Source organism: Schistocerca serialis, chromosome 8 (genome assembly GCF_023864345.2).
Source record: "Schistocerca serialis cubense isolate TAMUIC-IGC-003099 chromosome 8, iqSchSeri2.2, whole genome shotgun sequence".
Lineage (NCBI taxonomy): Eukaryota > Metazoa > Arthropoda > Insecta > Orthoptera > Acrididae > Schistocerca > Schistocerca serialis.
In genome coordinates, this window is record NC_064645.1 from 287,366,409 (window position 1) to 287,438,497 (window position 72,089).

Here is a 72,089-nt window from a genome sequence, read left to right on the forward strand (position 1 = left end):
CACTGTGTTCATTTTTCAGCCTGCCTGTGCACCTACAGTATTTAGACATTATTGCAACATCAATAACCTTGCCAGTATCAACACTAGTTGCTGTTACAACACCATTGTTGGAGGTGTGGCCCCTTTTCTGCCACGTGCCATCAAACGCCACTGTGAGGTCACGACTGCCGTCATTTTCTTCCACTGCTTCTTCCACAGCAACCTGCATTGACTTCTGTGCTACATCTTCAACTGCAGATCCTAGTACATAATTGTAAGCTTCAAACTTTGAAGGTGCACTTGGAAGATTTAGAACACCACATAGCATATCACCAGCTGCTTTGCCCTTACCAATTGCTCGCAATCCATAAACTAACCTAATATTTACACTATAAAGTTCAGTTTTCTTGTATCCATTATTTACAGTTACTGAAACCGAACTTGGAAACTTACAGCTGTATTTACAAGCACTGCATATTAAATTAAACTGGGCAGCCAGGCCAACATGGGATTCTACTTTCAGAGAAACGTTTCCATGACATTTTTTGCAGCACAAACTGTTTTCAAGAGCTTCACACAATATATTCGTATCAATGAGTTCAAAAACTTCATTCCCTCTATCAAGTAAATTATATTTCTCTTCCAAATCTCTTAGTTTTTTATGAGAAGCACTGTTTTCATTTGGTGTAAGTTCGTTCGGCAAATCAGTAATAAGTGGATTCACATTTTCCAACAGTGATGATGATGAACTGCTTTGCTTTGCTAATGAATCATTATTTCTTTTCTTTTGCCAGTTCACACGCTTTTTAAATACTTTTGCTTTAGCTCTAGGCATTTTCACTGCGAAAAATGAAGCACTAAATACGAAATAACTCAACAACAACTACTTTCTTATATCACACTGTTTACAAAACAGTCCCGCCACAAAGTCAAAGAGTAACTTGAGGAAACCAGAGAGAAACATTTTCGGGCAACTAGTGTATAAATAGTCGCTGGATACCGGGATATTTGAATTCATGTCACTTTAAAGGTACTACCAAAAAGTTCATGGTCAGCCACGAGAGACGTGTATAACTAAAGCGCAATACCCGATCTCACAAATATATAAAAATAAAATAGTTATAATTGTAGTAGAGCTATGTATGATACGTCATTTTAAAGAGGAAACATGGCAGAATATAATACGCCAATAAAAAAAAATTCGATTTTTTAACCCAAAATCCGATTCCGTATCCCCTTAAGGGAACGACCGTACTTGTTAATGCCTGTACTGCAGCTCCTATCAGCCACGGCTCGGACATTAACTTTATTTAATTGTTTATGCTAAAAATAACGAAGGCCCACGAAATAGTACACAGTTCTTATCAACAGATGGCGCGCAGTCTCACAGTTATTCCCATGGTCTATAGAACGCCTCCAAATGCGCAGTACGATCTTCGGTCAACAGATGGCGCGAGGCACTGTTGACACTAAACAGTTATTGAAATAACTGCCAGAATCAGAGGAACGGTTATCGCAGTAACCGTTACTTCTCAATAACCGGTTATTTCTATCAGTTACGTTATTTTTTGCCACCTCTAGACCCATCACTCTCAGCTCACAACCAGACCAAATTCAAGACAATTTTGCGGAAGAAGGGACTCGACTTACCAATCCAAAGTACCGAATTCACGAAAATTTTTCGGAATTAAAAAGACAGTGTCCGTCGCTTTCGTCAAATGTATCCATTGTGACTTTTATCCGTAGGTCTGAATGGATGATGCAGCCAATACAAATAAATCAAGAACACTGCACGCAATATTTGTCATTGCTATTTGAAAACTAGCGCCAGATCTTCATTTGTGCGAAATGTTACTGCAACACATGGTCACTTTTGAAGCATGATAAGAACAGTTTATTTACTTTAACATTAAATATATATGTCAGGAAAAAGAGTTTATTTAGTTGTATATGCATTAGAAATTTCTACAACGGCCATCCACCGTACATGACAGTAATTGCACGGGTTTCTCATGCGCTACCCTTAAATGCGTGCAACCGTGGAAACGAACTGAGTAAACAACTACCTCATGCAGCTTGCGTTCACCAGATAATTATATACTAGTTTTGTGTTTAATGGCCGACATATGCAAGAAGGAAATTAATGTCAAAGAACTAGAAGCTGAATTACAGAAAAAAATCGAAGACGATGCCCGATACTGGATACGGGTTTCTCATGCGCTACCCTTAAATGCGTGTAACCGTGGAAACGAACTGAGTAAACAACTACCTCATGCAGCTTGCGTTCACCAGATAATTATATACTAGTTTTGTGTTTAATGGCCGACATATGCAAGAAGGAAATTAATGTCAAAGAACTAGAAGCTGAATTACAGAAAAAAATCGAAGACGATGCCCGATACTGGAGGGAAAATGATGCGAAGTTCCGAGCTATTGATCAGAAAGTGGCTACATACGATGAATTTAGGTTGGTGTTGACCAGAGTAATAGCTTTATTATGTAATTTTCCAGCGGTTTTTATAATGACCGTTGTTCATGGTATTACAATGTCGTGGGAAATGACACTTCACTGTCGTAACTTGCTAGTGGTATTTATTTCTCTTTCTCTTTTACTGCTTCGCACACAGGTGTCACGGTTTACTCGGAAAAACCTTTCAAATGAAATTCCAGTTGTGAAGCGCATTGTATTGGTTTTAGTCGTTCAACATCGTGACGCTTAGATATTTTGTCACAAAATAATCAGGCAAATGCTTCGACGCTAAGAACTGAACGAAGAGCTTAATTAGCCAAAAGAATCATACAGGTATTAAAAAAGATCAAATTAAGTTCTGCCACTGTTACCTTGTGATTCTGCGACAGTAATACACTCCATTCCATTCACTTTATAATCATTTCCGCTAATGAATCACTAAAGGCTGTCAATGTTCTTAAAAAATGTGATAGCTTAAGTATATTGCACTGCAGTTCAAATATATGAAAGCACAAAAAACTATTGCTGTGTGAGAGAGAGGTTGAATTAGGCATGCTGCTGCAACAAGTGCAAACACAGCACAGTCCAAACAGAAAACAAAAGTCAAAACTCATCATATACAGAGAAAATAAAACATCGCCGAGAATGCCAAAGATAGTGTTTCTTACTGTAAGCAGCATAATTAATATAGTTAAATAGTTGGCCTATATGATAATGACATTCTGTCAAACATTATTACTGAAATATGTAGCCAATAGTTCAAGAATTTCTCTACATTTCAGCCAGTCACTGTCCTAAATGTGGGAGAGGAGAGAAATAAGGCCGGTGCTCCCATGATCATTAGACAGCTTTTCCTGTTACTAGCCAACATTTTAAGAGCTCTAGTAGGTGTTATTTTGTATTAGTTCCAGTATGTTCAATTCGTTCTATTAGGATATTGACAAAGCATGTGGCCTTCCTTAATTTGCTCCTTGTCATTGCTCTGTTTAGATCTGTGGTAAAGGGATAAGAGGTATTAATAATTTCTTCTTCTTATCCTGAGTTAATTTATAATTTAGTTTGAAGGTTTTCTTACTGGTAACAGGCTGTGATCTCTCAGGGGACTAATTAATGTATTTCTAGATCCACCATGGCAGCACACCATTCAGCGAGTTGTTCAACACAGTATTCAGTTAACTTTTAGGGCCTGGAACTTAATACCAGTTTTTGTATCTGATCACTCCCCCTTTAGTTTACAGTAGCATGTATTATCCATTTACATCCTATCTGTTCAAATTAAGAGATCTCCAAGTGATGTTACAAGTGTAATATTTCTGAAAATGGCCCCCATTGGACAGTGGCTGGAACAGTAAATGATGAAACTATTCAGACTTTTAAATCATGTCTCCGACACACAAACTGCAGGTTTGTGTGTAATGTAGACACTTCCAGTTCCAAGTACAGTTTGTTCAGAAACAAAGTGGCAACAGCATTTCCAAGTATCTTCTCAAAGTAGATATATAAGGCCCACAGTAAAGGATCCACCAGCAATCCATAGAGCACCAGTGGTATAAATTTTTTATGCAAAAGAAAGTGAGAGCTGTGTACTGCATCAAAAAATTCAGACAACTCTGACTACAGACTAATTTCCTAATGTAACTGAAAACTAGAGAAAACATATTGTAATCATTGCTGGAGACTTTAACCATTTAACAATCAATTGGAAAAATTTGTTTGGTTTTTGGTGAGCATGTAAGGGCATCTTGTGAAACATTACTGAATGCCTTCTCTGAATACTACCTAGAACAGATTGTATGGAAACCCACTCATGGTGGAAATATATGGGATCTAATGGCAACAGATAGATCTGACCTCTTTAAGGATGTCCACATCAAAACTGGTATCAGTGACCATGACACAAATGTGGAACAACGATTACCAAAGTACAAAGGACAGGTATAACAAGCAGGAAGATATATTTGTACAGCAAACTAGATAAAAAGACAGTAGTGTCATATTTCAAAGAGGAACATGAAACTTTCAGCACAGGGCAGGCACCTGTGGAGGACCTATGGCCCCTGTGTGAAGGGTCATGCACTAATTAGGTATGTACCCAGTAGAACAGTTCATAATAGGAGGGATCCTCCATCGTATACAGTCACTGTAAAGAAACTTTTAAAAAAAAGAAAGAAAAAGACTACTGCATGGTAGGTATAAAACAAAACATAGAGCTGCAGATAGTGACACTGAATGAAACGTGTTTGGCTACCAAGAAAGCAATGCATGAAGCATTCAATGACTACTGTAGCAGAATGTTATCAAATGATCTTTCACAAAACCGAAAAAAATTCTGGTCATATGTAGAGCTATTAACAGCACCAAAGTTAGTGTCCAGGCTCTTATGAACGATAGAGGAATTGATATGAGTTAAATAAATGTTAGTGTCAATGATACTTCCTGGCAGATTAAAACTGTGTGCCGCACCAAGACTCAAACTCAGGACCTTTGCCTTCCGCGGGCAAGTGCTCTGCCATCTGAGCTACCCAAGCATGACTCACGACCCATCCTCACAGCTTCAATTCTACCAGTACCTCGTCTCCTACCTTCCAAACTTCACAGAAGTTTGGCAGGAGAGCTTCTATGAAGTTTGGAAGGTAGGAGACGAGGTACTGATAGAATTGAAGCTTTCAGGACGGATCTTGAGTCGTGCTTGGGTAGCTCAGATGGCAGAGCACTTGCCCGCAAAAGGCCAAGGTCCCGAGTTGGAGTCTCAGTCCGGCACACAGTTTTAATCTGCCAGGAAGTTTCATATCAGAGCACATTCCGCTGCAGAGTGAAAATTTCATTTAGCGTCAATGGTGTTGAGAAACAGCTGAAATCATTAAAATTGAACAAAGCTCCAGGGCCTGATGGAATCCCTATCAGATTCTATGTTGAATTTGTGGCAGAGTTGACCTTTCTTCTAAATATAATCTATCACAGATCCCGTAACAAAAAACTGTACCAGTAGTTGAAATAAAGAAAACATCACAGCTGTCTTCAAGAAAGGTAATAGAAGTGATACACAAAATTATCATCCAATATCCTTGACATTGATTTGTTGCAGAATCCTAGAACATATTCTGAGCTCAAACATAGAGGTATCTCAAACGGAATGACCTAGTCCATGACAGCCAGCATGGATTCTGAAAATGTTGATAATGTGGAATCCGATTTACACTTTTCTCAAGTGACATACTGAAGGCTTTGGATCAAGGCACTCAGATGATGCAGTATTCCTTGATTTCTGAAAAGCATTTTAATCAGTACCACATCTACTCTTATTGTCAAAAGTACGATCATCTGGGGTATCAAGTGAAATTTGTGACTGGTCTGAGGATTTTTTGGTTGGGAGGTCGCAGCATGCTGCCTTGGATGGAAAGTCATTATCAGTGGTAGAAGTAACTTTGGGTGTGCCCCAGGAAAGTGTGTTGTGACACTTGCTGTTCATGTTGTATGTTAAGACTTTGTGGTCAATGTTAATAGTAAACCCACACTCTTTGCAGGTGACTCAGTTACAAGTAATGAAATACTATCTGAAAGAAACTCTATAAATATTGTAAGATCTTGATAAGATTTCAAAGTGGTGCAAAGAATAACAACTTGATTTAAATGTTCCGAAATGTAAAATTATGCACTTTTTAAAAAAAAAAAAAAAAAAAAAAAAAAAAAAAAGCATCCTATGACTACAATATCAGGGAGTCACAGTGGCAATTGTCCATCTCATACAAACACATGGGTATAGCTGTTGTAATATGAACAAATGCTCAGTCATGGGTAAAGCAAGGGGTAGACTTCGATTTATTGGTGGGATAGTGGAGAAAGGCAATCAGTCTACAAAGGAGATTACTTTCAAACGACTCATGTTACCCATTCAAGAATATTGCTCAAATGTGTGGGTCTAGTTCCAAATAGGACAAACATGGAATATTTAACATATACAGAGAAGGGCAGTACAGTTTTTCCCCTTCTTTCTTTTCCCCAAGGGAGAGTCTCACAGAGACACTGAAGAAACCAAACTGGCAGACAGACTCTTGAAGACAGACAAAAACTATCCCGAGAAAGACTACTCACAAAGACCTGGCTTTAAATGATGACTCTACGAATATTAATGTCACAAAGGGAACATGAAGAAAAGATTAGATTAATTACAGCATTTAAACAATCATTCTTCCTGTGCTCCAAATGTGAATGGAATCGGAAGATACAGTGGGACATACCCTCTGCCATGTACTTCACAGTGGTTTGCAGAGTATAGATGTAGATGTAAAATCACTATAAAATGTACTTTAAAATGCTAAGAACTTACTCGAAAGTCTAAAAGCTTGTATTTAACCTTTAAAATTAATGAATAAAATAATAAAATCAAAACAATATGCAAGGTAATAAAGAGTGAGATTGGTGCAGACTGTTCCAGTAGGACCCAAGACATTTTTCTGAACATTGAAGGTTAAGCCAAGAGATTGTGGCAAAAAAATTTTATAAGCACTTTCTAAATGTTGCTGAGAAAACAGAAAATGATGGCTCTTTTGAAAAGATCATTCAAATATTGAAACAACAACTCTCTAGTTCTATAAGGTAAAAAAGAATTTGACTTGGTACCAAACTTATGCTTATTATCAAAAGTACGATCATGTAGGGTATCAAGCAAAATATATGGCTGGATTGAGAATTTCATGGTAAAGAGGACACAGTGTGTTATCTTGGATGGAGGGTCATTGACGAAGGCCACACAATATTAATAGCAACCTCACCCATTTTACAGATGATGCACCTGCTAATAATGAGTTATTGTCTTAAAAAAGCTCAGGTATTCAGTTGGGTCTTGATAAGATTTCAAAGCAGTGCAAAGACTGGTGACTTGCTTTAGATGTTCATAAATGTAAAATTGTGCACTTCACAAACCAAAAATACATAGTATCAATGATATACCTGGGTGTAATAGTTTGTAGGGATATGAAATGGAATGATCAGATAGGCTCAGGTAGAGGGAGTGGCAGACTTTGGTTCATTGGTAGAATACAAGAGAAATGCAATCTGACTGCAAAGGTGAGAGCTCACTCGTTCGACCCACCATAAGATTTGCTGAAGTGTGTGGGACACGTACCAAATAGAACTAAGAGGGGATACTGAATGTATACAGAGAAGAGTGGCACAAGTGGTCACAAGTTTGTTTGGGCCATGGGAGAGTGTCACAGAGATGCAGAAACACTGAAGTGGCAGACACTTGAAGATAGATGTACCCTTATGGCTACTTACAAAGTTCAACAGCCAACTTTAAATGAGGAATATATTACAACCACCTTTGTATCACTCCCACCAAGGATCACAAGGACAAGTCAGGACAAGACCTGATTAATTGTAATTGGGCAACTTATATACATTCAAATTGAGTTTTTTTCTAAAGTTTTTAGTTACACTTAGGGGGTGAATCTTGTGGTCGATAGAAGGATCCAATGAAACTGAGTCTTGCCCAAAAGATTTCACATGCAGCCTCAATTTCTGTCTCATTAGATTTGAGTTTCTGGTCTTACATGACAAATATATCACATCTGTTTCTCAGTAGTCTATCCTTTCAATATATACTTAACTTTTCCCCAAAAATAACTGCTGACAATTTTGGGTCTTAACCAGCTTCTTGAAGCTAGTATTATGTAAGCTTCACTGCATTTTAGGAGTAACTCAAACTCTGTGACTTTGTTGCAAATGCTTTGGCAGTTGACCACAAGGATTTTAAGACACGCTCCTGTGTGGGATATTTGTTTGGATCTTACATCTAGAGCTCTTACAGCTATCACTATCAGTATACAGTGAACACACAGTCAGCTATTTCAGCAGCAGTCTCCAATGTGTAGTGCACACCTGACCCATTTAACAGGACCCTACAGTTCTCAACCCTGTGGCACACGTCTGGGAAGTTGCAGCCAGCTTGTCACAGAACCTTCACTGTCTCTGGTTCAAGGCTTCACTCAACTCAGAACTAGCTTGAGTGCCCATAACACCATATCCATCCATCCATCAGAACTAGGGGATGATTAACAGTTCTGGGGACGTATTTGCACCTTTGAAACTATGTGAGCAAGACTGGTATTCTTAACCTTTTCTGCCAGTCATTAGAATGATCCAAGTATATCCTCAGAGCCCAGATGACAGGCATTGTCCATTCCAACCTGTGCCACAATCTGCAATTGGTTACACCCTGCTCTATCAGTGGATGCCAGAATAGGTTGTTCAAGATGCTGAATGAGTTTCCAGGTATTTTCCTTTCCCCTAAGGGGTACCATTATTTGCCACATTGCAGAACTGCTGATGATTCATAGAATGTAGATGTATAAGTCCATGACTTTTTAAATAAGATTTCATGTGTTTTGATCAGGGATACTAACAAGAGTTCTGTTAATCCATGGAATTGTTCAGTTTGCTGTGTGTTGCTTTGTTAGTATACTGCTGGCCATCAAATCTGCAACACCATTAAAGTGCCATGCAAAAAATGCATTCTGACATGAAGTGCAGTAGATGCGTGGATATGCAAATGATCAACAGAATAGGTATGAATAATGCTGTCTACATTCTGTATAACAGGAAGTATTACACAGTGGGTTTCTCATTCAGAAGTTACATTTAAATATTGTTCAGTTATCTGAAATATGTGTTATTCCATGTGTAAGAACGAGCAACAGCTACTAACACGTTTTGGAATTCAATAGCAGCAGGATCACGGCCTATTGACACTGCAAATTATTTTTTCCACAATATTGTTGCTTGCATTGGTCAAGATCCCAAGATTGTCATGCAAATGTGGGATCAATGGCTTCAGAAAGGCCATACTCAACACCATGCATGATCTCAACGAGTCCACACAACTAGTGATGGAGAGGGCAGACATATTGTTGGCACAGCCACTCAGGCTCTTACAGTCACATTGCTTACCTTGAAGCTGGTAATGGGCTTGTCCACAGTAATACAAGTATCCACACAGACTGTGCAACAATGTCTGGAGCACTACAAACTGTCAGCATGGTGACCATTGTTCTGGCTTCCCTTGATGAAGCAGCACAGAGAGGCATGTCGACAGTGGCGCCTACAATGACAACAATGAGCATGGGAGTAGCACCCTGTCATCTTTTTCGATGAATCATGATTCTGCATTCAGTAGACAATGGATGTAGTGATTTGTGGATGCTCTGAGGGAACCAGATATGCTTCCAAGCCCAGCACGTGATTCGATGCAATGGGGTGCCATTGTGTACCTAACACGATCACCTCTGTTTCTCATAGCCAGTAATTTGGACATCAACCATTACATTGCTGACATGTTATGTCTGGTGGCTCTACCCATCATTAATGTCTCTGTGACATTGTCCTTCAACAAGATAACACAGGATCATATGTTGGCCGCACTGTCCTGATCTACCTTTATACAAAGATGTCTGATTGTTGTCCCAGCCAGCACTTTCTCCAGATTTCTCACTTACTGAAGAAAAATCTGGTAATGGGTTGCTGGGAGACTGATATCCACTACAATTGAGGTACTCTGCGACAGAGTTGAAGCAGCATGGAATGATAGACCTGTATCTATTTGTTAGTTAAACTCAGTAGCTGATTTTCTTAAGAGTCATGTTGCTGCCAGAGGGGCCCATTTTATGCGCTAAATTTTGCATTGAGTATACCCACAATAAGTAAAATTTCAATATGTGCTATCCTTCCAGATGTTGCAATTCTAATGGCCAACAGCATAGTTGTTTCAGATTTAACTATATTAACTCTGTGGCTCTCTCGTTTGGAAGTAATTATCCTTAAAATGACTTAATGAAAGCAATGGAGATCCTTGGGATAAGATGGATATTGGTTTGATCATACTCGACACTGCTGATTATTAACAATACAAGTAGCCTCTTATAGGAGGCATTCAGATGCAGACTATGCTGATTGTCATGCCCTCAAGTGAGGGATGATGCATCAGTCACACCCATGTGTGCGTGCTCCTGCCTCGTGAGCAGTCAGACTGAAACCATGTGATTTGCATCATACCTGATATTTCTTCATTGATTTGACAGGACTGTCACAACTAGTCCTTTGCTCTAGCTCTATTATAACTGCAACTTACAACTGTCTTAATTCTTCTCGTACAACTTTCAACTATGTCTTCGATGTTTAATGTCTTCTCTACTGTCATGTGGTCACTGTTGTCTTGGACTTCTCTTTGACTTTTTCTCTGGCTCTGTTATAACTCTTTTAAAATCCAGAACTGCTACACCATATTCCTATGAATGACTTGTGAAACTGCTGTTTAGTTAACAAATTGTGTGCTCTCTTCATGAATAGGCAAATTAACCACATTACATGAGCCTTTTTTTTGGTTCAGTACATAAAAAACAAAGTAGGTTCCTATAGCATGAATGTCTACAAGACCCCGAAGGCCAGGTTCAGCTGCCTAAGTAGATAGGCTTTTCCCCCATCCTCCACACCCACAGGCACCTTTGTGTCACAAAGGATGAGAGTTGCATGTGTTAACTGTAGATGGCTGTAATGGCATGTGTGTAGTGTTGTGTTGTGTCCATGTTCGAATTATGAGAGAAGGGAGAAGGTAGAATCTGGTGTGGACACACAGCTTACTTCTTTTGAAGTGCACCAAGGAGGCCACAGAGCTTAACATTCCCATCCGACAAATGGATCACCATCATCAGTTGCGCATGCTCTCACTTCATGAGACACTGCGGAGAGAACCTGAACTGAATCCAGGACATTGGTGCAAAGACTGGTAATCAGGGACTTTACTCCACAACCTCTCCTGTCCCCTCTGCCATAAGGGCAAAGGGAAAATTGTCAACAGCAAGCAGTTTACAATCACCCATCCAAGTACTGGGTCGTCCCCAACAGTGCTTAATTTCGGTGATCTGATTAAACTAGTGTATCTAGTCACAGTGATAATCACTGACCAGCATCATTTTCATGTAGCTTTAACACATCATTCATTGCACTGTACCTGTGTGACAGGCATTTATGATATTGTTACTGTAATATGAGGGAACTGCATTTAGTGTTGTGTGTTGATATCCAGATGAGATCTACTTTCCAAAAACAAGGATTTTCTTTGTTTAGGAAATGTGAGGATCAATGTTGCAATGTTATACATAAACAGAAACAATCAGACCTGAGAAAAGGAAAGAGGTATATATTACATAAATACTTCATTTGGCAAATTTGTAAATGCCATAAAGACTTGTCTGGTGAAATGAATTAAAATTTATTTTTATAGTGAAATGTAGAGGATGTAGTGGAAATGAATAAAACTTATATCGTTATCATCATTTTTGCTGTTTTAAAATGGAGAGCTTTGTCAAAATAACTACAAATCATATCTTAGACCAAAATCTTGTCTACGACAAGGATAATGTATATATTGGTTTGGTGCATAAGTTTGTAGCGTATTTGTAGCTCAGTAAACACAAAAGATACTCACATCACATAACAAAAGTCATCAGTAACATATTCTCCTTCACCATTTAAAACAGTCTGCCGACACTGGAGTACCTTCTTAACTCTGTGCCTGTAGAAATCACATAGCTGTGAGGCGAAGAACTCATCGAGCCATGTTCAGAACACATTTTCATCAAGAAAGGAAGTTCCTCAAATGTTGTTTGACAGAGAGCAGAAAATGTGAAAATCTGAGGGCACAAAATTTGTTGCATAAAGTGGATGCAGAATGACTTCCCAGCTCAACTTCTTATAGTGTTTCTTGTCAGTCTAGCAGAAAGTGGGTGGGTGTCATCATGGAGCAGCATCACTTCACGCAGTCATCCTGGATATTGTTCTTGGATTGCATCCACAATACATCTTAGTTGTTGACAATAAATGTCAGCACTGATGGTTACATCTCTGGGAAGCAGTTCATAGTACACCCATTATCACTGTTTCACCGGATGCATAACAAACATTATCTTCATGGATGTGCACAGGGCTTTGTATGGGGAGTTGCTGCTTTGTTTGGGCTCAACCATCCCTTTCTTTTTCTTATCTTAGCATCAAGACACCACTTCTTTTCACCAGTAATGATGCAGGGTAAGAATGGTCAGTGTTGTTTGTGTGCCAATTGATAAGTAAGTGGAGATGCACACATGGCCACCTGCTGATTATTGTGATTTTGGCGTAGCATATACGGTACCCCATACACCCGATTTTTGAACCATCCTCATGGCATGCAGTTCATTACGTTTGCCACTTAACGAGTACAATGATGTGGATTAATGCATTTAAATGATCTTCATCAAAGCCCAAAGGTCTTCCTGAATGTGAGAGTCATTAATGTCAAAATAATTCTCCTTAAAACATGCCTGTCCAGTGGCATTATCCCAATACACGGCGCAAATGTTTCTGGCTGCCTTTACTGCTGTCCCTACTCTGTTGAAGTTGAACAGAAGAATATGTCAGAAATGTTCCAATTTCCCCCCTTGGCACTCCATTTTCTAGTGTCCACACCTCTACTCACTATCTCCAAATGACAAAATGTGAACTCAAATAGCAGCGGTGAACTAAAAATAAAAAATGACAATCAGTAAATAAACCCATAGCAACCGGAATACCAGTGAAAATGCTACAAACTTATGCAACAATCTAATATGAAGGTAATAAGAGTGAATAGAATTATTTTACATCCACCTATTAGGCTAGTTTATTTGTTTAAATTTATGTTTCCATGTGCATTGGAATAGTGTATCTCACTCTTGTGCTGTTACAAAATCTTTCTTTTTGAGCTAAATTTCTATGTGTTCCTAGGTGTTGGTTATTTCCATATTATATCTCTGTACAATAATTTCATTCCCTCTGAACATCTTTCTTTGCTTCAGAAAATGATGAGCTTTTCTCGCTTCAGTATTTTATTTACTTGTGAATACAGGGACATGGTAAAAGCAGCTCATCTGCAGCCTGTGAAGAAGAGTGAGGTCCAACACAATCCTGACAAAGCTAGGAAAAGAGTCTGGAATACTGTTGCTCCAAAACAAAAGGAAATTTCCCAGGAAAATTACTGTCAGCATGAACTGTATAGATTGGGCAAAGTACGTATTGTACTACATTCACTACATTTATTCATGCTAGTGTGTGAGGCAGATAAAAATTAAACAATTGCTTGGGTACCATTTGAATACCTTGACTCATAAATAAGAACAAATATTTATCTACTTCTACTTTTCTTCTCACAGTCATCTGGCACAATCGTTCCCACAACACTTCCACAGTTTTGCCAGGAATGGAGAAGACTTCCCAAGATAGAACACCTCAGCTTTCTTAAAACAGTAGGATCATTATCATTGGCCAAGGTGTTACAGTCAGAGCTGCCAGCTGTTGAATTTGGAGAAATTATTATGGCCCTTTCAGAGTACAGTACTGAAGATGCCCCATTTGTTGTCAGTCTGCTGAAAGTATTTGCATCTGCTAAACGGTATGGTGTCATGTTCTGCATTTTCTGTTACGTACCTTATGATCATTGATCAACATATTTAGTCTGTATTGAAGATGCCCAATTTGTTATTAGTCTGCTTGAAATATTTGCATCAGCTAAACAGTATGGTATCATGTTCTTGTTACATAAATTGTAATTATCCATCCATATATTTGGTCAGTGGTGACAGCTTGGTAATGTCTCTTGCACCAAAGATTACACCAAGAGAAATATGCAAGGCACTTAAATGTATTCATCCATCAAGTAAAAAACTTGATCTCTCTAGTCTATAGTTTCATTCTGTTGTATTACCATTTACATTCAAATATAATAATTTAACTTACTTACCAGAATGCTGATTGGCAAAGTGCTATTGAACAGAAAGCATGTCTGTTCAAAGAATTTATAAATTAGTGAACCTGATGGTAAGCCACTGCTGTTGATAAGAGCTTCAAAACACTGCTTTAGTATACAAAAATTTCCCATTAATTTCCATTATCTTTTCAGTTAGTCAACAATAGGTAGAATCACAGCCATGGAAGATGTTTGCATTCAGTAATGTGCATGGTCCTGCAATTTCAGTGTAAAGATATATAGCAATTGTTTAGCTATTGACTCAAAGTGTCCCATTGAGTAAAAGCTAATTAAATGTTGTTTCAAGTTTCTGATCTCATAGACTGAGGGACACTAACTTGGCTTAACTGACTTGATAAAAACAACTTGAGGCTTGATAAAAGAATCTTCATGGATTTTAGCTGCATTTGTGAATAGAGCACACAAAAACCTAAATTAGACTGGCCACACAAGATTTTTCTCCTTGTTGGTCCAATACGAGGCCTGATTTCAACCAACAGCTGCACTTCATTTGATCTCTCTAGTCTACAGTTTCATTCTTTTGTGTTACCATTTACATTCAAATATAAGAATTTAACTTACTTACCAGAACGCTGATTTTCAAAATTTTACTGAACAGAAAGCATGTCTGCTCAAAGAATTTATAAATTAGCGAACAATACCTGACTTCTTTACTTAAACATCATCTAAACACGTTTTTCGAAGAGCATTGCAAAAATAGGTAACTATCATTATTCCACAACTTCTTTATAAACAATTTTGGTTGGAGTGTTATATGGTACATAGACGAATAAAATTTGAGATAAAGAATCTTACACAGGAGAGACTAGCATGAGAGCTACATCAAACCAGTTTTTGGACTGAAAAATCACAACAACAAAAACACAATTGAAAAAATAAGTTCCAAGTAGCTTCAGTGAATTACATACCACCATTTTTTTAAACAGATATTTACTTGCTGTTAATTGCTACAGTTCTTAAAGGAAATATCTTATCCTTGCTGCATAACAGATCTGGAAATTAAAAGAAAATCAGCAAACTTAATTTAAAGTTATCTGGTCACTGTTCTGTAAAACATTGCTCCAGCTGAATGCTATTCCCGGGTATGGCTTGAGTTGGTTGCCGATCAATTGCAGCTGCTACTCACCCTGACTACTGGTAATGTGAGTAAAAGTTGCTGCAAATAGATTTATCAGGAGAGATGCCAAGAGACACGTAACAGATATACCGAAGATATCTCAAGTACTATCCTGTCCTGCAGATACTGTCTCCTCTATAGCAAGTAAAGGATCAATCACTGGTCATCCATATGAGTTGCATTTCAGTGGTAGTTCTAAGGGCTCTATTATCTTGCCCATGAATTCTACTAAGAGTTGTTATAGTACGGTGCAAGGGTAAATGAAAGTTATATGACCTTGCCAATATGCAAATTATAGCACCAAAGATTTGTAAGAATGCCTGGAGGCCATAATAAATGGAACATTTGCTTGAAATGTCACAAAATGCCTCTAAATCAGTGCCAGGTAGTAGTAAACAACATAAGAAGAGAAAAATCCAGACAGTGGTTGATTATTCTAGTGATGAAGGGTTATTAGAAAAAAAAATTCTTGTGAAAGTTCAGGCAAAGATTGGTAATTGTACAAGAGAAATCGAATGGAAGTGTTAGTAGCATCTTCAGAGAATGAAAAGCCTCATTCAAAAGTCACAGGAAGAACTGGAATCAACCAACAAGCAGATTTATATTTGTAGTTATACATGATAAAAATAACCATTAGCCTGCTGTTGTTGAAGGTTTTAACAAAATGGTGCAGCAGTAAATACCATGTAGGAACATAGGTAGGATAGGTAGCTGTTTTGTAAGCAATGACTAAGCATATTTAATCATTCCATTTTATGAACAGCATGTAGGAACATAAAATGGAATGATTAAATATGCTTAGTCATTGCTTACAAAACAGCTACCTATCCTAAAATACTGCTCAAGTGGGAGATACACATACCAAATAGAGCTGTCAGGGGATATTGAATATATACAAAGTAGGCCAGTGTGTATGGTTACAGGTTTCTTTGACCCATAGGAGAGCATAATGATGTAATGGTATGTGTTGCTGTAAAGCACGTTTTGTTTATTAGACCAATGAAAGAAGTGTGTGTAAAAACCTTGACTTTAATTAGTAATAGCATAAAGAACACCAACTGTACCTGGGTTTGTTGCAATTTATGAGCAGATGTGAGAGAGAAATACGGGGGCTGGTGCAGTAAGCGACAGCAAATGTGTAATTTGGATTGGCCAGTGAGGGGTCACTTGCACTTTGCAGCTGTACCTTTTTGGGTGCAGTGGACTCCAAATGGTTGAGCACTAAAGAAGAATGAATGTTGTTATATAGACTCTTTGCCATGCTATCTTGAATTAAGTATGAACTAATGGTTTTGGTCAAGCACTGAACATGTTTGTAAAGCTTTGTTAATTTTCAGTTGTGAGTTGAGAACGTATGTGAATATAGAAAAATTATGGAAACCATGTTTTGTTATTTCATAGTGAGTTATTTATATGTAGAGGCTCTCTTATAACCCTCATCCTTCTGCAATTGGAAAAGAAATCACTGGTCAAATATGTGACACTACACAGCAGGACCACAAGATCAAGAGAGAATAAGACGGTGATGGGGAAATTTGGAAAGGAAGGTAACTGTTGTTACAGGGAATGAATAAAGACTTGGCATTTCACAATATTGTGGTGTACAGACGGTAATAGATCCGGGATGGGGAAGGTGTAGGCACATTTATTTGGTCCAAGCCTTGTTGACACAAATTTACTATTTAACAATAATTGGTTATATATCCAAGCTAATACAGTTAACAGTTTAAAAGGAAATTTTAGCAATAAAATTAAAAAAAAAAAAAAAACGTTCTCTAGAAGAACATGCAGCCCCACTCTGAAACATTACATAAAGGTACTGTTAGTAAAGGGTATATTATATCATACAATAGTGCAACGTGTACAAATATCAACAATTACACCAGAAAAATATTGAACTTGTGATTTGTACTACATGTAAATCAAACCTTAAAAAATCCAATTTTGCAAGAGTGCAACAAATTTCCAACTGGAAAAAAAAAAAAAAAGTGGCAATGATAATCAGGGTTTTTTTTTTTTTTTTCAGTTGGAAATTTGTTGCACTCTTGCAAAATTGGATTTTTTAAGGTTTGATTTACATGTAGTACAAATCACAAGTTCAATGATAATCAGGTTTTTTTTTTTTTTTACCTCCTGATTTCACTTAAGCTTACGTAAACCCTACATAAATGTCACTTATTTTTCTCTCATGTGACATCAGTCGCCTTTCGTGACAAATACACAAAATTTCTAAATTATTTTATATCAGTTAAGTAAGCTACAATATAGAAATAACATTAATGACTGGTGACATGAGTAAACACTGTCAAGTTTTCAGTTTCACGACGGTTGTGTTATCTAGCAAATTTTCATTTAAATACTCGCCCCACGTGTTCCAAAATCAGTTCAGTCAGTCTCAAGAAGAAACACAACTTAATACACAAATATGGCAATATCAAGAAATAGATGGGTTTATCCCAAGCAATATTAGTAGAATTAAGAAATTTGCAATTTAAACACACCAATTTTAACAAAGTCTCATGTAATAATAATTTGGACAGAACTTTCATAAAGTGATCAATGATAGTGGATATCGTGCCATACACTACGAAACAAATTAAGAATTATTCACAGTAGACACCTGGCGCATGATGATATTCTCTGAAGTATTTCAAATAACAAAATGTTGGCTACAAGTACCAACCACATAATAAGGTAATGATCATTAAATATAATAAAAGTATATGAAAATTTTGGCCTTAGTCAGGTGACGAGAACCACACCAATGCAGTTTCCTGTTACATTCGAGTGCTAGGCCCAACAAACAACAGCTGGTCATGGAGAACCACACTAAGCAAGCGAGCATTTCGTCCTCCCCACATGCTCGCAAACAGCCATACTCATCACAGTCCTTAATCGGCAGGCACCAGTTGACTCCCCACTGCTTCCGTCCTGTCACCACATCCCAACCGAGCCATCCTCCCAAAAACTGTTGCTTCGCACAACAGTGCTCAGCAATCACGCCCCCTATCGCTGTGGCGAAAACAAGTGAAATAATCTCGCGGGTAAATCAAATGAGCTGAGCCATGACACGGCTCAAATATATTGATCACTTAAAATCAGCCCACAACAAGAAAAACACCTCAACAGAGGTGACACTGTAAACCTTGAGCTGGCAGACACTTGAAGATATGTTCCAACTATCTTGCGAAAGCCTATAACAAAAGTTTCAAGAACCAGCATTAAGTGAAGGATCTCAGATTAACTTCAACTCCCTATGTATTGCTTTTGTAGAGACCATGAAGACAAGATTAGACTAATTACACACTGTGGCATTTGTGCAATCATTCTTCCCATGCTCCATAACTGAATGGAACATGAAGCAGCTGTAATGATAGGTAGAGTAAGAAGTAACCTCTGTCATGTAATTCAGTCATTTGCAGAGTATAGATATATTTTTAGCTGCTCCTCCACAAGATCTTGATTTGTACAAATCTTGAATTGCATTGTAGCATATGCATAATTTAAAAAACACTGTCCACATTTGTGTGATCAGTCAGATGGAATGCTAGTGAATCTGAATCGGGTGGAAACTTGTATGCCTGTCACACCATGAGGTACTGCCATCTAATTGTTATTCGCTGACCACAGGGTTGGTTGTTACGCACACAATAATATTCAGGAAAGTTTAGGAATACAGAAATACATGTCACTTACAAATGAAATAAGTAGGAAGTGCAGGGAAGCTAAGGCAAAACAACTGCATGAAAAATTTGAAGAAATCAAAACGGAAATTATTGTCAGAAGGATTGACTCAGCATATAGAAAAGTCAAAACAATCTTAAGTGAAATTAAACGCAAGGGTGGTAACATTAAGAGCGCAATGGGATTTCCAGTGTTAAATGCAGAGGGGAGAGTGGATAGGTGGAAAGAGTACATTGAGGGCCTCTATGAGGGGAAGACTTGTCTGATGACATTGATAGAAGAAGAAACCGGAGCCAGTACAGAAGAAAGCTTTGTAAGACTTAAGACTGAATAAGGCAGAAGGGGTAGATAACATCCCATCAGAATTTCTAAAAATAACTGAAGCATGATTAAAGAAAAATCAAGACACATCCATAAGATTTTTTGAACTAGACAAAGCATTCGACAATGTAAAATGGTGCAAGATGTTTGAAATTATGAGAAAAATAGCGGTAAGCTATAGGGAGAGATGGGTAACATACAATACGCACAAGAGACAATATAAGAGTGGACGACCAAGAACAAAGTGCTCGGATTAAAAAGGGTGTAAGACAGGGATGTAGTCTTTCGCACCTACTGTTCAGTCTGTACATCAAAGAAGCAATCATGGAAATAAAAGAAAGGTTCAGGAGTGGAATTAAAATTCAAGGTGAAAGGATATCAATGATAAGATTCTCTGATGACATTTCTATCCTCAGTGAAAGTGAAGAAGAATTACAGGATCTGCCAAATGGAATGAACAGTCTAACAAGTACAGAATATGGATTGAGAGTACAACAAAGAAATACAAAAGTAATGAGAAGTAGCAGAAATGAGAACAGTGAGAAACTTAACATCAGGATTGGGGATCACGAAGTAGATGAAGTTAAGGAATTCTGCTACCTAGGCAGCAAAAAAACCCATGACGTACAGAGCAAGGAGGACATAAAAAGCAGACTAGCACTGGCAAAAAGGGCATTCCTGGCCAAGACAAGTCTGCCTGTATCAAACACAGACATCACTTTGAGGAAGAATGTTCTGAGAATGTACGTTTGGAGCACAGTACTGTATGGTAGTGAAACAAAGACTGTGAGAAAACTGGCAAAGAAGAGAGTCGAAGCATTTGAGATATGGTGCTACAGAAGAATGTTGAAAATTATGTGGGCTGACTAGATGAGGAATGAGGAGGTTCTCTGGAGTATTGACAAGGAAAAGAATATATGGAAAACCCTAACAAGAAGAAGGGAGAGGATGGTAGGACATTTGTTAAGACAGTATGGAGTAACTTCCATGGGTTTAGAGGGAGCTGTAGAGGAAGACAGAGACTGGAATGCATCCAACAAATAATTAAGGATATAGGTTGCAAGCGCTTCTCTAAGATGAAGAGGTTAGCACAGGAGAGGAATCCATGGTGGACTGCATGAAACCAGTCAGAAGACTGTCAGTGATTTTCAGATGTAAAACTCTCACTGATTTGTACACTTGGCATCCATAATCCTCCCATGACTCCTGAATGTAGTTGACTGTGTCTGCTCTCCAAGATTTGTCACTGTGGTGCTTTAAAATATTAAGTGTCTCATGGGAACTTGCTTGAGATTCCTCACATGATGTAAACAACAGAACTACTTGCCAAATAGAACACCCATAACCCTCACTGAGTCATCTACCTTCATAAAAGTGTTGCTTATGACTATTCTTCATGGAACTAAATGCATACTGAACAACAGAGATAGATACATATAGTTTTTTACAGTGAAAGTTATTGCACTCACCAACCACTTCTCCAGCCAGCTGGTGGTGAACTACGACTTCTGTGTTGCTATTCTGGTTGGAGGAGAAGCAAGACATTACAAAATCTGCAAATAAGAAAGCCTGACCTGTACTCCTCATTGTGGACATGGCAACAGCAAATGTGGCAACACTTAGACTGATCGTGAGGAAAGCCGTTCTCTTGCTCAAACCAATCTGACAAGTCTATTCAGACTCAGTTTAAGAAGTAGTCATGCTATTGGAAGGTTTGTGAAAAATGGGATGTCACTGAAAGCTACATTGACGTTATTGACAATATTATACCAGCAGATTGTGTGGTAGGTATTCTCAAATTTAAAAAAGTTTTGTACTAGATGATGCCCACATAGGAAAGCCTGTCCTACAGATATCTCCATCAAGTCGGATTACTGATGATAGGATGACATTTCCTGAACTAATACTAAAAGTAAATAAGAAGCTACTTGGATTCAAGAACCTAGACAAAAAAGTAGTTTTAACTTTCTGCTTGTAACATTTATTATTGCATTTATTTGCACGAAGGTTACTTGCACAAAAATGTTATACATTTTTATAACATGAAGAGTGATATTTCTGCAGTGTTCCAGGACATAACTGTACAGTTAGTGAGGACAACCCTAGGATAACCACTTACACACATATGGTCCTCCATTGGCTTTGGGAGAGGTATTAACATCACATCACTCCAAGAGTCAGTGAAGACTACTGTGTCAAACATTGCTGAATAAGATGAAGAGTTTTCATTTTGTATTACTGATCATGGTGTGTTGCACATTATGGCCAGGGAAAGGAAACATCCAGTTTTATGTGAAAATGAAACTTATAGAACTTAAAATGCCCACAGTTCCAAAAATTCAAGTATTACTGCAATTCACAGTGATGAACTGGCATCTTATGCTCTAAGGCAACAATTCATAATCTAAATATATAGAAACAGTACAAATCTTAAAATTTGGAGCTGGATCACAAGATGATGCATCGTGCATTCATTTTCAGTGTTGCCGAACATTTCAGATAAAAATACTATATGACAGGCAATGAGTATGTGACATTTAAGCTAGTCACACATGGGCAGTTGTTTGAAGGAGCTGTGCTTATACCTTGTCCTAGTCATTTGTACAAAAAATGTATCACTTGGGTCTCATTGCAGGAAAACCTACTTTACATAACAAGAATCACCAACCGAGCTTAAAGTTAACCTAGCCATGCAGGCTTTCTTCTGCCACAATTTTCTCAAATTTTTCTTGTGAAAGGCAGTATGCTGGGGTGTGGGTGCACAGTAAGGACGTGATTAGTAATACAGTAATTATGTGATGAAAGTTATTTGTTATGGTATTCAACACCATTGTATCTCATCTGTGCACATTGCCCTGCCAGTGTTTCTTCTTCTTCTTCTTCTTCTTCTTCTTCTTCTTCTTTTTTAATTGCATTGTGATACCCAGAGCACAACCCTCCAATTGTTACTTCGTTATGGTCTACGAGCTGACAGACAGACCATTAGTTCAGACACATTTACAGTTATGAATAATCAGATTTACAGCCATTATTGGCTTTCTTTGTGAAATATAAATTATTCTGTCACTTTTAGTTCTGAACACAAGCCAATAATCAAAACACTAAAAGAAAACTAGTATATCCAGAGGCATTCCTGGCTTTGCAGGGACTGATTGATTCCCCATCTGTTGTCACAATAATATTTAACAACAAAGTTATCGTTAATGGCATTTGGCAGCTAAAATATTGGCCAAACAGTTTGTTTTTAGTGAGTGTTTAAAGAAAAACCATTGTAAAAAAATTAAAATTTTATGTCAAAAATTTTGTTATGATGTGTTTTATGATTTCCATAATACATTAATTCAGCAACAGTGGGTCAGCGCACTTTGTTCAACTTTTCCCAATCAGTCACTTGCAGAAAAGACTATTTAAAGTTGGTTTCCAGAAATTTATCATGGCCATTCTTTGTCAGTGATGAATTCCATGAAGGCTGACCAAAATTTGTACTATGCACAACATTATTGAAGAGCAGTGGTATATGGCTTACTGTTAGACAGAGGCATCCTTAGGTGTATTTAAGACTGCAGTAAATTGGAGTGTGCATGAACATTTATTTGTAAAAAAGATTTGTCCCCAATTAATTCCATGAAATTTGATTTAAGTTCAAAATGAGGCTTGTGTCAACTGATGTAATGAAATGTTCAAAAAATGTGGCCAAGGGGATGAAAAATCTGTGTACAGCTTCTTAACAGGAGACTAAACTTGGAATATATTCATACCAACCAGAAGCTAAGCAGTAATCAACTGTCTGGCAGTTCCAAGATGAACTGAAAACAACAAAAATGGTTTGTTCACTAAGCACTCCCAAGAAAATAATCGCTTGATTCTTTGGTTACACTGGACTTGTTGCAACCGTTGGTCCAGAGCCGGGCTCCTCAAACGTGAGCCCCATGAATTTTTCTGCAATTTGCACAGTGATGTGTAGAAAAAATTGTTTTCTGTGATCTTTAATCTTACATTTCAATTTTGACAACACTTAACTTTTATGTAAATAAATGACAAAGAAGTGTAACCATTTATGTGTCACAGCTATTGGTTGCATTTTAGCAATGATAAAAATTCATAGTTTTTTATTGTGATGTTTGGGCAGTATGTTGCCTCTACTTTTGTCATTCAAATGTAAAATTATAAGTATTTTAAAAACTTTTTATATAACTTCTTAAAACTTTCAAAATTTTCTGTATGCCTCAACCACATTTGACCTTTTTTTTTTTTTTTTTACAGTAATGTCCAGTTTTGTTAGCTTAACAACCATCTTCAAATCACATGTGCTTGCAGTGTACAAGACCTTTGCTTCTTCCACAATATTCTTATTATAAATCCCCAGGAAAAATGTGCTATGTTCAGTCACATTATCTGTGACAGCAATTGAAACAAAAAACCTGTACAGCACTGTTACAGTAAGATATTTGCCTTGTAAGCTGTATTTGAAGTCAATAGTAAAACATGAAATGTATATACATTGTCACACTGGGTAACTTGTCCAAACAGTAAAGATATATGCAAATGGGTTGATACATGAGTATTGCTGTAACTATGAGTCTGCTTGCAGTTACTTGCTATAATGAAAATAATTACATGGATGCATCAATGTACAAAAATTTTGTAGTATGCTGTACAGGTTTTTTGCTTCAATTGCTGCCATAGATAATGTGGCTGTGCATACCACATTTTACCCGGAAATTTAAAATAACAATGCTATGGATGATGCAATGATATTGTGAACTGTGACTGCATTTATAATACTACACGTGGTCTGGAGGTGGTAGTTGAGCTACCAAAACTAGTCATCACTTCACAGAAAATTTTTAATGTTAAATGTGTTGCATCCTGTTATTAGTTATTAGTGCAATGAGTGTGGTGTGTCTGCACATGAGTGTTTGAAATGGCTGCCAACTGTATCAGCGTGGGTCGGCTGCTGGAGGCCGCCTGTGGGAGATGTGCACATGCATGATCTCTACCATGCCGTCTACCGGTGACTGATGTATATATATATATGCACAGAGCAGCACTGACTCTCTCCCTGTATGTTATTCTAGTTTGTATTGCTCACATCAATGTGCTATGTATTGTGGGGTGCCGAGAGGCTATTTTCATTATAGTTCAGAGGTTATGAATAAAGCCATATTTGTACAACTGGGATTGGTTTTGAGTATCACTTGGTTACCACTCAGTTGATGATGGGTTTGGTTTCTGTGTGTGCAATCTTTATGTCCGATTTCGTCAGGTTTATTCATTATGGATGCTGTGCTACTGGCCCTAATTGAACAGCTTTCTTCAGCTGTGACCACTTGTCAGCTTCCATTAACACACAGGGCACCATACCACTGGTCCAGCCACCCACTTTTCCTCTGTATTAGAATTCAGCGGAGAATTGGGAAGTTTATGAAAAAAAACTCAGACAGCACAGTGCAACAGTCCGGAATTTGTGGAAAGCCTTCTTCCTCTCATGGATTCCACCTGAGGTTCATCAATTACTGTGTCAGTTTGCCTCTTTACAAGAACCAGCAGCTCTTACTTTTATCACATGTGCAGTTTATTGCCTATCTACTATCGCAAACAAGTGCAGTGTGAGTTGGATTCTGCAGATGCCACAAGAAACCAAACCAGTTGTACACGACCTGGGCAGCTGAACTTCATGGTCTTAGCCATAAGTGTCAATTCATTATTGATGCCCATGATGACTCTTATGCAGACTCTACAGTGCACAGCACAATTATCTGTTTAGCTCTGGACAAAGAAGAGCACCAGAAGGCTTTACTCTGTGAAAACCCCCTATTGGTAGGAGTTTTGCAAGTAGCACGCTCTTTTGAAGTTTCTCGGGCAGCAGGTGACCAAATTGAAGTGTGGGTGATGTGGCAGTAGTGTCACAAGATGTGCCCTCCAGGATGATTAACAGCTTGCTCAAGGAAGCAGCAGTGGTGGCTGTAAACATGCAGGCCCATCGCCGGCCTGACAAATGCTGACCCATGCAGCCACAACCACCACAGCGACAGTGTTAGTGTTCCCTTTTCCCGTCCTGCCCTTTGTGTTTTGTCCAGCATGAACATTCGGCGTGCCTTAAGTGCTGGGCTACTTTTAAAGATTGCCAGAAGAAAGGCCACATCACCTCCATTTGTTGTTCGCCAAAGGTTACTCAGCATATCGAAATGGACATAAACTGTGTTATCCAATATTGTTTATTGAGGTAAGTATTTCTGCCAAGTGCTGCAGCTACAGGTCTACAAAGATGCTGCAGTGATGGTGTTGAATTCTCAAACCCATGTGAGTTTAGGCTTGCCGCTATTGACAATGTTAGTGTGGAGGCTGGCCAGTTATAGCAAACAGAACATTGCACTGTTGGTACAATTTATGGCATCTGCCTCTTACAAGTCAGTGGTTTCTTCCATTACATTTTTGGTGGTTGCTGATGCTGATGTTGAGAACTTGTTTGGGATGGATACATTTCAGGCATTTGGATTTTGCAACCACAACACAGTTCTCCACGTGTCCAATCAGGTAATGTTTTTTTCAATTTGAAAGACTGTGTGACGAGTTTTTAGAAGGTTTAAGGTGTGCTACGAATTTTTCTGCTCATATTTCTTTGAAATCCAAGGCCCCGCCTCATTTTTATTGTGCACATTCTATTCCTGTCATCCTGAAAGTGGAAGCAGAAATTGACAGACTTCAATCTCTAGGGGTGGAGCATCTTGCATAGCCAGTGAATGGTTGTCTCTGCTGGTTGTAGTTTGGAAGCCGTCGGAGAAAATTCACCTCTGTGGCGACTTCAGTACTGTAGTCAATGTACAGTCGATTGTTGATACATATCCTTTCCCATGCCAGGAGGAATTGTTGGCAAAAATATCAGGTGGCCAGTACTTTTCTAAAATTTATTTGTCTAAAGTGTATCTAATGGTTCCTGTGTGTCTCGGAGAGTTCTAGTTTTGAATACCGGTACTCCTTTTGGTCTCTGTCAATATTTGTGCCTTTCTTTTGGTGTGACTAGTGCCCCTGCTATCTTCTAATGATTTTTAGAGCAGTTGACTATACTTGTCCCAGGTTGCATTAATTATCTGGATGATATTGTTGTCATGGGCACCTCCACAGCTGTTCACCTGAAAAATGTGCACACCTTGTTTTCTGTCTTACAGTCTGTTGGCTTATGGCGTAACCTCACAAAATCTCAGTTTTTTCAACTTTCTATTGTTTTTTGGGGTTTGAGGTCTCACAGGATGTGGTTCGCCCTCTGCCAGACCACATCTCTGCTGTTACTTCCATGCCTCGTCCCTCCTCCATGAAGGACCTTCAGGCCTTGTAAGTAGGCTGTTTAGGTTTTCTTATAGGTAACGCCACGTAGCGCTCTGTATGAAAATCACTGGCTGTGCTGTGTGTAGTCTGTGGCTAGTTTGCATTGTTGTCTGCCATTGTAGTGTTGGGCATCTGGATGTTAGCGCATAGTGTTCGGCAGTTGGAGGTGAGCCGCCAGCAGTGGTGGATGTGGGGAGGGAGATGGCGGAGTTTTGAAATTTGTAAGACTGGATGTCATGAACTGCTATATGTATTATGACTATTAAGGTAAATACATCATTTGTTCTCTATCAAAATCTTTCATTTGCTAACTATGCCTATCAGTAGTTAGTGCCTTCAGTAGTTAGAATCTTTTATTTAGCTGGCAGTAGTGGCGCTCGCTATATAGCAGTAGTTCGAGGAACGAAGATTTTTGTGAGGTAAGTGATTTGTGAAAGGTATAGGTTAATGTTAGTCAGGGCCATTCTTTTGTAGGGATTATTGAAAGTCAGATTGCGTTGCGCTAAAAACATTGTGTGTCAGTTTAAGCCCAGTCACGTATATAATTTTTCAAAAGGGGACGTTTCATATGTTGACCCTTAGCCGAGGATACCTCACTGGAATCTTCTGATTTTTTTCTTGTAGTTTGTGTAATTAGTGTAGCCTTCGTTTATTGCTAGCTCATAATCATAGAGAGAATTTCCTTTGTAATTGTAGTTTTTCATTGTTGTACAGTAAAACAGTTGTGACATGCATGTAGATTTGCACCAAGTATTTCGCAGCTGCGCTTGCAATTAAGTAGACATTATTTCCATTGCTATGTTATCTTATTTTGCTCTTCAAATTGTGCTTTTCTGTGTTGTCATGTGAAATATTGTGACAATAATGGCGTGTGAAAAACGTAATACTAGGCTCCAAAGTAAACTGAGAAATGACAGCGAAGACGAAAGCAGTGTGTTAGCGCCACCATGTAATGAATTAACTAATGTTCAAAGTAGTAATTTGGTAATTGTGCATAGGGAAATGGAGTGGGTGGCAAACAATGGCATAGGCAGTGAAACAATTAGTGAACACGGAAGCATTATCGATCGATCGCTCGGCAACAGCTCGCCTCAGGAATCCGAAATGACAGGACACAATCTTGCAAATACTGTAGATTCAGGTTTTGCGTCCTCACCATTTTCTCAAATAAGTCAAGACACATTTTCTGCTTGTCAAAATGTGAATGTTGCCGGTGCAAATGCACTGCCGAAAAGCGTAGAGGAACAGATTCCAGACACTAATGCATTGTTATTACAGCTAATGCAACAAATGGAACAAAATCAGAGACAAACACAGCAAAAGCTTCAAAAGTTAGACACAATGGAACAACACCAGAGACAAACACAGCAACAGTTAGACACAATGGAACAAAATCAGAGACAAACACAGCATAAGCTTCAAAAGTTAGACACCACACTTGAACAAACACGTGAAAATTTAACTACTGAGTTACATAACATTGAATCGAAATGTCAAAAAGTCTTTAATGAAGTAAAAACACAAATTTGTGAGCATTTTCAACCTATTTTTTCGTGGCATGAAAATGCATTACAGAATCACGAAGCAGCCATAAAAGAACTGCAAACCATTGTTCATGAAAATCACGACACCTTGCAAGCTAAAATTGACTCAGCTGCATCTACCGATTCGGTTACGCAACTTGCAAAAACTCAGGAAAACTTAAAGGACACAGTAGATACTCTGAAACTTGGTTCAGAAAAACACACTGAGGAAATAAGTACACTATCGGAGAAAGTAGCCAAACTTTCGGATCAGTTCACTAACTTATCTACATCTGAATGACACAAGACCTGTAGCCATCACTGACACAGAAGAGTATGAACAAATTAAGAAATTCAAACAAAATCAGAATCAAATTAATACGCAACACAAAAGAGAAAACCGGGAAGTACAAGATCAGTTGGCACAAGTAATACAAAAATTACATATTTCAGAGGACACTCACGCTCCAACACGGGAAGAGGGACTTTGAAATACGGAACAACCACAAAATAATAACACAGGACACTTCAGAAATTATGAAAGAAATTGGCAAGGCACACCGAATTTTGAGATGGAACTGCCAAAACGACGTAACAATGACCGATATGCGACTCGCCGATATGATGATTTTGACTATAAGGTGTTCATTACTACACGTAAATTTAAAACATTTAAGAATTCTGGCAACGACATTCATCCACAAGCGTGGCTCCATCAATTCTCTCATTGTTTTCCTCCCAACTGGTCATTAGAACACAGATTAGAATTTATGTGTGGCTACTTAGAGAATGAACCAGCTGTAAGAATGCGATCGGTCATTCACGATTGTCACAGTGAAGGAGAATTTTATCATGCCTTCCTCTCAGTATATTGGTCTCAAGCTACACAAGACCAAGTAAAACATAGCATCATAATGATGAAACATTTCGAACAATCGGAATTTTCCAGTCTTGTGAAATATTTTGAAGACATGTTGCACAGGAACCAGTACCTGTCAAACCCATACAGCCCCTCAGAATTCATCCGCATTTGCTTAATCAAATTACCTGAACATTAACGACATATTATTTTGGCAGGACATTGCAAAGACGACACTGAAGCTTTTCAGGGACTCTTACAAGAATTAGAAATTGACACTGACAATCGCGGAACGCGAAAACAGGAACACAACAGTTACAGGTCACATCCGTCGCAATTCCACGATGAAAGAAATAATAACTGGACACGACAAGACTATTCTCACAACAGAAATCGTGACCAAAACAGACACCACCCGTATGACAACCGTTGGCACAAGAGTAATAGTTACAGAGAAAGATCGCATTTCCGTAGTAATGAATATGACAGAGACAATCATAGAAACAGACAATATGGTAACCAGAACTATTATTATCAAGGGGGACAGAATAATTTCAGACACAACAGTTCAGCACGCAGTTACGATTCAGGGAGAAGTTCTCCACCACGTGACGGACAAGGAAGAAACTACGGAATCTACCAACATGACGACAGACGATATAATCGTAACGACAGACTTGAATTACATCAGAACTGGCGAGATTCAAACAGAGTAGGGCACTCTTGACAAGGTGAATTTGTAGGAGTTAGGTCTCCAAACCCCAATGACAATGCGCGCCAACAAAGAGACAACAGGCAATGACTCACACCGCTGGCAGCCACAAAACGTACGTATGAAACTAACGACGCAGCTGCCGTAGCTAGTAATTACGTAAAAATGGAAGACATTAGGGACATCTTACTCCAAGAACACGACGTAAAACATAACAACATTGCATATCCTGTGATTCACATTACAGTAAATGACGTAAAATTTACGGCAGTACTTGACTCTGGCAGTCCCATTTCAGTAATTAGTGAAACAGCCTTTAGCAAATGCAACAAATCGAACGATTGCCCCACACTTAAAGATTAAATTACAAGGTGCAATCTTTGGAAAAAGTGTAGATGTACGCCAACAAACCAACTTAGAATTCTTTTGTCAAGGCCACAGCTTCTCTATGAACTTTCTTATTGTTCCATTATTGTCGATGGAAATTATACTGGGAGTAGACTTTTTGAATGAATACAGGGTGTGGTAAATAAGTAATGAGACTGGCCGCCGCGCGGCGCCCCAGTCGCTCGCAGGGCGGTCTCCACCTGTACGTCACGTGGTGGGGGATCTGAGTTAACAATAGAACCGGTTCGCAGTCGCGTCGGAGCTCTGCTACAGTGAGGGTCGAGCTTCGCGTATTACGTTGTTTGTGTGCCCGTGACACTTGTGAAAACGCTGAAGATGGATCGCTCGATACAACAGCGGTATGCAATCAAATTTTGCTTTCGCTTGGGCAAAACTGCTTTGGAAACTTTTGCTATGATTACAGAGGCCTACAAAGAAGACTCCCTATCAAGAGCTCAAGTGTTCCGGTGGTTTAATGAATTTAAAAACGGGAGGGAATCCGTTGAAGACAGGGAACGATCTGGATGCCCTTCAATGAGTCATGTGGATGAAACGGTGGCCAAAGTGAAAGAACTCCTGGACTCCGACCGTCGTTTAAGTCTCAAAATGATCGCCAATGAGGTCTCCATGAATAAATTTATGGTTCACCAAATTGTTACGCAAGATTTGATGATGAGCAAAGTTTGCGCAAAACTGGTTCCCCGAGTGCTCACTGCTGAACAAAAGCAACAACGAGCGGACGTTTGCCGTGAGATGTTGAATGATTTGGAAAATAATCCACACTTTTTAGACAACGTAGTAACAGGCGACGAATCGTGGACATTCCAGTACGACCCGGAGATGAAAGCCCAGAGCTCGGAGTGGCACACACCGGCATCCCCGTGGCCGAAGAAAGCAAGAATGTCAAAGTCAGCATCAAGACAATGCTGATTGTGTTTTTCGACAAGCGGGGGTTAATTCACAAAGAGTTTGTCCCTCAGGGGACGATTGTCAATCCCGAATTCTACAAAGAAGTCCTTCAGCGATTGCACAGAGCCATGAAACGGAAGCGACAGGACCTTTCTCAACGCTGGCGTCTCCACCACGACAACGCTCCGGCGCACACAGCGTTCCTCGTGACCTCCTACTTGACCCGAATTGGAGTTGAAATTTTGCCACAGCCACCATACAGCCCTGACTTGAGTCCTCCTGATTTCTTCCTATTTCCGAAGGTCAAAAGATGCCTGAAGGGTCATCGTTTCGACGATATTCCGAACATCCAACGTGCTGTCACGAAGGCACTAACTGGGATAACTCAAACGGACTACAGTGGGGCCTATGAAGCTTGGAAAACGCGCTGGCAACGTTGTGTCGACGCCCAAGGCGAGTACTTTGAAGAATATTAACGTTTTGTACAAATTGGATCAATAAATTTGTTTTTCTAGACTGAGTCTCATTACTTATCTACCACACCCTGTACAAAGCAATCTTAAACTTTCACGATGCTGAAATAAGTTTAGAAAAAGAAGATAAGTCAGTAGCTTTGAAATTTGAAGATTGGCTCTCAAACCATGACGAAGAAATTAATCAGCTTTACCTCCTGTTAGACAACAGTTCGGAATTTTCGACGGAACTTGACACTAACAATCACTCTGCAAGTACTGACAGGGATGATATCGACGGCGCATTTGATACTAATGAGTTAATTCAGAATAAAATTCAAACAATTGAGAATTGTAATGACACTGATAGGGAGGACCTTTCTGAGATTTTACAAGCACATTCCACAGTTTTTACTCACAAAACAGGAACAATCAAGGGATTTCAATACCAATTTCGTGTTCGTGAGCATACTAAATTTTGTGTTAGACCATACATAATTCCGGCGCATTATAGGGACCGTGTTAGAACAGAAGTACAATCTATGCTTGACGAGGGCATTATTGAGCCTGCAGTAAGCTCATACAACAATCCATTACATGTTGTTGAGAAGAAAAGTGGATCGATCAGGCTTGTCTAAGATTCGAGACAAATCAATACTATCATCATTCCTGAAACAGACAGGCCGCAAACGTTGGAAGAACTTCTTCAAAATTTTAATGGTGTAAAAGTGTTGTCTTCCATTGATCTCAGATCCAGCTTTTATCAGATCGAACTTCATCCAGAATGTAGAAAATACACAGCTCTCCTTTGTTTCGGCGTTTGTTATATGTTTCGTAAACTTCCTTTTGGTTTGAACATTTCTTCGGCAGCATTCATTCGCGGGCTAAATTCCATATTACCTGAGTTCTTAAAACGTCACATCACCTTATATGTGGACGATATTCTAATAGCAGAAGCTTCATGGGAACTACATAATCGCATCCTCAACAGTTTGTTACGTATTTTTGCAGAATCTGGAATTACAGTTAACTTGGAAAAGTCTGAATTCGATAGGACAAAGGTGAAGTTTTTGGGACATATTATTTCTTCTGAAGGCATTCAGCCGGATCCTGAAAAGTTAGAAGCAATCAGAGCCATTCCAGTTCCATCCACAAAAAGACAAGTCCGCAGTTTTCTAGGTCTCGTAAATTTTTACCGTCGTTTTTTGAATACGCAAATTCTAGTTACACCAAAACTTTGTTCTCTCATTGGAAAAAATACTATTTGGAACTGGGACGAACAAGCACAGTTGGAATTCAATTCTTTGAAAGAATCGCTACTTAACGCGCCAATACTAGCTCATCCAGATCTGTCACAAGATTTCTGCCTTAGCACGGATTATTCCAAAGTCGGTCTTGGTGCCCATTTATTTCAAGAAGCCACAGAAAATGACGCTACTGTTCAGAAAACCATTGCTTTTGCTAGCCGAGTGCTAACAAAATCTGAAAAAAACTATTCCGTTACTGAATTAGAAGCTTTAGCTATCGTTTGGGCATTTAACAAATTCCGTTTCTTTCTTTCTGGTAAGCACGTAAAAGTATACAGTGATCATCGTGCATTACAATTTCTTATGTCTTCAAAATTAAATCATGACAGGTTAAAACGTTGGGCACTGTTTCTGCAAGAATTCCACTTCACAATAGTCTACATTCTCGGCAAGGAGAACATTGTTGCGGACGCACTGTCACGCGCACCGGCTGGGCTTGAGAAAAGTAACACAGAAGGCAACCTCGAGAAAAATTTCAGTATTCTTTACATTCAGAAAGTCGCCTTTGAAAACTTCATCACCACATCTTTAAAGGACATTGCTCATGAACAAGATAAAGATCCGATTTGGAAAGACATCAAAAGTAAATGGCATGAAAAGCCACACACTCAGATTCGGCATTATTATCTGGTTAGAAACAACATACTGTTCAAATGCTGCACTGTTGATGACAAGCTATGGGTACTTTGCATTCCTGACGATTTTGTTAATAAGCTCATTTGGTACATTCATTTCAGCTATGCACATTTTGGTCCACGAAAATGTTATCATATTCTTCGGACGACTTGTTATTTTAACAATATGGAAAAGGGAATTCGAAGAGTCTTGTCTATTTGTTAACTTTGTCAAAAGGCGAAACCATCTACTATCTCACATCGTGCTCCGTTGTTTCCTATTATTCCTTCTAAATTAAAAGAATTTGCTGCTGTTGATCTCTTGGGACCCCTTGTCAGAACGTCGAATGGATTTTCGTACGTTCTAGTCGCTGTTGAACTTACTTCAAAATTTGTTTCTTTCACTCCGTTACGTAAAGCCACTGGACGGTCTGTATCCAATGCCTTTATTAAAAATTTCTTACGTGAAGTTGGCCACGTTGCTAAAGTCATTTCAGATAACGGACCGCAATTCAGATCTGCTGTTTGGTCACGCATGCTTCGGAATCATAAAATCAAACCTGTTTTTATTTCATTGTACTCACCACATTGTAACCCATCTGAAAGGATTATGAAAGAAATCAATAAGCTTTGCAGACTTTATTGTCACAGAAAGCATCAGCATTGGGACAGATATTTACACTTATTTCAAAATGTGCTGAATGAAATGCCTCATGATTCCACTGCTTTACCACCTACTCTTGTACTGAAGAATGAAGAACCACCGAACAGAATCAGAGAGCTTGTACCTTTCCCGAATACACGTAAACTTCGACTCAAGGACATAATTGATTTGGCTATTAAAAATATAAAATCTGCAGCAGACAAAAGGAGTAAACTACACGGTAAAGCAAATGCAAAGAAATTATACATTGGTCAGAAAGTTCTCATTAAAGCTCATTCATTATCACATAAGAAGAAACACTTGAGTCACAAATTCTTTCTAGTTTACAATGGACCTTACAGAATCCGACGTATACCACATGATAATTGTGTTGAAGTTGAAACTCTGCGTACTAGGAAGAGTAAAGGATTGCACCACATTTCACATGTAAAACCGTTTATTGAAAGATAATCTGCTTTTTAACTTTGTCTTTGCCATATAACTTTTCATGTTACATTACTAGTATGCTTGTCAGATTTACAATCTGTTAACATGCAACAATATTTGAAGTTAAATATCCAGTCAAGAACCAAGAGAACTTATTGAAACAGAAATTATGAATGCATTGTTATAGTGAACAGACATCACAGTGTTATTGTGTGTGTACATTCTTGCTTTTTAGTTGCACGATTATGTAACGACTATAAGGCTTACATACTTAGAACATGTACTGGTACTGCTAATGAGATTTTAATGCAACATTTTGGTTTACTTGAAAATACATTCTGGATTTAAAGTACTTTCTGTGAGATACCAGACGACACAGTGGTTAGTTTATGTGACAACTACACGGTTTTATCACGACTCTACTAATGAGTGACAATTTACAATGTTGCTTTTGCGGTGTTTCTGTTTTATATCTGCACAGTTTTTCTGCATTATTCTGGAAAGTAAAACATGTTTTAGTAGTAACTTTTGTGGTATAGCTACAATGAAACTGCCTTTTCCATAGCACAACAATACGTTACAGCACAGTACTTTCTTCATCATGGCAATAAGCGTAATAACTGAGATATCTATACGCAAAGCATTTCACTTTTGTGTATCATGTGGTAAGTACATTGACTTCTGCAGAACTTAGCTTTCGGAGGACGATAACTACGACACTTCCACAGAATTATCTTACAACAAGACGCACAGTTTAAAGCTACAGTACACGTATTTGAGTGATTAATTTTGTACTTAAATCATTTATTTTTGAAGATATTTGAAGTACAATGATACAAAGGTTTTCCGTGATACATTTCATTCCATTGCTGTAATCTGTAACACCTGAGGGTATAATTATGTTAATCCTCAGGGGGGTACACACTTACTTTGTGTGCCATGTGTTTGGCAAGCACAAGGAGCCCTAGCTAATATGGTATTTGCTCATACAACTTTACACATCGGTACCATATTCCTCTAACACACAAATTATACAGCTACCTGATCATTTAACTGAGAGATAAACATTTTTTTTTACTACATCAGTGACACATGTCTACGCAATTACACAGTTGGGTAACTTCACGCTTATGAAACTGTATGAACTGTGTGAACTGTTCATATTTTTTCGGAACCATTGTGATACTATGAGAGCTTTGAATGATGTGTTTGGTATGGGATCATGATTTTAAAGTACGTTTGAGGTAGATGACACTACTGAAATGAGCCGAGAATTTTTTTTTTAGGTTTTGACATTATTGCAGAAAGCTGCGACGTTTTTGAGATTTGAATGAGGTGTTATGGTGTTATTTTCACAGCGACAATGTGTATTATGCTGTTGAGGTATGTTTATGATCAATAAGCTGATGTTATATGAGGAATCTGATTATGCTATGTAGTTATTATGATGAAATATTGAAGACGTGTTGATGAATATGAATATGTATATGTGTAATTAGATAAGAAATAATGAGTAGTGGTTAGGAGCTCTGATTTGTGGAAAAGGATGTTGGAAACCGAGAATCGTACTTTAAGAGTTATGAAATGTGTGTATATGCGAGATGTATCACTATGCTGGCGAAAATTTTTTGGACACTGTTATATTTACAGGATTTTGTTTCTACAGATTTGAAACGCAAATTCTCGACCTGTGAAATTTTTATATGAGACTGTCACTGTAGTGCAAACTGGTGTCGTAAATATTTCCGTAAGAAAGTTAAGTGACCACCTGCACGTAATGCGTCGTGGGCACCCAGCGGCGCGACAGTCGCCTGGAAGAAAAGCATCAGTGTGTGCCTTTCAGAGGCACAGGTGGAAAAAAAAGAGGCCATTATCCTCGCTATTGATACGACACGCTCAAACTTGAAAACATATGATAACACTGTAGAGCTCTTAATTTATTATATTTACTGAAACGCCTAATGAAATGACGAGAAATATTTTTATGTCTATACACCTCATTATGACAAGTGTCTTTCTACGAGAGTTGAGAACTACTGACTTACGAAATGCCACATAGCTATTGAATGATGTTTTTATGCTTTGGTTTGCGTAATTGCTTATTTCATTTGATATCTGTTTTCCAGCTGTGTTGCAGCATTGGTTTTATAAAATAAACTTAAATGCATTTGCTAATGTGAACACTTTCTGTCAACAGATCTATTAAATAATTATGTTCTGATCCACATTCTTCGAAAAAGGAGCTCTTGGAATGGAAAGAACAATAAGAAGGGACTAATAACAGTAACTGCATATATAACTTTCTTTTCAAGTACTTGGTAATTTTTTGTAGAATTAGTTTTTGTGGTGCACCACTTTAATTACATAGACATTAAGATGTGAATAGACATTTCCCTTATCTGCATTGTTGTCTTTAGTGTAATATTTTTTCTGCTTGAGCTATGTCATGTTTAGGTATAAGTTATTGCATTTGCTGCTGCTGCTTGCCAGGCATAGTGTTACTGAATTTGACTTTGTATTACTCTGTTAAGCCAGTTTTACTACTGATTTATTTTTCTTGTTTGCTGCACAGTGCCTTATATTAGTTGTAATATTACAATTGCTTTGCCAATTTGAATTTTTTGTAACTGATGTTTGTGTTAATTGTTTTGTGCTGCTGCATTGCCTCATCCCTTAGTTTAGCATCTGAGCTCAGTAGATTTAAGTTAGCTTAAGAGGGGGTAGACTATATAAGAGAATGAGTTGCGATGAATTGGAAGAAATGCATTGAGAAGTTTTACGAAAAAAGTACAAAAAGCAGGTATAGATAGCACTTTTTGAAATAATGAAGAACGAAGGGAGATCTCCAAGAAGTAAAGAAAGTTTTGTTTGCAAGATACTGCAGTAAAACAAATCATGTCCTTTCCCCCTGTGTTATTTTGCTATGTGTTTGTGTACTCTTGTATATTTGTGTTTTTCCTGTCTTTATGTTTTTAGCTAATACAATTTATGTTGTAGAATTTTTCTAGTACTAAGATACATTCACTATGATGAGGAATACTGTTATCCTCAAATATAATTTGCATTAATGATATGTTATTCACTTTGTAAAGATGTTTAGACATTATTAATTCTGTTCTGTTTCTGTGCTCAAGTGTGAAATTAATGTTTCGAAAACTATTCTCATTATTTTATATATTTACTTATGTCATAATTCCTGTAACACTGATGTATCTGTTTATTTCTATTCTTTTGTAAAGCCTGTTTTACTACAAATATTATCTGTATTGTTATGTTCTTTAATGATGTATTTTGTACCTTTGTGATTGTATTCTCATGTTATAAAATTGTAATTGACACTAGTACTTCAAATTAAGTAACTTGTAAGTTACATTTCACTGCACACGTTTCTGTTGGTCATAATATATGCACAGTATGTGAGAAGTTGGCACTGTTAGTGCTTGCACGTGTGTTGATAATTCAGCAAGGGACTGGATAACAGTATTGCTGGTTCTAAGGACATTTCAAAAAAAAATTTTTGGTGAGTGCACAAGTGGTGGTTTATGGACTTGCTATATTGTCTGCAAGACTTCTAAGAACAATTCCAAAAACTTTGTGCGTGCACAAGTGGTGGTTTATGGACTTGCTATATTCTCTGCAAGACTCTTTGATGGTGATTGTGCACCTGCACAGTCGCAGCAGATGGCTGCTGGCCATCTCTACAAGGACTACAGTGGGTCTGTATCTTTGATGACCCACGAATACCATTATTTCTGGAAGGACTACAGTGGGTCTACACCTTTGCCGACTCACCAGTACCATTATTTCTACAAGGACTGCAGTGGGTCTGCATCTCTGGTGGCCCACCAATACCGTAATCTCTACCAGGACTACAGTGGGTCTACTCTGTGATAACCTACCTACCAATATTCCTCAAAACTTCAACTAACTCTGCGGTGAGTTTGCTCTGTTGTGGCTCATTACCTGTCTGCATGTCAAGAGTCAGCACTGTCTTTCCGTTGGAAGGACAACACTACTTCTTCAAGATTGCATGGAAATCCACTACTTCCGTGTGCATTTTCTTTTACTGCTCAGACTTTGAGAAAAAAAAAACACTGCAATTTTACTGTGATGGATGATCAGGATTGTCTTTATGGACAGTGAGAAAATTTTAGCTTTTGACCAACATTGTATCAATAAGTGTGTGCATTTGATTTCTTTGTTATTGTAATTGTGAAAAAAAATTTTAACAAATATGTATTGGCCAGTGCCCAAAAAAAATTTGTAAATTTTTTTTGTGGGGAGCATGGGGGCTATGTAAGTAGGCTGTTTAGGTTTTCTTATTGGTAACGCCACGTAGCGCTGTGTATGAAAATCACTGGCTGTGCTGTGTGCAGTCTGTGGCTAGTTTGCATTGTTGTCTGCCATTGTAGTGTTGGGCAGCTGGATGTTAACAGTGCATAGCGTTCGGCAGTTGGAGGTGAGCCGCCAGCAGTGGTGGATGTGGGGAGAGAGATGGCGGAGTTTTGAAATTTATAAGACTGGATGTCATGAACTGCTATATATATTATGACTATTAAGGTAAATACATCATTTGTTCTCTATCAAAATCTTTCATTTGCTAACTATGCCTGTCAGTAGTTAGTGCCTTCAGTAGTTAGAATCTTTTATTTAGCTGGCAGTAGTGGCGCTTGCTATATTGCAGTAGTTCGAGTAACAAAGATTTTTGTGAGGTAAGTGATTTGTGAAAGGTATAGGTTAATGTTGGTCAGGGCCATTCTTTTGTAGGGATTATTGAAAGTCAGATTGCGTTGCGCTAAAAACATTGTGTGTCAGTTTAAGCCCAGTCAAGTATATAATTTTTCTAAGGGGACGTTTCAGCCTTCCTAGGAAAGCTAGCCTACAACCATAAATTTGTGACGGGGTTGTTCACATTAGTTCACCTGTTGCATACCTTGTTACAAGAATGTACCTTTTTGCTGGAGCCAGGATTGTGGGCCTGGTTTCAAATGTTGTCATTAAAACTCCTCTCCAATCCTTGTTTAACTACGTTCTCTCCAGACCAGCACTCAGTTTTAGTGACTGATGCCTCACAGTATGGTCTCAGCATGGCCCTAGTGCACCGATGTGCTGACAGCTCTGAACAATCTGTTGTTTTCACCTCTAAATCTCTCACTCCTGCCCAGCAGTGTTACTCTCAGGCAGAAAAAGAGGCTCTTGCCATCATCTGTGTTCTCTGGAAATTTCATGTCCTTTTTTTGTATGGTTCCAAGTTTCACCTTATTACTGACCATAAACCATTAGTTTCCTTGTTTCATCCTCACATTTCCTTGCATGACAAGGAATGCTGGGCACTGTTCTTGTCTCGCTACAATTATGAAATCCATTTTCAACCTACATCTAAATGTACCATTGTGGACATCTCGTCCCACTTCCCTCTAGGTCCGGATTCCAGATTCGAACTTTGATCATGAAGAATTGCATTGCTTCCATCTTGATAGTGAAATGCAGGCCACAGTTTAAGGTTTCCCAATTACAAGCTCATGCCTAGCAGCTGCCATTGTGACCAACCTGGTTCTCCGCCAGGTGGTTTGGCTTGTTCAGCAGAGTTGGCCAGATAAACTGCTGGGTCAGCCTTCCGACTCCCTGCACAACTATTTTTCCTTACAGTATCGCTTCTCTGTTTCTGATGGTGTTTTGCTGTTATCCGCAGAATACCTCTCTGCCAAAGTAGCCATTCCTGCTGCAGAACAGCACGAGGTTCTACACCTTCTCCACCAGGGCCATTGTTAGTTTCGTGCACTAAACTGTTAGCTAGGAGACATGTTTTTTGGCCAGACATTGATGGCAAATGTCAAAATCGTCCATTTTGCTGTGGCTTGTGAGCAATGTGCCCGACAACAGGCAGCTCCCAGGGCATCCCTGTCTCCTTGGCCCACTCATCCCCAGCCATGGGAATACTTTCATGTAGACTTCACAGGTCCCTTCTTGAATTCCTATTGGCTCTTGGTTGTGGATGCATTTTCCCAGTTCCTAACATTCTCTGATGTGCATTGGCATTGGCTGAGGTCACAGTTTGTATGCTTTTGAGGATTTTTCCTATTGAGGGGTTGCCTTGTTCCTTACTTTCTGATAAAGGGCCACAGCTCATTTCTCTGACCTTTCAGTTGCTTTGTTCCCTTCACAGCATTCATCATATTATGGTTGGTTGGTTGGTTTGGGGGAAGAGACCAAACAGCAAGGTCATCGGTCTCATCGGATTAGGGAAGGACGGAGAAGGAAGTCGGCCGTGCCCTTTCAAAGGAACCATCCCGGCATTTGCCTGGAGTGATTTAGGGAAATCACGGAAAACCTAAATCAGGATGGCCGGACGCGGGATTGAACCGTCGTCCTCCCGAATGCGAGTCCAGTGTGCTAGCCACTGCCCCACCTCGCTCGGTATCATATTATGGCTCCGCCATTCCACCCTCAATCAAATGGTGCATAAGTTCAAGTCCCACATGAAAAAGTTTGTTGTGGAATCTTCACCAGATGACGCCCTTCTCCATTTTCTGAGCACCTATTACTTCATGCCTCACTGAGTCACTTAACAGCTGGCAGCCGTGCATGCTCCTCCACCTTCTGTACCTGTGCTGCACCTGCCTTGCTCGGGTTCGTCCAGTCACTTCATGCTGGTATCGCCGGTGTGGCCACTAGGTCTTGGTTGCCTTCTCCAGTGGATACCAGCTACTGTTGTCCACCACCAGGGACGCCATCTTTGTGATGGCCTTATGGCCTATAAGCTGGTGGCACAGCATTTTGATCAGTTGCCCCCCCCCCCCCCTACTTACCACTGGAAGCTGACAGTTCAAGGGTGTGGCTTCTGTCACTGCAGCCTGCCCAGTGACCCTCCGCATTGAGCCCGTCATTGCCCACTGTGGGGACACCTCCGTTCCATTGACTGCCTCTTCCACATGCAGTGCCCTGGGGTTCCAGCTTCCAGGCACTGGATGCCAGTCTATCTCTGGCCTCAGCCTGCCGTTCTGGTCAGGTTGCCTCTACTGGCCCCCTTGCCACCAGCCCCTCAGCCATCTTTGCTGGTGTGTCCAGTCCTGTCTCCTCCATGCTGGGATATTCTTCCTGATGACAAGTGATGGGACCCTCCTCTCTGGTGCTGTTGTCAGGAGCCATGCACTCCTACCGCCCTTGGACGTGCTGGCATCCCCATGCACTACAGCCCCATGCTCCAGTGCTCGCCAAGCCCATTGTCCTGCTCCCTCCATTGGAAGCAGCTGCTGCCACTCTGGATCTGATGGATGTGTCTCTTGTCAGGCCGCCGATGTCTCCACCATCACCTGGGTGCCCAATTCGCATGAGGGAGAAGTATGTTGTATTCTGCTACTAGTGCATGTCAGTGTGAGTGCACCCAGAGAGATGTTGCCGAATGCATGTGTTTCAATCAGCTGCCACCTGTATCAGTACAAGCCAGCCACTGGAGGGTATTGGATGTCTCCCTCTACATCATTGTAGTTTGTATCGATCACATCAATGTGCTGTATCTTGTGGAGTTCTGAGAGGCTAGTTTCTATATAGTCCAAAGTCATGAATAAAGCCTTAATTGTGCAACTTGGATCAATTTTGTGTATTACTTGGTTACCACAAAAATATTGAGATAATATATGGAAAATTTTGAAAGTTTTAAAAAGTTTTATAGAAAGTTCTTAAAGTTTTTATAATTTTACAATTGATTATCTGCTTACAATCACTTTCTCCTATTCTGACAATGTCAGATAATTTCACTTTTGCCTATGTTTAATTTCTGGTGTATGGAGAACTACCAGCAGCTTTTGGATATATCCACCAAAAAGCTCTGGTACAGTGAACCCATTCCAGAAATCCAGTGGGATCTCCAGTCACTCCTCAAATCCATAGGTCCATACCTTAACCTCTCCCCATCCCCTTACCCAAGTCAATGTCCCTCCTCATCCTCGTATTCTTACCTTCTACATGCTTTCTAAAGTACATAATCCCAATTACCCAGGATGCTCCATTGGGGTTGGTACTGTGCCTCCACAGATCTTTGCCCTTGTGAACCAACACCTTCGGCCTATTACCTGTAACCTGCCCTCCTATATACAAGACACCAACTATTTTCTCTTCTGACCCCCGCAGTTCCTGTTTCTTTACAATCAGGTGCCCTGCTCCTCACTGTCAATGCCACCTCCCTCTATACCAACATCCTCAATGCCCACTATCTATCTCAGAGCCCAAATGGCTCCAAACTTACAACCTCTTTCCTGGTCACATAACAAATTACATCCTCACCCATTACTTTTCTTTTGAAGACATCACCTACAAACAAATCCATGATACTGCAGTGCGCATGCATATGGCACCATCCTATGTTGACCTATTCATGGGCCTTATAGAGGAATTCTCCCTAACCTGTCAGACTCACTCACTCTTCACTTTGTTCAGATTCATTGATGACATCTTCATAATCTGGACTGAGTGTGAGAATATGCTGTCCACATTCCTCCAAAACATCAACAACTTCTACAGAACCTCAACACCTTCTACAGAACCTCAACACATTCTCCTCCATTTGATCACCTGATGCTCCTCATTCCAACCTACCTTCGTCAATGTCGACCTCCATCTTAACAGATGGCTACGATAGTAACTCCATCCACATCACAACTATCAACCAGCAACAATACCTCCACCTTAACAGCTGCCACTCATTCCACACCAAGATGTCCTTCCATACAGCTTAGCCACACATGATAATCACATCTTTAGTGATGAGGAGTCCTCTTCAAATATGCCAAGAGTCTCACTGAGCCCTTCACTAACCGAAATTACCCTCCAGACCTTGTCCAAAAACAGCTCTCTTATGCCTTGTCTCCCTACTCACCTACCATCCCCTGCAACTTCACTCTCTGCCCACCTTGGAGAACCCCTCTCATGACTCAGTACTACCCAGGACAGTAGCAGCTGAGTCCCATTCTCTGCCAGAGTTTTTACTACCTCTTGTGATGCCTTGAAACCAGAAATATCTTCACCACTGTCCTCACCCCTCCAACAATAGTTTTCCACCATCCATCCAACATATGGAATATCCGTGTCTCTTCCTATTCCACCCCTGCTCCTGTCCTGTGGCTTGTATGTCTAATATAGACCTAGGTGCAAGACCTGTCCCATCCATCCTCCTGCTACCACATATTCCAATCCTGCCACAGGCATCTCCTACCCCATGTAAAGCTGGGCAACCTGTAAAAGCAGTCATGTGATCTACCAATTTAGCTGCAACTACTGTCTGCATTCTGTGTGGGTATGGCAACTAACAAGCTGACTGTCTACATGAATGGGCACTGCCAAACTTTGACCAAGAGACAGTTGGACCACACAGTTGCTGAGCATGCTGCCCAATACAATCTGCCTGACTTCAACAACTGCTTCACAGCCTGTGTCATCTGGATTCTTCCCACCAACATCAACTTTTGTGTGTTGTTCAGGTGAGAACTTCCTCTGCAATGTACTCTTCTTTCCCATAATCTCCCTGGCCATGAGATGAAAGTTGCCATGTATGTGAGAGTTGTGAATTTGCATGCGATTTTGTGTTGTCTATGTCTGATGAAAGACTAAATCTGATAGGTAAATAATATCCATCAGTCTTCAACATGCCTGTCTCCCTCTCATCACTTCCTTTATGTGGTGGGCTGTAGTATATTCCTAGATTACTCACTTAATACTGTTTTTTATACAGTTTCTGCCACTGCATGTTTATAACCCACACTGTTTTAATCCAAACGTTTCATATTTAGAAATTTGTGTTAACAATAAGTTATGGACTATAGCAGTAAACTAGTATATACAACTGTTCACTGTGTTCTACATAGAGCTCATGAACTCTAAGATCAGATGTTTATTTCCATAGATTCTACATGTTCAGTTTTACATGCTTATTAAGAATTGTGTAGGTGTAATAAATAAGTTTGTAGAATATATGTCAACATACTTTCATATTTGTGATCCAAAACAAATGTTTCATATTTTACCAATTTAAGAATTTGTGGGGGTTCATTTATATTTTAAGTTACTTCACTGTGATCTTCGGCTCAGATTAGTCTGCAAACCCCCAACTTGTTAAATATTCCTCTTATCTGTAGCATAACTTAATTTTTACTAAAAACCAGGACTTGGCAATTCTGACCTTTTAAGGCTTTTATTGTGCCTTTAAATACAACACATATTAGAAAATAAGTATCTTGTTAAAGGAGACCATCTGTGTAACGAATAACAAGTCTTATATTTCTTTTTCCCCCCAATACATACATATATACATTATTCATATAAACTTCTGGTCACTGGTATTCTTTGACAGCTTGGCTGTCGCAGAAGACTCATTCCATCTTTTACTACTTTACCCATCAAGACTCCAAATATGTCTCTAACCCTCTTGTAATGGCACAGAGCCCCGGCAGAATAAATCATTCAAATAATAAAATATACAAAACAGAACTTGTCCCCTACTAAATCTTCTTACATACAAATTAAAACTTTACATTCTGAACGAGTGTTCATTTATATTCAAAACTAGTATGAGATTTCACTTCCACTCAACAAAATTATATATTTCCAAACTTTGGCTACAAAATATCCAGAACATCTTGCATCCTCACAGATTCTATTTTCAATTGTCCTCCATATCAGCAAATTTCGTTGGGAGAATTCTTCTCATATAATAAAGATTTTTTCCCGAGAATTGCTCTGTAAGCTTGAGTTCTTTTAGTATTATTATTGTTTTTTTTTCTAGTTTCAGCACATTCAGAGAAGTACAGGTGCTTTATTCAAAAGAAAATACCTCAGTTTCAGATTGGCCATTCAGTTCCTGAGTGATGAGCAACAAAAGTCATGTGAGGCACTGTTCCACAAACTGTTATCCGAATCAGCTTCACATCTTGGAATTAATATGCAAACACTTGAAGATTTAAGAAAGCTTTATGTTATGGAAGGTGTATAACTCACAAGAATATTAGTGTTATACCGCTTTTGTACTAGTAAGAGATTTGTGTCCTTTGCTAACTAAACAGTGGAAACACTGAAAATAAATTTTATTGGAGCACAAGTACTAAATTAATACTTTGCTGTAGTATACATTTTTATTTTATTTGTTTATTTCATCTACTTGATTACATCAGCAGCACAAATTACAATGCGCTATTAGATAATACGGTACACTAAGTAAAAATACATTTACATACTCAACAGTACACATCTGTGTTTTTAAGTCCTTGGGAGTAGCACAATACAATGAAAGAATATTTCATTTTAAATATTAAAAAAGTTTTCAGTGACGTACAATTTTGACTGAAACTTGATTACAATATAACTTTAAGGTTGTTTACCTCTTAATAAACAAGAATATCTACACAGTCCAGTCACATTAATGTGACCACCTGTCACAGGCCTGAATAACCCATTTTTGTAGTGTGGATATGCAGGAAGAGTGTGAACAAGGTTCTGAAAGCTATCAGTAGTATACAAAACCATGCTGACTCTGGCATTGTGGCCAGATGTGCTAGATTTCTCAATAGAGGATCCATGGTCCGAACAGCCCAGCTGAGGTGTACCATAATTTTTGACTGGGTTTAACTTCAGGGAGTAAGGTGGCCAGGGAAGTACAGTAAAGTCATCCTGATGCTCTTCAAACCACGCATGTACACTGTGAATTGTGTGACTTGTGTATTGCCTAGTTGGCAAATGACATCAGGTTGAGGCAAAAACAGGTTGCATGTATGGATGGACACGGTCCCCAAGGATAGAGGTGTACTTGTGTTGATCCATTATGCCTTCCACCCTTGGCTGAAAAACCAGTGATATGCCTTTTTGGACATTAGAAAAATCACTATGCTTCTGCTTAAAACAAGAACTGCACTGTTTTCTGCGTCCTGCTGACACACTTTATATACCCTCCACTGCTAGTACTGCCATCTGTTAGTGATTATTGTACATTGACATAAAAAGTAGGCAATGGTCAGATTAATGGAACTGGACTGTGTATAAGCTATAATACATAATTCATATAGTCTTTAATAGAATCTGCCCTAACTGACATCAGTCAGTGCTCTTAATATGTACAAGTAATTTACTAAACAGCTTAATTCTCATGTGGAAAGTTCCTTTCTGGCATAGTGTGTGTCTAATGATGGTAATATTGATATTGTAGGGTTTCATGTGGATCTGTTATTGTGTGTGTGTGTGTGTGTGTGTGTGTGTGTGTGTGTGTGTGTGAAACTAGGTTTTAAGATGATAATATCTTAATGAAACATGGTCAGCTGGTAAATTAAGTCCTGGCAACATTTTAAAAACTCATTTCTGTATTTGCAAATCACATCATGGTTATTCATAACAATATTACTACTCTTGACATAAGATGCACATCAGGATATAAGTCTTTATGGATCACTGTGTGTGGTCATTTGACACTGAATCAGAACAATTCTGATATGCTACTTCAATACCAAATGCACAAAACTTTACTGACTCAAAGAGAACTTGGTACATAAAAGGAAGAAAAGGATAACCTCCCACTGATGACAAGTAATTGAACATGAATTCTTCTGGAATCACATCTGTCTGCTTCCATATGAATATCCACATAACACAAGCAAGATTTCTGCTTACTTTTAAGATGCAGGAAATACTTGGCAATATTTGTTTCCTCCCACCTCCTTAAAAATAAAATTTTACTCCTGTGGCACAAATTGCTGTTGGGCGAAATTCTTGCATTGAATATCTAGAGTAAATAAAAAACTTGCTTCTGTTTTTCATCAGAGGAACAAAGATTAGGGACAGAAAGGAAGGAAGATACGTTTTACCATAATATTTAGAATGTGATCATTAGAGACAGAGAACAGGCTTAAAATGTCCTTTTCGTCCCCAACATCATCTTTGAGAGATTTAGAGATTCTACAGAAAACCTTAACCTGATTGAGCTGTGCTCCTCCCAAAAGCATGTCCAGTGTTGTAATCACTGCACCACAACACATCATGGTGGAAGAATGGGTGATTAATACAGCTTTGTTATTCGATTCTGATACATGATGGTTTTCAAGGGCCAATGTATTAAGGAATGTTTGACTTATAGCAATATGTGTTCTCTTTCCTAGATGGTATGAGCTCCCGAACAGTATCTGATATTTCATTTGTTTCTAACTGTGACCATATGCACTAACAAATACAGTCAAGATTAAATATTTATTCAACTTTACATACTGTTAAAGTTCCGAGAATGTACATTTGTAGAAAAGTCAACAAATATGTTGCTTCCTCCTACATGTATCTTGTGGAAAGACCAGGAAGATAAAATAACAGTGATTCAAGTCCAGACAGAGGCTAGGGGGGTTGCAGGGGGGAGGGGGGCGGGGTGTTACAGTGGTACACAAAGTACCCTCTACCGCATACTGCAAAATGGCTTGAGGAGTATACACTGATGAGCCAAAACATTATGACCATGTGTTTAATAGCGTGTTGTCCCACGTTTCAAAGTACAACAGAGATTCTGCTTGGCATGGATGCTACGAGTCCTTGACAGGATTCCAGAAGTATGTGGCACCAGATGTCAATGCACAGGCCAATTCCCGCAAATTAAGGGATGGTGGTTTATGAACAAGCAGCTGGTGCCGGATATGTGTTCCAATGGGTACAGATCATTTAATGCCCCTCAAACCACTCTAGCACCGTGGACAGTTATCCTGCTGGAAGATGTCATCACCCTAGGGGGAGACTTCAAACGTAAAGTGGTGCAGGTGGTCCACAATAATGTTCACATAGTTCACTGCTGTCATGATGTCTTCGATTACCACCACAGATCCCATGGAAACCCAACTCACTGTACCCCACAATGTAATTCCTTCCTCACTGACCTGCACCTGTGGCATGGTGCACGTTTCATGCAGCCATTCATCTGGATGATGGCATGTAAGGACCCAATCAGCATGTAAGGACCAAATCATCAACCTGGTGAGACAAGAAATGCCATTCATTTGACAGGTGACACATTTCTATTGATCAGCAGTGAAAACTCATGCTGTACCCACTGCAGTCATAAATTGCCCATTTCTCTCTCTTCTGCTTACATTTTCTCCTTACTGTGTCACATGCCCACAGTACCACCAGGAGGCATTCAACCTCACTGTCGGCAGTTGTCATAATGATGTAGGTCATCAGTGTAGATCAAGATACTGTTAGTAAGATGAAAACTTCAAATAAGAATTGCCCCAGAATTTAGTTTCACTATTCTTCAGTTTATTTTGAAAATACCAAGTTAAAGTCGCATATGCACTTTAGAAATCACAGTCCTGCCTTATAAAGTGAGAAGTACATTAGCAGAGACATGAGATTATTATTTCTCTCAAATTAATTGGTGTGGTTCAGTATTTTGAATAAATCACTTGAGAATGCAAAATTTTTAGAAAATATCCCAAGCTTGCTCAACAATCACTTTATTCTCACTGTGGGCACACACCTTGGTGGAAGTTTTAATTAAATTTAACACTCAATCCATCTGTAATAACTTGCAATACTTCAAACTCTTGACATATTTTATGCACTGGGAATGAAAAACTTCACCAAAAATAAATATTTATGAAGATAATCACAATTTTATTCCAAGTCTCTCCAGTATAGCAGTCTTATTACACAAAATCGCTATGTAGGCTATTCTCCACCCACACATCTTTCTCTCTCAATTCAAATTGTTATTTTGCACCATGACCTTATCCACAATCATATGAATAAACGTAGTATGTTCAAAATGGGCAAGACCACCTATTAGAAGAAAAAGTCAATTTTTCTGACATTTTATTGTAAATGGCCTTTATGTCAGAAATATTAGAAACACTATGTGTCTTCAAAAATTTTATGCAAGGCAATGATGTAAATTAGCTTTTGTGGAATTACAGGGTGAAGATATTCATAAGGAAATTAGAGTTATGGAAAGTTTAATGACCTCCTTTGTTACGCACAATTTGATGCCCGTTAACTATAAATGTTCATGGAGTAAAAATATTGGCTGAGTCTAGTGGTAGTTTTAAAGAAAACATACTCATCTTTTTTTTTTAAAGTCTCCTTCAATCCATTGCTTGAACTTCTTCTGTCTAGAACCCAGATTCTCTTGTAGATCTGGAAACCCTATAGGTTGATGTGTTTCTTGAAATAACATAGAGGACAAACTGATTTGTATGTAATTTTCATTTTTAATTGTTCTAGATGTCTTGCTGCAATCAATTACAATGTTCACTCAGCAAAATACATTCCATTTGTACAAACTTCAGAAAAACTTTACATCTCTCCTTCCTTCCTTTCTTCCTGCCAGACAACATACAACCAATTCGCACCCAGTCAACATCGTTCCAAAGTATATCAGTGAAGATATAGTCATACAAAGATCAAAACATAGAACATTAAGTCAACAGCAATTTTCAGAAAATGAAATTCACTCAACAGCACAATAGATCAATTACAACAATAAATATTCACATGAACAAAAATTTATCATTTTGTAGTCCAGTAATTTTATGAAATTTGTTTTTTGATTACAGGGGTTAATTGTGTTAGCACGACATTTTATACAGTCGGAGTTTAAAACCTTTCAAATACGGTTGAAAAAAAGATAAGATCATAAATTTGAGAATATGAGTCCTGTCTAAAAAGTTCCCGACCTTTGACCAGAAAAAATATTTCGAATACCCTTCAAAAGAGGCCCCTTGTGCTTGTGTTCAGCATTATCTCTTCTCTACTCTCAAAACGGGATCCTTCAGTGGCGTCTTCAATTTAGGAAACAACCCAAAGTCGCAAGGAGCCATGTTTAGAGAGCAGGGAGGTTGGCGAATGGCTGTAATTCCACATTTCTCCAAGAAATTTTGGATCAAGTGGGATGAATGTGCGGGGACGTTGTCGTGATGCAGTTGCCAGTTTTTTGTCTGGTCTTTTGCACTGAACTGCGTCACGGAGTCACCGGAGAACATCTTAATAGCACTCCTTTGTCACTGTTTGTCCTTCTGGTGTGTATTCATGATGCACAATTCCATGGACATCAAAGAAGACAGTCAGCATCATCTTGATTTTTCTTCGCACCTGCCGACTTTCTTCAGCCTTGGAGACCTGGGATGCTTCCATTGCGACAACTTTCTTTTTTTTCTGGGTCATGCCTGTACACCTGTGACTCATCTCCAGTTATCACGGTGTTCAAAAACCCAGAATCAGTGTTGTTGGTGTCCAGAAGGTCCTGTGCAACGTCAAAACGGGGATCTTTTTGTTCCGGCGGCAACAACTTGGGCTCGAATTTCGCAGCCACTTGGTGCAAGTTCAAATCATCATGCAAAATTGTATATGCAGAATTCTTACTCACTCCAGCCTCTTGGGCAATCTCCCTCATGGTCAAACGATGATCTGCCATCACCAAATTTTGCACCCTCTCAACAACAGCTGCACTCCGAGCAGTTTGGGGCCCGCCAGAACGCTGGTCACTCTCCGCTGATGTGCGGCCATTTTTGAATCGGTTGAACCACTCCTTAATTTGTGTTACACCCATCACATCTTCTCCAAACACCTGCTGAATCTTACAAATTGTTTTGCTTTGAGAATCACCAAGCTTTGCACAAAATTTGATGCAGTATCTTTGCTCAACACATTCAGTCATCTTGAGAGAATCGATCATCCAACGAACACATTGTGTAGCATCTCACTCAGTGACCGACAGGTAGCGACTGACGTGCTGGAAGGCGGGGCCAAATTCATGTATAAGGATCTCTTCCTTTACTGTGTACAGTAGTGCCATGCTATCGTCTCAATTTTGTGCGGGAAAATCAAAGGTCGGATATTTTTTAGACAAACCTCATATACATGGTGCAAATGGCTTAATGCACGTTACACCCCCCCCCCCCCCCCTCTCTCCAAGAGTTTTGCTCACATTCCACTGCGAGGGAAAGTCTCGCAGGCGTACACAATGTTTACAAATTTGAACAGTAGAACATGCAGTAAAACAAGTGTTTATGAAATATTGTCGTAGGTTTCTGTGGTCTGAATAGTTGAAGGTTGATAAAAAGAGGCATCTGGTGTGCACTGAATTGGAGGGTAGTACCAAATGGTTCTTCATACTGCTGATGGTCTTGATGATTTTTTAGGAGTGGACACAGCTCGCAGGGTATTTCCTACAACATTCTGCAGTGTATCAACTTCAGAAATCAAAGTTCCCTACTCACATATATTAAATATTTCATGAGAAAATTGCAAGCAAGGTTAAGTGAAAAGAATACTTGGCAAGCCCTTAGGCAAAAGCTAATACTAACTCATCTTGAAAAAAATTTGAGAAAGGTTACTTCTCGCAAAAAAATATTTTACATTTTGTCACATGTAATTATGCTGTTGAATTTTGTATAAATAGTAATTAGCAATATTAAAGAAAAAATACTTATACTAAGACAAAATTATAAAGCAAATATTGATGTATTAGGGGCAATAAGACTAAAACTAACACTCAACTATCAGTAAATTTTAACTTGGATGCAGAAAATATTAAGATAAATGATTTGTTCTCTTATATACTTGACTTCATAAAGTTACTCAATTTATTGAAAAGTTAATACTATTTCGACGACAGTCTTTCCTGTTACTTTCATCATAATTGTAAAATACGATACCAATTGCAATATTATAGATTACGATATCAAATTCACTACCAAAAAATGCAATACCATATATCAGAAGCAAGTCCTCTGTGCCTTTTTGCACATTGTCAATAGTTCATGAAATTCTGTGTGTAGTATAAACACTACTAAAATGTCAAAGCACTACTCAGTTCCAGGATTATGTGTATAGTAGTTCAAATATAAGTCCAGTCTGCTAATATGGTACAATTTCAATTGGGGATACCATACGGTAAAACCTACCACATAACTAAAAGTTCTTTATGACAATTTAAGTTCAAGTCGAGTTGAGGATACCATGTAGTGTGTTTAAACACACAGCCAAGTTCACCATCAATTTGCTTCAACTCATGGTTTAGGATACTATAAAACTTCAATTTATAAGCACTATGGTGAATGTTTTTAGAAACATGTCATGTTACTAATACTTAAAGCACAAATGAAAATGTCCTCCCCAGATCATGGGGTTGTCTGAAATATACCTACTATTTCTGGTTGAAAATTCACTTGAAACTGGACAGAATTGGAAAATGTCACTGTACACAGATGATATTATATATTAAATTTTGGGAAGCAAGTGCTCACAGACTTCAATAACTCTTGTGATATCTTTTACACACTTAAGTGAAAATAGGATTTCTTTGTTTCAGAGTTCTATGTCATAGCCATCTACGTAAAATTGTATGGTGCCTTATGCACTGTTTACAAGTAGTTCAAAGACAAAGAATAGTATACATATATTCTAATTATCAGACAGTATCTTCAAGGTATTTACAAAGATGATAAAATGTTAGCAGCTTTTTATGGGGTGTGGGTATGGAGCACTAAGATATTTACAAGTCATTGTGTGGGATATGGTTGTGTTGAAACACTTATAAACTAGAATTTCTGTATAGATAAATGTTGATCATTACGTGTTTCAATAAGTCACTGTATGGCTGTAACTCTTGGTGCACATCAAGCACAGGACAATTCAGTATAAAGCCTCCCATCTGAAGTAAAATGTTTCAAAAACTTAGTATATACTTCATCATGTTTTCAAGAAAGTAACAAAATAACTCCCACTTCTCATTAGATTTTCAGACACAGTGATGAAACAGTTATATGTCTCAAGTATATAGTCTGATACAATAAGTAGGTCAATTTATAAAGCCTTTTGAGTACTGAATACATCAACCATCAAGTGTTCAGATGTGTTGTCCTGACTTACCTTACATGATTCAGTGTAAATATAAACAGTTTTCACTTCTCATTACCTTTAAACAGTGTCCAAATATGTAGTGGTGTACACGTACATTGATTCAGTAAAAAACATTCTCCAGTTAACTTCCTATTTTCAAGTGTCATGTTCTTCACATTAATTACCAACAAGATGCTTAATCCCTTTTCAGTGTACAGATTACTGACATGTTGCCTAATTACAAAAGATGTCACACTTCACATAGCATCAACCTTTCTGCATAAATACAACTGAGTATTTATTTGCATCTGTTACTTCAAAATACAAACAACTTGCTTTACAAACCTTGCTGACTATGTGTGTCTTTCATAAACTTTGTCCACAGTAAGAAAAGACAGGTTCCCTAACCAGTCCCTACCAAATATCATTCTCCTCATTACCATTACATCAATAATACATCAATACTTCATTAAATACATCAAATATCTCCTCACTGCATCAACATAACAACTTCATCTCATATCGTCATAATATCACCTCATTACTTCACTGAACTCCATAATAATAATCACCTACAAAAAATCACGTGCTCCATCTTACACAATACATCAACCTAACAAAATAACACCATGTAGCAACAGACCTTACAACTGGTATAGCTTTTCCTCTAACAATGGAAACAGACATTACACTATTTACATGTTTTATTATTTTACTGTGTGTAATCATTGCATTGCTTGCACAACTCATTACTGTACATAATCATATTACTTCAACTTAAGGGTCAGAGAGGTAACACTCCCTACAATCACTTCATTACTTTCAAATACACTTTACTAGGCAACTGTACTTTCCCTTGTTACATTATACAAATGCTTTGAAAACTAGTGCATGACACTAAATATCTCAGGTGTACTATTCTACTAACAGCTATATACAGGGCTATTACAAATAATTGAAGCGATTTCATAAATTCACTGTAGCTCCATTCATTGACATACGGTCACGACACACTACAGATATGTAGAAAAACTCATAAAGTTTTGTTCGGCTGAAGACGCACTTCAGGTTTCTGCCGTCAGAGCGCTCGAGAGCGCGGTGAGACAAAATGGCGACAGGAGCCAAGAAAGCGTATGTCGTGCTCGAAATGCACTCACATCAGTCAGTCATAACAGTGCAACGACACTTCAGGACAAAGTTCAACAAAGATCCATCAACTGCTAACTCCATTCGGTGATGGTATGCGCAGTTTAAAGCTTCTGGATGCCTCTGTAAGTGGAAATCAACGGGTCGGCCTGCAGTGAGCGAAGAAACGGTTGAACGCGTGCAGGCAAGTTTCACGCGTAGCCCGCGGAAAATTGGCTCATGCCACAACTGGAGACCGACAGCGTCGACTTCATCTTTCAACAGGATGGTGCTCCACCGCACTTCCATCATGATGTTTGGCATTTCTTAAACAGGAGATTGGAAAACCGATGGATCGGTCGTTGTGGAGATCATGATCAGCAATTCATGTCATGGCCTCCACGCTCTCCCGACTTAACCCCATGCGATTTCTTTCTGTTGGGTTATGTGAAAGATTCAGTGTTTAAACCTACTCTACCAAGAAACGTGCCAGAACTGCGAGCTCGCATCAACGATGCTTTCAAACTCATTGATGGGGACATGCTGCGCCGAGTGTGGGAGGAACTTGATTATCGGCTTGATGTCTGCCGAATCACTAAAGGGGCACATATCGAACATTTGTGAATGCCTAAAAAAACTTTTTGAGTTTTTGTATGTGTGTGCAAATCATTTTGAAAATATCTCAAATAATAAAGTTATTGTAGAGCTGTGAAATCGCTTCAATCATTGGTAATAACCCTGTATATCCCATATACTCCCTCAAAATTTACCAAAAATTGTGTATAGACTGTGTACTAAGTTCATTACTCATGAAATTATACAACCTTTTACACTTAAATGTTTACTGGTCACTCAGGGTGTTCAACATAATTTGATCATCATCATCTTGGACAGTTTCCAGCCTCTGGCCGGGTCTGTATGGAACATAGGCCTCTCCATTGTCTCCTGTCTTGCCACCATCTCTCCGTCTTCACCTTGGTCCAGTCTTCTCCTTTCTTCGGGACACATTCCTCTACTCCTTTCAGCCATCTGTCTCTCGGTCTTCCTCTTGGTCTCTTTCCTTCCAGTTTCATCTCGTGTATCCTCCTGTGTATCCTCTTCTCCTCCATTCTCTTAATGTGTCCATACCATCTCAGCCCTAATTTCTCTATCTCCTCCTGTAATGGTTCCACTTCATTAACTCTCTGATCCTCTCATTTCTTAACCTGTCTATCTTTGTCACTCCAATACTATTTCTCAAGAATTTCATCCCACTAGCTTGTACTTTGCTTTTCTCTCTTCCTTTCATAACCCAGTTTTTTGATGCATATGTCAGGATTAGGACATAGTATGACTGGTATATAATCTTTTTACTGATTTGGGGTACATCCTTGCTCCATATCAGGCTTCTGACACTCTTCCGAAATGCTTCTGCTTTTCTCCTCGTTTATTTCTCTGTCGTTTTTTCCATCTTCCTGTATCAGGATTCCTACGTACTTGAAACTCTCCATTCTCCTCAATCGTTCCCCACCAATTGTTATTACCATTGTTCCTCTCTCATTCTTTCTTGTTGTGATAATCACCTCACTCTTACTTATACTAAATTTCATCCCATATTCTTGTACTGTTTGTTCCCATACGTCCCACTGCTCTTGTACTTCCTCCTCCTTATTCCCCCAAATCACCAGATCATCTGCAAACACCATAGTTTTCATCTTCCTTTCGCCAGTTACTTGTGCTACTATACTCATTATATCATCCATCACTACAATGAAGAGTAACGGTGAAAGTGCACTTCACTGCCTCAGGCCATTCCTCTGTTCAATCCAAGCTGATCTCTCTCCTCCCACTTTCACACAGCTCACACTTCCATGGTACATTTCCCTTATCCTCCAAATAATCTGTTTTGCTACTCCTCTGTTCTCCAGGGCTTTCCACACTTTGCTTTTATGTACACTATCATACACTTTTTCAGTGTCCATGAAGGCCATTAGTAGATCTATTTCATATTCATAGTGCTGTTCCTGCAATTGTCTTACAGCAAAAATTAGATCCACTGTGGACCTTCCTATTCTGAAGTCATGTTGCTCTTCTCTCATTCTTCCTTCTAATTTTGCCCTAATTCATGCTCCAAAATTTTCTCAAAAATCTTTGCACAATGAGTCATCAATGTTATCCCCCAATAGTTCTTGCACTCTTTTCTATTTCAATCTTAAAGATCGGGGCAGTTATTCCCTTCTTTCAGTCTTCCGGGATCTTCTTCTGTCTCCACACAATTTTCATTACTCAATATAGCCATTGTATCCCCACCTCTCCTGCTGTTCTAACCATCTCTACACTTAGTTCACCCAGACCTGGTAACTTCCCTCCCTTCATAATTTGGTATACTTGTATATTTTGTAAAATTCCATTACCTTACCTTTTTGGTATAATTGAACCACTTCTTTTCTTTTTTTAACAACAAACAGAGAAAGAATCTCCTGCATTACTTTTGTACTCAGAAAACAAGCAAACGGGTGTTAACTCTCTGAATTTTACGTAATCACTGTTGTAAAGGTTTTATGTTTGTGTTTATTATCCAAAATGACTGTTTACCAATGTTTCCACCAACTGAGAGGGTTTCATACCTCAAGTGTATTGAGTACAGTCACGTTTGAAGCTGCAAAATATGGATAAAATTAAAGGGAGGGTGTCAGTTTAACCTATCACCTCTACCATTATTATCTCTCACATGGGGGGGGGGGGGGGGGGGGGGGGGGCGGGCTGGTTATTATTTGTCCACTATCCACCTCTATTTTTAAAATTCTTTGTGGATACTTCTAGAATATACTCGAACTGAATATAGAAATTAAAATTGTACAGTCCAGGTGAGTTTAGAACTCACGACCCTCCATGCAACAGTTTAGTATCATAACCACTACACCACGGTGCTACTCAGCTTCTTCTGTGACATTGCTCCCTCCTTAAGAGAACAGCGTCTCAATGTTTCGTCCTCCTAGTCCAGGAATGAGTCATCGGTCCTGCATGCTCCAACTCCCCATGACTGATGTTCGCCCTGGTGGTGATCTTCCTAGAACTTCCCTTGCCGCTGTATTCTTTATTACATTTCCACTTGTCACCTGTTGCTGGAGTTTCAAATTTACCCTCGGTAGCAGGATCCGTATAGGGCTTCATTCAAAGGATGTGGACTGTATCTCTGATCTTTCATCGTCTTGTGTCGGGGTTGAAATCCTCAACTTCATAAGTAACATCAGACAACTGTCTTACAACTTTATAAGGTCCAAAGTAGCACCTAAGGAGCTTCTCAGAGAGACCAATCTTCTGAACAGGAGTGAAGATCCAGACGAGGTCGCCAGGCTGATAGACAACAGGGCAGTGGCTCACGTCAAACCTTTGGCAATCGTTTTCTTGAGTCTGCAGCGTGCAGAGTCAAGCTAACTGCCAAGCTTCCTCAGCTCTGGTTAACACATGGCCGATATAGTCGTCGTCCACATCATCAGGACGCAACGGAAACACAGTGTCTATTGTCATAGTCACCTCACGCCCATGCACCAGGAAAAATGGCGTAAATCCTGTGGTGTCTTGTTTGGCAGTGTTGTAGGCAAATGTCCTCCTAGTCCGGGAATGAGTCATCGGTCCTGCATACTCCAACTCCCAATGACTGATGTTCGCCCTGGCAGTGATCTTCTTAGAACTTCCCCTGCCGCTGCATTCTTCATTACCTTTCCACTTGTCACCTGTCGCTGGAGCTTCGAATTTACCCTGGGTTGCTCAACATTGACGAACATTGATAGCATGTCAGCCAAGGTCTTATTAAGGCGTTCAGTAAGCCTGTTAGTTTTCAGATGGTAGGCAGTCATCATGTGATGAGTAATGTTGCACCAACAGTTTATCTCTGTCACAAGATTCGATTGAAAAACTTTCCCTCAATCCGTAATTAACGACCTTGGGGACTGTGTTTTAATACAATGTCTTCCATGTTGAATTTGGCTACCTTGGATGCTTCGGCTGTTTTCATGGCTTTTGTAATAGCATACTGTGTCAGATAATCAGTGCTAACAATAATCCATCTATTGCCACAAGCAGATGTTGGAAATCGTCCGAGGAGGTCAATCCCAACATGCTGGAAAGGTGTTTCGGCTGGTGTAATTGGTATGAGTTGGCCAGGTGGTTTCTGAGGATCTGCCTTTCTCCTCTGGCACTCTCAACAGTGCGACACATAGTGACGGACACTCCTAAATAAACCTGGCCAGAAACATCTCTTGCAGATTCTACGGTATGTCTTAGTAAATCCTAAGCATCCGGCCTCAGGTGTGTCACGGAATTTCTGTAGAAAGTCTAAGCGCATGTGTTTAGGAATCACTGTAGACCACCCTTAGCAGAGATGTTTTGTTGTCGACGAATACAGTTTTCTGCAACTGGCAACAGTACTTCTTCAAAATGACTGATATGATGCTCCAGAGTCCACAAGGGCTTGGGCTGGTCGGCCATCCATGAGGATGTTGACGTAGTTTCCTGTCATTTTTGTAGTGATCAACGGCGGAGGATTTTTCTCTTTGGCGGGCCTCACCTCCAAGGAAGGTCGTACCCTTTAGTTTTCCAGGTTGCTGCAGCTACGTGATCGGCTGGAGCTTCTAAACGCCAAGCGGCTAGCTTGCGGCGATGGTGACCTACGTCGTCCTGCACCCACATCTTGTTCATCTTCATCGTCCTGGAGTTGGCGTCAGCTAAGATCGATCGGCTGTCTTCTGGCGTGGGCATCATCAAATATCCGCTGCCTTTTTCCACAATAGCGCATCACATGTTCCGGTCGTCCACTGCTGAAACATACTGGGTGGTTAATCCTGGGTCCTCCAGACGTCAGTCTTCCTTGGTGCCCAAACAGGTTCCTCATGCGGAATTGTAGGAACGTAACTCCGCCTGGGTCTCGACTTTTTCACTGTTTTAAAGGGAAATGAAGGATGTCTGTTCTACTTCCTCCCTTGTGACCTCTTGAAGTGTCTCGGTTTTTTGCTCGCTGTGCAATCCAAGTGTCTTCTGAACTTCCTCTCTCACTATCTGACGAAGAACACTTGTGAAATCAGTTTCTTCCTCCGTCACAGACATTGATGCGATGTTTGGAAGCTGTTCAAACTTCTTGCGTGTAATTCTTTTTTGATGCATTGTCTCGATATACTGGCACCATTTTATGAAGTCATCTGCTGTCGAAACCTCCTTCAGGAGTAGGGCTTGATACATGCCCTGAGCAACACCCTTCATGAGATGTGCAACATTATCTTCCTCCTTCATTCGAGGATCCACTATTTTACACAGCTCCAAGACGTCTTGAATGTAGGATGCTGTCTTTTCTCCTGGATGCTGTGCCCTGAACTTTAATTTATCTTCAGCCTTGCACTTCTGTCATGTGTCGCTGAAATACTTCCACAGTTCCACCTGGAATACTTCCCAGCTTGTGAACTTCTCACTGTTCTCATACCATTGCTTGGCAGTGCCTTCGAAGTAGAAAAATACATTAGTCAAACACACGGTGTCATCCCATTTGTTAAATTTGGCTATATGCTCATATACCTTCAGCCACTTGTTTGTATCTTGGTGATCATCACCAGAGAACCCGGAAGGAAGTCTCATGTGGTGGCACACAGTTGCTGTCATCGTAACGTCCTCTTCTTCTTCTGCCTCTGATAGATTGCGATATGTTGAATATGGCTCAAACTCGGGTTTCTCGCCATGTAAACAGTGGCTCTGTCGTGGCCTGATGGGACCCACTGTGTCGTCAATAATGTGCGGTATCACAAGTTCCAATACCCAGCGTCTCCACCAGAATATTGTCACATAGAAGAAGGTGTAATTAGATGAACGATGAACACTAACTTCACTTAATGAAGGTTTATTCAGCACGTCCACATACAAAGGTGCAGAGCAAACTGCCTCCGGCCAGAACACATACAGTATATATACAACTACAGAACATTCCAGTACAATGATGCTTGACATTTGTGGATACTTCTAGAATGTACTCAAACCGAATATATAAATTAAAACTGTACAGTCCAGGTGAGTTTTGAACTCATGATCCTCCATGCAACAGTTTAATATCATAACCGCTACACCATAGCGCTACTCAGCTTCTTCTCTGACAATATGTTGACCAAACCTGTTTATACTCTGTCCAACTTTCCTACATATTTCAGAAACTGGTCTACACTATCATCTGGCCCATAAACTAACACCATTTGAATTCTTTTTGGTAGCCTTCTCTTAAGTGCATCTGTTTGAGTTAATTCATCAAACGGTTGGTCTAAGTGTGCAAGTTTCATGATCTGGTCTTTGCAAAACTCTTTCATACCCCCTCTCTGCTCCCTGTACATCAGACCATTTAAAAACTCACTCTTTATCCTTGCCTGTTCAGTGTGAGACCAGAACTTTTTCAAGAAACACTGTTCAAATTCATCTATGGACAAATGGCTACAGTCAAGTTGGTTGGCCCATGACAAGGTTTCCTCTTCTAATGATCTTTTAATCAACTTAATTATTAATTCATCACTCATACCAGAGAGAAAACTATAGTGGCAATGTTGTATCATCACTCATACCAGAGAGAAAACTATCATGACAATGTTGTATAAAATCAATGGGATAACAATGCTTGTCACCAGGGAAATGCTTTTGTGGCAGAGCAGGATAGCTTGGGTGTCCTACATTACAGAATGTTTTTAGATAAGCCTCATCTTGTAACAGTTGTACTTGTGTTTTGATAATAGTGACATCACTATGTAAGTCTGACACACCTGAGTCTCTTATCTCGGCTATCTTGTGAACTTTTTCATCTACATCTAAGGCAACATTGTCTATTTTTTCATTTAGCTTATTTATAAAGGTTGCAGCTTGTTTACTAGTGTTTCCAACAGCATCTTTACATCTGACTTCAACAGCACCTATCTCAGATCTGAGATCCTTGTCTACTTCCCCTATTTTTGTCTCTAATGATTGTATTTTGGGTTCTGAAGCCTCTACCCTCCCCTCTACTTTTTTCACACATTCATCTATAGCTTTTACTTGAGAAAAACACCAAGTCTTTTTTTAACATTAGCAATTTGTGCATTAAGCTCTGCTCTAATGAGATCACATTTTGAGACTATAGACTTTTCAAGTTCTTCAGAATTTTTTTCCATTAATGGAAGTTTTTTTCAAGTTTTTAACTATTTTTTTCCCACTGATGACATTAATGCAGTAAAAATGTCTTGTAAATTTAACTGTCTATGTTTTTCATTCAGCACTGTTTCACTCGCATGCGACTGTTCTTGTTTCTCATAGTCCGGACTCAAATCTAACACGCTACTGCCTAAAAATCCAGTCTGCACAGATTTCATTTACTGTTTTGGTTGACTATTGTCTAATACATCCTGAAACATGTCTCTATCGGCTATGTCCTGTTTAAATTCACAAGTTGAAGCTGGTAGGTTCGGCATATTTCTTTCATTGTACTGATCATAAATCCATTTTTTGTAAATTTGTTCATAAATTATCAATGTTAAAAAACCAGTCAAAACGTTCACACAACACTGCACTGAGAAAATACAAAAATTAATGTTTTAATTGATACTTAGCTTATTATGTCCTGGATTGGGTAGGTGGCATCAACTTCAGTAATAATGCTTCAACCTATACAACCATCCATGTCCATAGTGTTTTGTCATTCCAAAACTTCTCCGCATGTACTATGTCAAATTATATTTGGTTTAAAACTATTCCACTTTGCAACACAATTTTATGCTTTTTGGTCACCTGAAACAAATACTGTCAAAAATCCAAACGTATAACTACTCTGGTCACAATGGCACCACTTTAATGACCTCCTTTGTTATGCACAATTGGATGGCTGTAAATTGTAATAAATGTTCATGGATGTCTAGAACACAGAGTCTCTTGTAGATCTGGAAACCCTATAGGCTGATGTGTTTCTTGAAATAACATAGAGAACAAACTGATATGTATGTAATTTTCATTTTTAATTGTCCTAGATGTCTTGCTGCCATCAATTACAATGTTCAGGCAGTGAAATACATTACATTTGTACGCAACTCCAGAAAAACTACGTCTCTCCTTCCTTCCTTCCCGCCAGACAACATACAATCAACTCGCACCCAGTCATCGTTCCAAAGTACATTAGTAAAGATATAGTCATATTAAGATCAAATCATAGAAAGTTAAATTGAAAATAATTTACAGAAAATGAAATTCACTTAACAGCACAATAAAACAATTATGATAATATATATTCACATAAACAAAAATTTATAATTTTTAGTACAGTAATTTTATGAAATTTGTTTTTTAATCACAGGGGTTAATTGTGTTAGCGCAACGTATTATACAGCCAGAGTTTAAAACATTTCAAATAAGATCGAGAAAAAGATAAGATCGTAAATTTGAGAGAATACCACTCCATTGCTTCCAATGGACTTGAGGAATTGCCTTCTGAATAATCTAGTTATTACAGTTAATTTTGGCAACTTTCATTGAGTCACAAACCCATTTAAAAATAGTTCAAAGTCTGCATCTCTGAACACAAGTGACTAGGAAAATAAAATCAGTTTAATTGAAGACACTTTAACAAACAGTAAATTTAATGGGATGATCTAATAGAAGTTTTGCCATTTGCCAATGATATCGTGTTGTGGGAAACCAACAGTAAGAATGTACAACAACTACACATTTTGTATTGCATTTATTTATTTATCCTGTGGATCACATATTGTACAAAGTACACATGATATAGGACAAGTCATTTTTCTTAACAAATATGTAGTTTGGAGAAAAAAATAAGCAATGGACTGCCATTTAAAAAATGTACACAAAATTGTTCATTGATGAATATAGTAACTTCACTTACAGAGAATACAAACAATTTACATGGGGAACTAAGAAACATGTAGGCAATGTAGTGCTACTTTAAATTTACACAAATAATCACTGAGATTACAGAATAGTGAAAATGTCAACTGGAAACACAACAGAAGGACAATGTCATTTAAAAACTACATTAAACATGAAATTAACATTGAGATTTCACAGACAATTAAGTTTTAATACTAATAGACTGTATACTTGTACATTCAAAAAGCGAGTTAAAAAATTTTGGGAAGTGAAACTGAAACATAGTTGTGTATAGTAGAAATTAGGTTATTATTTTGCCTACAGAATGTTTTACTCTAATCACAGTATTTTACAAAGGAACTTTATAATTTTTCATTTCCAGGAATTCTTGTACTGAATAGAAACAGTGCTTTGTCAGAAATGCCTTTAGTTTATTTTTAAATATTGGATCTGGAGCAGTTTTTATTTGTTCTGGAATTTTATTGTGTAATATGACACCCAGATGAGTTATATATTTTTGGTATGATGATGTCCTTGAAAAAATTTGATGGATATTAGATTGCCCTCTGGTATAATGAGCGTGTATATCATTGTTTTGAATTAATTTGCCTGTTCTTGAGAGGTATTCCCTGGTGAATAGGATTGTTTCTTGAACGAATAGGGATGGGATGCTTAGAACATTAAGTTTTATAAATTGACATTTACAGGATTCCAGCTTTTTGAGGCCACAGATTATCCTCAGTGCTCTTTTTTGTAGTTTAAATATATTTGTGCTGTGAGTTGAATTTCCCCAAAAGATGATTCCATAGCGGAGCAATGAGTGGAACTGCGCATGGTATGCTTGCATTAGTGCGGATTTACTTGTAGTAGATTTTAGTATTCTTAGTCCATAGCACAATGATGAGAGTTTCTTTGATAAGTTGTTTATATGTGTGTCCCATTTTAAATTTTGTTGGACCCATATACCCAAAAATATTGTTGCATTTACATTTTCAATTTTATCATTATTTAACTTTACTTGTATAGTTTTTTGATTGGATGTGGGAATTAGATGGAAGTTGATACATACAGTTTTCCCACTATTAACAATTAGGCCATTTTTGTTAAACCACTCAGAAAGTTTTTTCATAGAGTTATCAGATATTGTCTGAAGGGATTCAGGGCTAGATCCAGTCAACACTATGCTTGTATCATCAGCAAACAGGATAGTTTTTTGTGGGCTCATACGTTCAACAAGATCATCTATGTAAATGAGGAAAAGTAATGGCCCTAGAACAGGACCCTGGGGAACACCATATCTTATTGTTCTTTCCTCCGAGAGGAAAACTGTGTTATTTATTTTATTCCGTACATTAATATCGTATTGAAGTGATACCTTCTGTCTGCGGTTTTGTAGGTACGAGCATAGCCAGTTGTGAGCCACACCTCTTATTCCTCTTCTTTCCAATTTAGCAAGCAGTATTTTATGATCTAGTATGTCAAAGGCTTTAGAGAGATCTAAGAAGATACCTGCAGCTATATTATGTTGGTCAATTGATTTCAGTATGTGGTCCAACAGTTCAAAAATTGCTGTCTGGGTGAATAAAGATTTACTAAAACCATGTTGTTGAATTCTGATTGGTGCGTGGTTTTTTATGAAATTTATAAGCCTGTCATAAAAAAGTTTTCCCAGGATTTTTGAAAAGATGCTTAATATGGATAATGGTCTACAATTGGATACTAAATCAGGGGAACCTTTCTTTAGTAATGGTGAGCCTTTAGCTATTTTGAGAGCATCTGGAAAAATGCCAGTTTTTAATGATTGGTTGTAGATGGTTGATAATGGCTTTACTATATGGGGAGCACACACCTTTAATATGAGGTCAGGTACTTCATCATAGCCACTAGAGATTTTATTGGGTAACAATTTTATTATGTTCCTAATTTCATCAGGGTTTGTTTCATAAACAAACATTGTAGCATTAGTGCTGTTTGACGTATTGGTGGAATTGAAGAACAATACCTTGCAGTTTGCCTGAATGAGATCTTCTGCTAGTGAGGTGAAATATTCATTGAACTTGTTTACAACTGTGTATGGATCTGTGACCTTAGAGTCATTAAGTGTTAGAGAAATGTTTTCCTTTTTAGGTGTTGAACTACAAGTTTCTTTTTTAATAACTTTCCACATAGCTTTCATTTTGTTTGAAGAGTTTATTATGAAATTGTCATTCCATAAAAGTTTTGCCTGTCTAATCACTCTAAGATAAGTTTTTTTGTAGGCTTTACAATAGTCAGAAAATTCTTCAGTGACTATGTATTTTTAGGAGCAATATTGGAGAAATCTGTTTCTCTCACTAGAAATTTTGATTCCTTTTGTTACCCATGACTTTCTATTTTGATTGCTTTAAGTTTTTGTTTCAAAAGGAAATGCTGTATTAAAGCAACAAAGGAAGGTGTTATGGAAGCTTAAGAACATATTATCAACAGTTGTTTGCATGTAAACACTGTCCCAATTTTCCTTAGCTAATAGGAAGTTAAAAATCCTAATATTGCCATCTGAAAAGTTTCTTCTTTGAAATACTTTTTTGGGGCTGATTTTACTATTTTCCATGTCAACGCTCAGTAGCTGAGCATCATGGTAACTGTATCCCATGCTCAGTACTTCGCCAGTGAATTTGTAACCAGTATCAGTTATGAAGATTTGATCAATTATTGAATCAGTATGCTCTGTTGATCTTGTTGGAGAGTGTATTGTGGGGATCATATTAAAGGATTTGGTCATGTTTAACAAATCAAGTTTAGCATTACTGTTTTTTGATAAATCAATGTTAAAATCGCCACAAAGTATTATTCTCATATTTAATGAGCTGACACTATTCAGCAGAACTTCTAATTTGGTCATAAAATTTGGAATATTACTACCTGGTGCTCTGTATACATTTATAATTATATAGTTTAGTTCAGGCAGCTTAACCATAGAAAGCTCAAATTACTTATCTTCAGATAATGCAATCTGTTCATTTAGGCCTACCTCACTGAATTTTATCTGGTCCTTTACAAATATAGCAGTACCGCCATGTGTGGAGAAATTCCTACAATAAAAGCTTGTTAATGAGTACCTTGGAATAGAGGTTGGCTGAATTTCTTCTTTAGACAGCCAGTGTTCGGTAATACATATTACATCTGGATTTATTTGAGACTGAAGTAACACTTCCAGCATTTGAATCTTATTTCTGAATGACTGGACATTATGGTGTAATACAAGAAATGATGAACTTTGTGACTTTTCAGTTAAGGGTTTAATTAATTTCTTTTCTAAAGGTATTTCTGACACAGCACTCACCCTAAAAAATTGGCCGAGATTTTATTTTTGTGTGTGGCTTCTTGCACGCAATTTTCAGTAGCAGAGATGGCTTTGAGTGGTTGACACAGTTCTGCTTCCATCAAAGCTTCTGTTTTTGGCCTAAACCATTTTGTAATTTGTGGTTGTTTGGCGATCTTGATACTTGGGGCTGATTTCTTCATGATATGATTTCGGAGTTTTTCTACTATTTGGTCCTTTCCTAACATATTTAAATGTAGTCCATGAGCTGTGTGAAATCTTCTTCCTAAATTGTATGTATCAATTATCTCTATGTTATGAAATGTAGAACATATTTCCGATATCAGTTTGTTTGCAATGTAAATTTCTTGGTTGACACAGGACCAGGAAGGCAAATCATAACGATGAGGAATGTTAACAACGAGTACATTTGTATGTAATAGGTTGCTTAAGCATTCCTTCATTTCTTTTGCAAACCCTTTTGTTTCATTCCTATATATATCGTTTGAACCACCTAGAAGCACGACAAAATCACAATTACTTAAGTGAGATACATCAGTAGAGTTTGTTAATTTATTTACCTCACAAAACTGTGCTCCTGGCTTCACAAAACCTGTTACCATTAAATTACATTTATCTTTCAATAGTGCTGAAATTCCACGTCCAAATCATGAAATATAGCATTAAATACTGTGTGGAGAAAAATAAGACTATGGGGGTAACCAGAGGAGACAAGGAAGCCATATCTAGGAATATGATAACGGAGAATGCAAGGACAGAGATAGAAATTAGCAAAAGGATACTACAGACCAACCAATTGCAAAATAGTGCAAAAAGTGGTAACAACTTCTAAATAATGAAAAATGTGAAGTCATCCACATGAATACTAAAACGGACCTGAAAATTTCGGTTACAGGATAAAATACAGAAATCTAAAGGCTGTAAATACAACTAAGTACTTAGGGACTACAATTACAAATAACTTAAATTGGAATGATCACATAGATAATGTGTGCAAAGCAGAACACTTAAAAAATGTGACAGGTGTACTAAAGAGGTCACTTACACTATGCTTTCCTGCACTCTTCTGGAATATTGTTGTGAGGTGTGGAATCTACATCAGACACGACTGATGGAGGACATCAAAAAAGTTCAAAGAAGGGCCATCCATTCTGAATTATCATGAAATAGGGCAGAGAGTGCCATTGATATGATACATGGATTGGGGTGGCAATATTTAAAACAAAGACATTTTTCATTGCAACAGGATTTTCTCATGAAATTTCAATTATCGTCTTTCTCCTCAAAGTGTGAAAATATTTTGTTGGCACCCACCTAAATAGTAAGGAATGATCATCAAATAAAACAGGTGTAATCGGAGCTTGTGTGGAAAGATGTAAGTGTTCATTTTTCCTGCACACTGTTTAATAGTGGAATGGTAGACAAATGGCTTGAAGGTGGTCCGATGAACCCTCTGCCAAGCCCTTAGTTATGAATTGCAGAGTAATCATGTAATGCAGATATAGATATTTTATCAGTGTGTGAGGGGCTTAGTAAGAGGAAGAGAGTTGCCAATGAAGTGTAAGGAAGCACTGTACGAGACATACTTTACCACCACATTTACATATGTGTTGTCAGAGACCTGGACAATGTGAAGAAGAGAGGAGAGTAGAATCCAAGCCAGTGAAATGATATTCCTAAAAAGTATGTTAGGGGAAACTAGAAGAGACAGAGTGAGAAATGAAGATGATAGGAACGAAACTGGAGCAGAATGATCGAACTGAGAAGAGTTTGGACCCGAAAAGAGAATGGAAGATGGAAGAATACCAAAACGAATGATGTACACTGAAACCAGCAGTCAGGTTTGTTTGGAACTTTTGAGTGTACTCGCAGATTTTGAGATTTGCACTACAAATTCCACTGCTGTAAGGTCAGCTGAATGGGTCAAACTGAAATTTTTGTTCTTATTTTTCATTGAATTTGTCTCATCCAAGTTCAATATGTGTTGTGTGTCTACCAGGTCCTACAACATTCATGTAGCATATATGTGATACCTTCCATAGCTGCCTGAATAAAAACACTGGCAGTAAAATTTGTTGTGTAGCTCAATTTATTCACTCCAGGTGGAATACCAAAAATACAGGATTCCATCTCTGTTGGTCCATCATGGCCAGAGAACACCGACTGATTAAGTAATTGTCAATGTCAATAAAATTCACCAACAGGCATGTAATTTAAGATATTATTTTATTTTATTCTGAAGGCAACCAGTTTCAGCATTTCATTATGCCATCTTCAGGCCCCATATGCTTCTATCCAAATTAATAAACTTGTCGTAAAGCCCCATAAATCACGGGATATCGTGAATTCAGTTGGTTATATAAGTGCATCATTTGAAGACATGAAAGCAACTCTGCTGCATTCACGTTTCACCATGGATGGAATTCCAATAGTTTTATCAAGACCTATGTTATGACCATCTTTTTTACAGTAGTTTCAAAATTCTGTGCATCTGAGAACATATGTCATGGATAAATACAGGGTGATTATAATTAAAAGTTTCAGTTTCAAAATACTGTAAAAAAAAGAACCGGTCAGAATGATTTCAAATTTGAACGGATTATTATCACAGGAGGAGGAAACATTATGGGAAAAAAAGAAAATTTTCCCACTAGACGGCACTGTAAGTGGCATAAAGTAACAGGTTCAGCTTCAGACGACAGATGAATCATGATATGGTGGCTGTGGTATACCATCCGTATTGTGCTATGTGCATGGCCACACAAGTTTGCCGTTCAAAAGATGTGGCACTGTTACGAGGGTGTGTTCTCCATATCATTGAAAGTATTACACATCATGCTTATTGCTCTGTTGACTTTCCCACTTCACTGATGAAAGTTGCAATCCTCTGTCACTAGAGGGCTCTGAATTTTAGTGTATAGCATAAGTATGTCAGTGTGTGAGAAACAGCATGCTATAATTAAGTTTATAACTCCAGAAAACTTTGTTCACTCATGGAACACCCTCTCCATCAGCATGAAATACCAGACCTCACGAGTACTGTGACATCTGCAACAATCCGACTCCTTGTGTTCACTGCTATGAATCGTCCTCCACACAATCCCCACTTGGCACTATCTAATTTTCACCTGTTTCCAAACCTTAAACACCACTTTGAGGACTTCACTTTGATAGTGATGAAGTGGTGAAAGCAAAGGTCAGGTTATGGATCCGTTAACAAAGTCAAACATTTTACAGTGATGTTATCAACAAACTGGTATCTCATCACCACAGTGACTAAGAAATAAATATATAGATGTAGAATGTTAATAAAGTTCATTTTATTTAAAAAGCTTAAAAAGTTTTCACATACAAAATTTGGAAGCATTACTTCACATACCCTAGTAGTTAAATAAACCTATCTCTCAGCACACGGTCATACCACATTGGACGGGAAAAGTCAGTTTTTAATATTCATGTGGCTAAAAAAATCACTTAAAACACAGCGATGAAATTGGCTTTTCATTGTCCTGAGGTTAAAACTGCAAAACAACAATGAAATTGGTTTTTCAATGTTGTGAAACTGGTGCAAGACCTGTTCAATATGCTGTCCACCATCCATTTTTTGCCACAAGCTGAAACAGAGAAACAGCACGTTCCATAACAGATCAGAGTGACTCAGGGGTCACGTTGTTTTGTCTCCAGAAGTGATGAACAACATGTTATTAAATCAGTAATATAGAACACGAGTACGGTAATAGGAAAATAAAGTCACTGGTTAATGAGAAGAACAAAATAAAGAATCACTTCTAGACAACAAAAAATAAGGTTACACTGCATCCAACAGTCAGAAGGTTCAGTCAGAGTCCAGGTTTGATCACTGAAGAAAGATTGTCCCACAGCCAAGACCACGAGGCAATGGTCGGTAGTGAGTGTGGGTGTAATTTGCGATGGCTAAGTGGACTGGAGGACACACGGCAGACAGTGCCCAGTGAGGCTGCGATCAGTGGTTGTGCAGTGACAGCGTAATGATTTGTGCTGTGTACTGCAAGTGAAGTCCTTAAGTACACACCCAGCAGAAGCATATTACACAGACAGTTTCCAGGTGGCACATGACAGCATAGGAAATAGGTCCATGATTATGGGTCCCCTGGAGTGAGACTGGCACCGTGGTGTAGTTTGGTGCTTTCCATAAGTCAGCCAGTAAATATGCTAATGTTTATCGGCCATGGATGTGAAGTCTTGTGTTTGTTTTCCAACAGTCGAGTTGTGGTGAGAGAGTGGCCAGAAGGCTGAATGTGATGTGGTACAGCTGAATTATCCAGGCATACTGCACAGGGATATTGCAACCCTTCCCCTTACAGGAGACATGGAGAAGGAGGCTTGGGGGAAAGGGCGCAATGCAGAGATGAGGTATGTGATGCTGGGCTATGGCAGAGAAGCTGATGCATCAGTTGTACTTACAAAGCATCATGATATAGTGAAGCTGAGGAGGTGTCAGTAAGTGTCGGCATTCAAAAGGGTGACATTGGAGGCAAGAGTGTGAGAGGTGCCCGGCTGTAGACTGGGGTGACGGCATGGCAGCACTGGGACTGATGTTCTGGTGGGTGCACAATGCCATGCCCCTCAAGAAGGCTGGGCATGCTTACTCTATGAAGTGGAAAGAGCAGCACTGGGCACAGCTGGAGAAGGAGGCTGGGCCAGTTATCTGTGGAGAGGACATCCAAGGAGGAGCACTATCAGGTGGAGACCAGTGGATGGCAGTCGGCATTGTGCAGAGTCCTCTCCCTGAAAACATTAAAGGAACATGAAATGTGAAACATAAGGGCCTGGGCAATTCTGTGGACTCTACAGGAAAGGAAGTATGAAAGAAGCTTGAAGCAGGAGAGACAGCACCTCAGGAAGTTCAGGCTCAAGGAGGGCTAAGTGCAACAGAGAAGGCAATAACGCTTCATAAACACTGGGTGTTGTTGGCCCCTGGTGCGGGCAATGCCTTAGCAATGGAAGCTGGCTACGTCTGCACCAAGAAGTGAGAGGCGCAGTATTGGGTGCAACTACTGGAAGGCGGATGGCCCAATGGCAGATGTAGACTGGGGCAGCAAGAAATGGAGCAGAAGTCGCAGTGCAGAAGAAGGCCTGGAGCAATGTCACCATTGGGCCAGCTATGGCTGCGGTGGACAATGGCAGTGTCAGGTGTGGAAGAAGGAAGGTGGTCGTCAGACAGCAGACAGAATGTGAACCTGCCAGGAATGTGGCCCTGCAGACAATGGTGTCTCCTGGACATTGGGCATTGGCCACCAATGACACCATGGCCTGATCCATGGCAGCCACTGTTTTGGCAATGTGAGGTGGGCAACTGGAGCCAGCTGTTG

The 72,089-nt window shown here is 38.8% G+C and overlaps 1 protein-coding gene across 2 annotated transcripts; it reads left to right on the forward strand.

The window, feature by feature from the left end:
• Nucleotides 1–2,242: 2,242 nt before the first annotated feature.
• LOC126416130 (coiled-coil domain-containing protein 103) lies at nucleotides 2,243–45,599 on the forward strand. Of its 2 annotated transcripts, XM_050083668.1 has the most exons (5): nucleotides 2,243–2,446; nucleotides 13,365–13,524; nucleotides 13,669–13,907; nucleotides 43,941–44,059; nucleotides 45,414–45,570. In XM_050083668.1, exons 1-5 carry the CDS (start codon nucleotides 2,298–2,300, stop codon nucleotides 45,437–45,439), a joined length of 693 nt encoding a protein of 230 aa, XP_049939625.1. In that variant the 5' UTR covers nucleotides 2,243–2,297; the 3' UTR covers nucleotides 45,440–45,570. The 2 variants fall into 2 exon arrangements, with proteins under 2 accessions (XP_049939625.1, XP_049939624.1); XM_050083667.1 differs by lacking the exon at nucleotides 43,941–44,059 and having other exon boundaries at nucleotides 45,414–45,599.
• Nucleotides 45,600–72,089: the final 26,490 nt, after the last annotated feature.

Coding starts and splice junctions, on each gene's coding strand:
- LOC126416130 (XM_050083667.1), top strand. CDS start 2,298: ATGGCCGACATATGCAAGAAGGAAATTAATGTCAAAGAACTAGAAGCT. Junction 2,447..13,364: donor GCTACATACGATGAATTTAG/GTTGGTGTTGAC, acceptor TTGTGAATACAG/GGACATGGTAAAAGCAGCTC. Junction 13,525..13,668: donor AACTGTATAGATTGGGCAAA/GTACGTATTGTA, acceptor TTCTTCTCACAG/TCATCTGGCACAATCGTTCC.